The sequence below is a fragment of the Calliphora vicina genome, chromosome 4 (assembly GCF_958450345.1).
Source record: "Calliphora vicina chromosome 4, idCalVici1.1, whole genome shotgun sequence".
In the NCBI taxonomy this organism is placed as follows: domain Eukaryota; kingdom Metazoa; phylum Arthropoda; class Insecta; order Diptera; family Calliphoridae; genus Calliphora; species Calliphora vicina.
The window spans coordinates 104991141-105063229 of record NC_088783.1 but is presented as its reverse complement, the minus strand read 5'-3'; the positions used below and the strand labels follow the sequence as shown (position 1 = coordinate 105063229).

Below are 72089 nucleotides of genomic sequence, written 5' to 3'. Positions count from 1 at the left end.
AAGGCCCTTCTGGCTGGTGTTACGTGTCTGGTGGTGGGGTTTTTGTCGCCCTGTTGGGCTGGAGGCACCCGAAGACTTGTTCGCAGTTCATTTACTGGCAAGGAGAGGTGAAGCTTGAGTACCCGAAATATTGTTCGCAGTACTCTTGCTCACAATCGGCACTGGGTTAGCTGTAGCCTGAGTTTTCAAGCTAGCAGCACCCAAAACAGGGGTTTCTACCGATCCTCTGTCGGTACGGGCCAAGGCAGCTTTCGAGGTGCTTGGGTTGAAGTTCAAAGGCACCTCACTGATTTTCTTCTTGCATCCTTTCATGGAGGACGCACTTTGTACGCATTCGGATGTTTTAGGTTTCCCCAAAACACCTCCTGCAGGTTATTGATCGCCAGTAGCTTGCAGATTAGCTCGACCCGGTGTCTCCACCGAACAAACCTGGATCTCAGTAGCTCTCGATTCACCGCCACCTGAAATCGGCGCCGCGGGAATTGGGTCTCCGGAGATTATGAGGCCCCCGACCGGATACATTTTATACATATCTGCCAGGTTTTTAAAACTGTTGACCCCAGTGGGTTCAAACAGACCACCAAGCCGCCCAATATAGGAACAGACGCTGGTGGATTTCGGACTCTGTAAGGGACAGATGACCCAAAGGGTCCAAAAACGGACATGTTCTGTCAAGAAGGCCTAATCTCAATGAAAGGGAAAACCTTCTGACAGACACGTCAGGTAGCCGCCCCATAGGGGATATACAGACGCTACCTCACAAATGGAAGGGTAGTTCTTGGTTCGTGCTCACCATGAGTCCTCTGGTATGGGTATACCTGCCAGCATGGCCTACATGGTTCCTTACACTTAAGCCTCTGCATCGCGTCAAGATGGCTACCCATCGCAGAGGAGGCCCAACTTAGTATGGTCTTATATATGTCGTTGCAAAGGTCTTTGAAATATTTATCATTTAATATCCATATTGTCTATATTAATGACTTAAAATCGAGGTTGTCCTGGTTTTTTCCTCATATCTCAGCCATTTGTGGACTGAACTTCTCGAAAGCATGTTTGACAGAATTATTGAAGATTTGGATCCCGAAGATATCTGGGGTCTTCGGAAAATTGATTTAAACAGACAGACGGACATGGCTTAATCGACTCCGCTATCTATAAGGATCCCGAATATATATACTTTATAGGGTCGGAAAATTACATTGTGGAAATTTCAAACGGAATGACAAACTTATATATACCCTTCTCACGAAGGTGAAGTGTGTAAAAATTCGATTCTGCCCCACTGTGCAGTAGTTCCCGGGAAAATGTACAAAAAACGATGAACCAAAAGTTGTTGCCCCACTGTGCAGTAGTTCCCGGGAAAATGTACAAAAAACGATGAACCAAAAGTCGTTATCTCTTTCGGTTGGTAACAGAACTTCACTAGAACTAGCTACCATTTGTTTAAGCAACGATGGACACCTGTAAGTCAATTGACAAGTACATGCTGCCCGAACAACTCCCATTTAATATTCTATATGAGATTTAAGAATATCTAGCAAACCTGGTTTTCCTTTAGAGAATTTTAACTTGTGCATAATGTATGTATGGTTTATTTAAGATTTGTAAGGATTTACTTTCCATCTTAGAATTGTGCCAAGAATGTTTATTATTTGTATTCACTTCTTCCACATGCATACGTGTGTAAATAAAATTTTCTTGTTAAGAAATCTTTTGCTAAAGTTTTCTTTACTTTGAAAACTATTATTTGAATTTGTTTTGGTCACACTTTTCTGTTGACATCATGAATATTTAATAATAAAAAAGGTAGAATTTGTTGAAGCTTTGGAACTTAACTAGAGTAAATTTTACGAAATTTTCACATTGAAGATATTGCTACGTTTTTATCTTTAAACGATGGTATATTTCGTTTAAATAAAGCGGATTCTCTTAATTACAACAAGAGAGATTAGTAGTTTAATAATTGTAACAACTCTTTATTCATTTGTTTAAATTTACACAACAATTTAAATAGTAGCTATATTTTAATACACACACTTTAAAAGCGCTTACGATATACTGACTAAGCAACTCGCTGTCACTATTCATATACACAGTGCCATCTTCTAGTAGCTTCATGAATTATCCAACTGACATAACTAGAATGTTCTATTTCCACAATGATCACCTGTAGCTTTAATTTTTTATGTTAGCAGCTTTAACAGTTAATGCTGTCATACATATAAACAATGTTAATAACAGCGTGTTATCTAAATTGTTGATAAGTAGAAGTTTCACCTGATGTTAAATTCAAATTGATTATTTAATTTCGTAACAATATTAATTTTTTTAATTGTAGATTTCAAATTATTGCATATGTGGTTGAGAGGTCATATTTATTGTTGGTATTTGAAGTACAATGAATCTGAAATATTTTTTTTCTTTGACTGAAAATATTTTTCTTCTATGTTCTTATATAATTCAAACAAATAATCTTAGCTACAATCATAATATCTAACAAACACATTTTAAATCTTAAACTTATTTATTTTTAAGAAAATGTAATGTAATAAATGTAATCTGATTACATGTCATCAATGATGTATGAGTTAAATATTTATAGAAAAGAATACACAATGATATTTTTATGTTTTTCACTTCTGTAAAATAAATAGAATATATTATTGATGGGGAATTACTATAAGGAAACCAAGTAACTTTAAAATAGTTTAAATTGACTATATAATTTTGTTTAAATGTGTCTAGTAAATTGTGGTTTTTATATGATGAAAAATAAAATTTGTAGACCTAAAGTACCTTTAGTTTTTTGGCTTGAAAACAAAGTTTGAACAATATTGTCAATTTATGTATTATTTTAGTTTATTTATTTAGTTTACAACCACAAAATATGTTATTTGTGGATTTTACTTGGCAAAACTAAATGTTGTCGTTTGGAAAAATTTAAAACCTATGAATGTTACGAATATTTTTCCAACAAGTTTTTAGGTTTATTAGTTTCTGTTGGCCATTATATGTATGTCTGTTTATGGAAATTACCATACATTTTAAAGATAAATTGTTTCATACTTTTATTTGTCACATATAACTACACTAAGTTTATAGTGAGTTTCATATGTTAATTTATTTTAATGAGAATCATAAATTATGAACACATAAAAACAAAAAAACTTCATCTCCAAGATCAAAATAGCAAGAAACTTTAAAAAATTGGAAATAAAATTAGAAATAAAGTTTGTTTAAAGCTGCCTAAAAGTATGCTTTAGTTTATATTAATTTAATAGTTTATGGCCTAAAACTCTTAATTACTTACTAACTTATATTGACCTACATAAACGTTATTAAGAATCATTTCTAGGAAGTTGATATGTTCTAGAAAGTTGTTTATTGAGATCTTAGGTACATTTTTGTAGTTGATTATTTCCTTGAATTTTGAACGATTTGCTACCTATGGACCTGAACAAGGGAAAAAAGTAAAAAAAATCGAATTTTTTAAAGTTTTTTGCGATTTTGATCTAGAAGATGAAGTTTTTTTTTTTATTTTATATTTTCACAATTTTTGTTCTTTATGACAAGGGCTATAATATTGCCTCAGAGAGTAAGCAACCAGTGAAATGCCCATAGGAACTAGCTTATCCGCCAGCAATAAATTACAGTGAATTTATCAAATTAAAAATTGGGAATTTAGCATAAAACAATTTTACTAAAATACTAATTTTGTATTCCCGAATAACCTTTTAACCAAAATTCCGAACTGTTTGCAAGATATGAGCCTGAGAAAATGATCAGTTTTTTGCTAAAATGACACCGAGGCCCCAAATCTTTGTGGGTCCATAAAAAAGTGCATGACTTTGGAAGACACGAATCTTTTTTTATTTTTAATCACGTAGTGGTGTCCGTATATGGTTATATTTCCATAACTTAAAAAATTACACACAGTGTAATATAACACAGGTGAATAGCAAAAAAATGGCTTTACTAACCACTATACAGTGATGCCAGTAGATTTTTTCAGAAATCCCTACGCTTATGAAAAAAATCCCTTTTTTTCCCTACACTCACTTTGGATTTTCCCTACATTTTTCCCTATACTACTTTTTTATATTTTGAACAGCTAAGTTGTGTTCAATCAAAAAAAAGGCTTAATCGGATTTTGAAATTGGCCACATCATTGGTTTTCCCAGGGCTTGCTTGCCAAAAAAAAGAATCCATTGTTCGGGTTTTTGTTTTTGAAAGATTTTTTGGTACATTTGGGTATTAACACACAAGCCTTGCATCTGCATTTAAAGTCGCCATCTTTAACCGGCTCCAGCCATCCCATTAGCTTCTCGTTTCTCAACCAACTTGAGCTGCATTTCTTTACTTTGTTTCCATCATTATCAGAAGACGAATCGGAAATTTTTTCTTAAATTAGTTATGTTTTAATTTATAATGTTATTTATTTCTTAAAAACTTATTAAAATCGATGAGACCTGCGAAGATGGTGTACGTATGTCTGTAAAACAAGTAAGAGAGCTATATTCGGCTATGCCGAATCTTATATACCCTTCACCTTTTTTGTGGATGCATTATTATTTTTTATAATTAGTATATATGTATGTACATTGCCCACTTTCAGCGTACAGCATCCTAAATTTACCAAGAAGACAAAAAACAACAACAACGCCAAACGAAACAAAACACCAAAAGAAAAAACAAAATACGCAAGGCAATGAAACCAACACACATCCAAACATACGTTTAATTGTATAAAAAACAACAACAACGCCAAAAGAAACAAAACACAAAAAAAAAACAAAATACGCAAAGCATGCACATCCAAACATACGTTTTGTTGCTTTTTTGTCAAAACAAAACCACATACGCAAAGCAAAAAAACCAACACACAACCAAACATACGTTTAGTTGTATAAAAAACAACAACAACGCCAAAAGAAACAAAATACGCAAAGCATGCATATCCAAAGCATGCTATACATTGTGTTCTTTTATGAAATTTTCAGAGGTTGTCTCGGATTTTTGTTCATATCTCCGTTATTTATGGACGGATTTTGCTGATTTTAAATAGCAAAATTCTCGAAAGTATGTCTGACAGAATTGTTGAAGATTTGGATCCCGGACATATCTGGGGCCTTCAGAAAAATGATTTCAACAGACAGACAGACAGACAGACATGGCTTAATCGACTCCGCTATCTATAAGGATCCAGAATATATATACTTTATAGGGTCGGAAAATTATATTGTGGAAATTACAAACGGAATGACAAACTTATATATACCCTTCTCACGAAGGTGAAGGGTATAAAAATGCACAAAACCAAACAAGTGTTTACTTCAAAAGAAAATTTATTGTAGAATCTATTCTTGTAGCTAGTTCTTTAAGGAAATGTCAAATACCGTCAAAACGAGAACCCAAGGCGTATTAACAAGGTGAGTGCGTAGGTGAGTTAATACGCCTTGAGAATCACTATATCACACAGCCTCAGAAGTGAGTATACACCAGTGATTTTTTTAAGATCATAAAAATCATTATATTCCGATTTAAATCTTTTTTTTTGAGAACCGAATCTATTATTCAACTCAATCTCCAACAAACCGAAACTGTTAAATTTGAATCGATGATAGATTTTAGGATTTTCATTATCTTAAAAAAAATCAAAAAATTTTTCGTGTTTACTCACTTTTAAGGCATACTGTAGTTTGAAAGCGGTGATGATATTAAAGATGCCACATTATTACTTACTTCATATTATACCATATGCTTTAACAAATTTTATGTTTTTTAATTATATATTTGGAAAATACAGTTTTAAATTGCCATTGCAAAAAATCCCTACAATTCGACAAAAGTAACAAATCTTTCCCTTTTTCCCTACATGTGAAATTTTGGGAAAAAATCCCTACAAAAAGGGAAAATTCCCTACACTTGGCATCACTGCCACTATATAAATTTGATACATCATGACTACCTAAGTACAAAAATGGTAAAATTTTTCAATTCTTTGGATAGATTTTTTTTAAAAAAAATTTAAGTAAAATTATAAATTGTGTTAGACGTTTCTCCACATAATTAATGATAACTCAAAAATGGTTAATCTGATATTATTCAAATAAACATAGAGAAATTTAGATTTACATAGCCTTTAAGCCGTTTATATATTGCGTTTTCATCGGCTCAGTAGTTTCGGAGTTATAATAACAAATTTAAGCAAAAAGTAAATTTTTTCGTGAAAATAAAAAAAAAATTGTATAAAAAAATCATGAAAAATCGAAATCGGCAAAAATTGTTCAGGTTTATTACTTTATCGCAAAGCCACATGTAATAGCAACAAAATGAGATATCGATCATAAACAGCGATTGATTATTTTCGAATTTATTCACAATTAAGCGAATTCTCTCATTTTCACAAAATTTTTGTTTTTTGTTTGATATTAATAAAATTGACTAGTTAATGATCTTCTTTCGATTGATTGAACTTTGAAAACATTTTCCCCATGCAATGTACAAATTTTCATATATATATTGCTTTTCAATAAGCTTAGTAGTTTCGGAGTTATAATAACAAATTGAAGCAAAAAATATATTTTTTGCGTGAAAAGAAAAAAAAATGTTGTTTTAGAAAAATCATGAAAAATCGAAAACGTCTTAAATTGTTCTGATTTATTACTTTGTTACAAAGGCACATGTAATAGAAACAAAATGATGTATCGATCATAAAACATCGATTGATTCTTATCGAATTTATTCACATTTAAGTGAATTCGCTCATTTTCACAAAATTTAAGTTTTTTGTTTCATATACATAAAATTGAGTAGTTAATATTCTTCTTTCGATTGATTGAATTTTTAAAACATTTTTCCCATGTTATGTTCAATTTTCAATATATATTGCGTTTCAAGCAGCTCAGTAGTTTCGGAGTTATAATAACAAATTGAAGAAAAAAATATATTTTTTACAAGAAAAAGTTAATTTTTTTGGTTTAAAAAAATCATAAAAAATAGAAAGCGGCAGACATTGTTCAGGTTTATTAATTTTAAAGCCACATGTTATAGGAACAAAATAAGGTATCCGTCATAAAAATCGATTGAGTCTTTTCGAATTTATTCACAATTAAGTGAATTCGCTCATTTTCACAAAATTTTAGTTTTTTGTGTGATATACATAAGATTGAGTAGTAAATGTTCTTCTTTCGATTGATTGAATTTTGAAAATATTTTCCGCATATAATTTATAAATTTTCACATATATATTGCGTTTCGATATGTTTAGTAGTTTCGAAGTTATAATAACAAATTGAAGCAAAAAATATATTTTTTACGTGAAAAGAAAAAAAGTTTTTGTTTTAAAAAAATCGTGAAAAATCGAAAGCGGCAGAAATTGTACAGATTTATTGCTTAATCGCAAAGCCACATGTAATAGGAACAAAATGAGATATTGTTTATAAAACTCGATTGATTCTTTTCGAAGTTATTCGCAATTAAGTGAATTCGCTCATTTTCACAAAATTGTACTTTGAGTTTAAACTTTAATAATATCGCACTAATCGTTTTTGGGTTATCATTAAATGTGTGGAGAAACGTCTAAAAAAATTCACAATTTTACTAATTTTTTTTTTTTAAAACTCTCCATAGAATTTAAAATTAGGGCCAAATTTACACTACTGGAACCACAATACATCAAAATTGTGTAGTAGTTTAAAAAACCTCTAAATTTTTTTCGATTTTGTTGCCCTGTATAATTTGAAAATTTCCCTAAACTTACCTTTATAGGTATAACAAATATATTGTTGATGAACACAGCAACTCCTTTATTTATTTGCCAACTAATGCCCTGTACAATGTTTTCAAAACTTTCACAAACTTTTAATTTAATTTCTTACTATATTACCCACAATATTTCCCACCATAGATAAATACAGAAAGGTCAGATAATCACATGTCAAAGACCTAACTCAGTTGCCAAAAATCTTAATGGGTGGGAATATATCAATTACAAAGCTATATAAAAATCGAAACAACATTCGTATGTATGATTATTTTAAGTAATTTTTTAGTTAGTTTAGTTTCCAGTTTCCGCTCTATGTGTATTTCTCTATGATTTCCACAAAGTTCATTTGGTTTAAGTATTGGTAAGTCAAGAAGTGAGTTCAATGAGAACAAAAAAATATTTTTGCGTTCAAACTGTTTGAAGTTAGTAACAAACCATTGACTTCTACCAAGTGGGTAGTGGTCATAGTATAGATAAAGACAACAATGAGAAATATAAAGGAATATTTTTTTCTTTCCAATAAGTTAAACACAAACAAAGCTTCCAACCCATAGAGCTGCTTATAAATGTTCTCTGTCACTTAAAAATTCATTCTCATATAAAATTAAACTCATAGCAAAAAGTTTAAAAAACTTTTTTGTCTTCTCAAAATAAGCTTCACTAAAGATAAGTGTAGTATTAAATATTAAAGCAGTTTGCAGTAGTAAAAAAAATAGTTATTAACTGATAACTACATGGCTGTATTAGATATTAAAGTTATCTTATATTTACCGCCGATAAATGTTTTTAAAATGACAAGAACTTATGTGTTTGAGATTATTATATGGCAGCATTAAATATCATAATCTAATTGAAATGTTATTAAGGTTTAAGAGGATTACAATAATTAGTGTCGAATATAGATAAGTAATTATGAAAAATATATATTATTATTATTAAATCGATATCATATATTTACAATTAAGTTTTTATATACAAAAGAAGCCTATAATTAAAAGAATATCTGTTTTTATTTTGGTAAATAAATCATTTAACCCCATTAGTGTTTTTTGCTTTAAAGAAAAGCATTATGGCGAATGAGTGTTTTTTCATCACTGGTTAATTCGTTATAATTAATATTAATCATACGTCACGTAGATATTTCATTATTATTATTGAATTAATTAATCACTGTTGGTAGTGGATTCAATGCGATGTAAATGCGAATATATTGGGTGTATGACTTAAAAATGCGGGATTTATAATAGATGGGATATCATTTGAACATGGTTTTTGCTTTTAATAACATATATGTAATTTTGAAGGGAACAAATCTATCATTTATTCTCACAATTGTGTAAAAAACAAAGTTTTTTGCTTCGAAAATGTCGAAAAGTATAAAAAAGCTTGTCAAAAGATCAAAGATCTTACAATTGGAGTAAAAATATCAAAAATGGTATATTTTACAAGTTTGCCCATAGGGTCCACATTTAATTCGGGGCTGGGAAAATACTTTGGGAATAAATAGAGAACAAGATTTCAAAAGCTCTTTTCGTTATCTGATCCCAGCTTTCGGATTTTATAACATGTAGCCCAAATTTTAAATTTGTATAAAAATTGGTCACATTCCGAAGGGCGTAGGGCGTTTTTAAAGAAAGAAAGGAAAACAAAACTACGGATCTTTGACTGTAGTGTAAAGTTTGTGCAGTTATATGGCTCTGCTACATAGGGAATAACACAGTCCAATTTTAAAAAACTTCAAGGTTTTATAAAACTATGCTTGCGCCGGATTCTTTGTATTTTCTGGCCAAACAGCATATCAACGGAAGACCTCTTAAGACTTACAAACAACACACCAATAGAACACGAAATAATGAATCGAAAATGGACATGGATTGGCCACATTTTAAGAAGACCTGAAGATGATATCACCCGATCAGCACTTCATTGGAACCGTCATGGTCATCGTAGACCTGGCACTACGTGGATAAGAGCGGTCAAACAAGAATGCAATACTGTTAACAAGTCATGGAACCATATTAAGTATCTTGCCAGGGATCGAAGAAAATTGTAAATGTCCTATGTTTACAAGGGGAAAAAATGGATTTTTTTCAGTTTTTGTTAAAATGTTGCCATTAAATAATTACTTTAGCAATTTGATTTAAAAGAATCGAAATGTGTACGTAATTGTCGTTCTAATAAGATATAAAAGACAAAAATTGGTTAAAAAATGTTAAAGTTATTAAAAAATCGCCAGGCCATTAACCTGTCTCAGGCCACAAGAACATGAAATGTAGAAACAAAATTAACATATTTTGAGAAAAATTAAAATACAAGTATATTTTTACTTAGAATATATCCATATTTACTTGTATATGAGTTTTTGTCTTCGTAGGATACCGCTAACCTATTCCCAGGTATGACCAAAAAAAATTATTTTTTTTAACGGCAGTTTCAAAATTCCATTTTCAAATTTTTAAAAATTTTGTTAAACAAATTTCATAATTTTTTGATCATCACATGGGGATTTATTAACAACATAATAGTTAATAAAAATATGAAAAAATATGACAATACCTCCTATAGTTTTTCCGTACCAGCGAGTTAAATTTTGAGATTTTCGAGAAAAACTATTTTTTTGGCCATATTTTGGCGAATGAGCCGAAATTCTTTACCGAATAAAAAACTTTGATTCTTCTTGTGGATTATTTTTATTTGGTCTTTTAGTTTTTTTACATCAAGTCGAGAATATGATGTCATGTAAATGGCCGCCGCCACAGTTGATTGTCATTTGAGCCCTTTTTATGGCATTTTCCATCACTTTGGCCAAAACTTCCGGCGATAGGTCCTCACATTCTTGACGGATATTGTCTTTAAGAGCTGCAAGAGTCTGAGGCTTGTTGACATAAACCCGCGACTTCAAAAAGCCCCACAAAAAGAAGTCTGGAGCGGTCAAATCAGGCGATCTTGCTGGCCAGTGTAAATCGCCAAAACGGGAGATTAGGCGCCCGGGAAATGCATCCTTCAGCATATCGGTTGTGGCACGTGCAGTGTGTGCCGTTGTACCGTCCTGTTGGAACCACATGTTTTCCAATCCAATTCATCAAGTTGCGGCAAAAAGAACTCGTTGATCATTGCTCTGTAGCGCTTACCATTCACAGTAACCGTTTGGCCCGCGACGTCTTCGAAGAAAAAAGGTCCGATGACTCCTCCAGCGAAAACAGCACACCATACAGTGACTTTGAGTAATGGCTCTTAGTGGGTTACACGCGGATTTTCAGTGCCCCAGAAGTGTAAATTTTGCTTATTTACGTACCAGCTAAGATGGAAATGGGCCTCATCACTCATGATTATTTTTGATGAAAAGTCACCGACCGATTATTGGCCAAATAAATAGTCATCAATATTCCGCGTTCTGGAGCAGTGTAGCGTAACATTGTTTATTAACGTGTATTTCGCATGTGTTTACTACACAAATGTCAAAAGAGAACTGACATTAGAGGCCAATCGCAAAATTTATAGCATTTTCTGATAGGAGGATTACTTTTGCGCCACCTTGTATAAATATATATTAGAGTTAATTTCAAAAATTTGATTTGCGGGTATCATAATTTTTCTGAAGGCTTTTGAGTAAATAAAAATAATAGCGTCCTATTTTTTGGAAAATTTTTACTCCTTGTGGTGGTTCAACGCACCTAAAGACGCGAATTTTGAGCACATTTTTCTGTAGACCAAAAACGGTTTAATATATTGCAAATATGATTTTACCAATCGATTCTGCATCAAGAATTAATACAATTCATGTTTTTTGAATCCTTAAAATATTTCCAAAAACCCACAGCAGGGGGCGCAAATCTCAATAAAAAAAATAAAAAGGACGCCTTTTCAGAAAAATTATGATATCACACAGTGAAGTTTTTGCTATTCAGATTTTGACATATCTGTACAGAACGAATAAATGTGGATGGCATACTCAACAAAAACTTCATGTACATGAAATAGAGTACCCTTTTCCATTCCTCTTTCCCCTTTCATCAACAAACTCAAATGTTTTACAGTATGGATGGGGACTTTGAAATCGTTCGAATTCAATATGCATATACATATATTTAAAATTATTTAACATGTTGACATAAAAGTTAGTTGAAACCTACACACAGCCTCAAAGGTGAGTAAAAACCACAAATTATTATTATTTTTTTAAGATAATGAAAATCCTTAAATCTATCCATCGATTAAAATTTAAAAGTTTCGGTTTTTTGGAGATTTGGCAGAATAATAGATTCGGTTCTAAGAAGAAAAATTAAGATTTCCATCATCTTAAAAAAATCAAAAAATTCACTGGTGTTTATTCACTTTTGAGGCTATGTGTAGATTTCTCAAAGGTATAAAGGTACAAAATAAATAGTGAAAAATTATAATTATTATGAATCATGAATGTAGAAACGTCTTTTTTGTATCGTATTGATTTAATCCTGCATTGCGAAACATTTAACTTTACTTTCGTTCAATGAGATACATTTCAAAGTTAGAACCTCGTCAGCATTTGAATCGTTTAGTTCAATAACCAGTCAAACAACAAAAAATTAAAATTATTGGGTGATAAATGTTTTGTAAAGGTAAATAAATCGTTTAATGCAGTTCCTAATAAAATTAGAATATTTTGTATGAAATTTACAATCGTGATGGCTGTTTATTTCAGAAACCAGTCAAGTGCAAACTTTATATTATTTTTTAAATATATCGAGCCCTTAGCGCCAAATTATCGTAAGCGACATTTTTAAAATTTTTGTTTTATTGCAGAAATTAAAATTTTATGGACCGACTGATATTTTAGCGTTCTCAGAATATCAAAATTGTTCATAACATCAAAAATATAGGGGGTAAGATTTTATCGTAAGTCAATGTTTATATTTTACAGTAAACAAATTTTATCGTAAGCGACACACAGTGGTATAGAAAAAAAAAGAGGGAAATAAATCTGTAACTTCTAAATGGTTAGATTGGTTTGAATGAAATTTCACATGCGCAAAGACGAAGTGTTGTCGAGTTTAAGTTTTGAACGTGGATCTCATGGGCCCACCAGGGGCGCGACCATGAGCCCTCAAAGTAGGACACCTCGGGTATGTTACATTTTTAAAACGATATTATTTCTTGGTTTGAGTTCCGATTTCAAAAACATTATACATGTAGAATCTTCCCATCGAGCACTACAAAAAAAGTAGCTATCAATTATCTATTATAGCTTAGGAGATATTCGCATTTGAAAATTTAATTTTCAGCATTTTTACTCACTTTTTTGATAACAGCATATCCAATAAAAATTTCCCGATTTTCTCCACTTTTCCATTATTGGACTAACAACACATGTATGTGTGAAATGGAAAAAGAATTGTTTAAAAATAATGATTAAGTCCAAAGTTATATGCATTTGAATTTAAGAAATTTTTAAAAAGCGATTTTTCGCAAATTTTTTTGGAAAAAAGTACTTTTTTGCTTTTTAAGTTATCACAAAAAATTTCTAAGAGGATGTATAAGGAATTTCTACTTTCTGAAAGCTAAGTTTTCATAAAATATCTTAAAGGAAAACCAATTTCAAAATTGTTGTTACCGAGGGGACCAGGTCCTTTCAAAAAATACCCATTTTTTATGTAAAATAAAATTTTAGGGCAAAAATTCTCAAATCGCGTAACCGATATCAAAATATAGTAACGGATTATAGGTGGCTCAATATGTTTCTAATTATTTTGTAAAGGGTCCCGATAACCCCGACGCTGGTATGGATATTATAGCCAAAAAATTAAAAATTACCATTTTTGGAATTTTTCAACACTTTTTAGGGAATTGCGGGATTGCTGATAATAGATTTCAAATTTGGTTTTTATTTTTCCATTTCAAATAGAAAAATCTACATAACTGTGAAATTTCATTAAAAACTATTTATAAATAAAAATTTAATTTCAATTCGAAACATTTTTATCTATGGAAAAATTCAATAAAAATCATTTTTTGTCATATTTTTCTATAAAGTATTCCATGAATTTTTAATTGTCAAAAGTTATCAATATTTTTGAAAAATAGACAAATAGCTTGAACGAAATTATATTATATCGCATCATAACATTTTTAATTCTATGTATAAATTTCAAAACAATCGAAAAAACCTGCTCCTGTAAAATTTGTGTTTTGTCGCTTACGATAATTTGGCGCTAAGGGCTCGATATGTTAAACTGCTACACAAATAGATAACTTTCATAGGAAAAAATATCAATTTTGTGAAACTAATTTCAAGTTTTCTTTGAATTAAACAAAATCAATAATTTGTTGCTTGACTGGTTTTTGAAATAAACGATTCATTTAGACTCAGAATATTTGTTGTTTGTTATTTAATTATAATTTTTCTTACCTTTTAAAACCATAGTTTCAATAAAATATTTCTTTTCATAAAAATTCTTATTTATTTAGATATTTTACTTCGTAATTAATTTCTATTCATATTAAAACTTACATTGAGATCTAACTACAATAATAAACCATGTTGATTTATTCATCAAGTAAAGATAAAATCGTTTAAAATCTTAAATATTTACACAGTGGGTGAAGTAATAGAGCAATTAAACTAACAAAAACTTAATTAAATTAGTTTTTAAATACTAGCCCCATCATTCAAAATCAATTTTTAAGTTTATATAGGGTTTATAAAACAAAATTTGTTTCATAAACCTGTAATTAATTTATAAATTAATTATGAATAAGACCTTAAAAACTAAACGAATCACAATTCTTTTAATTTGTATTTACATATTTTATGGAATTTAAAAATTTTACTATACAAATCCTTAAGAAAATAATACTTTTTTGTAGATTTCAGTTTTTAACAGGAGACATTTTTAATCACATTTTTTTATCGCTGTTTATGTTTAAAATTCATTCGCAATATGTACGAGTATTCTGACTTGTGCTACAATACAGTGTCTTCATATTGTATAACAAATTTCACCCTGCCTCATACATGACTGCCACATTTGGGGTTCGTGCAACGCTGTGAACATCTTTGTGAGCAACGTTTACGTCCTGCATAGGATTTATTTGATTTACAGCTACCAAATTGTCCCAGACTAGTACTGATGGCCGACTCAAAAGCCAGCTGGGTGTTTTGTCGTTCCAAGAACCGGTGTGAGCAGGTGGGTAAGGCTTGACAGTAACGTCTTAGTTGCTGTTTAAATACCGCCGTTGTGAGAGTATAAAGTATGGGATTTAAAGCTGAATTTACAGGCAGCACTAAGACAGCCAACCAGGCATATAAGGCGGGAGATATGGGTATGCCTAAGAGAGAATAAGAATAAAAGAATAGTGAAGGATATGGAGGTTAAGAAAATGTGCAAAGTTTTATTTATGCTGATGCCACACTTACCGGATAAAGCCAGCAATTTCACAATTATAACAGGCAACCAACAGGCACAGTCGGTGGTTATGATGATGGCAAATCTGCAATGGTTCACACAATTATTTATTTTAAAAGGAAATTTATCTAAAGACATTCAAATTTTATTAATTTTTCAAAATAATTTTTATCTTCACAGTTAATTTAAAGTTTAAAGATGTTCTCAAGAAAACAACCTGATACATTTTTTATATTTTCTTAACAAATTTATATTTGCTAAACTTCTTTTAAATAATTATTGTCTATTTCAATTACTTACCTTGTTGCCACAATACTTTCACGTCCACTTATTGTGCTGCGCATGCCACCGCCCGAATCTTTGATGGCCTGCAGCATTCGTATGTAAGAAGTTAAAATGAAAATCAGGGAAAATGTATTTATGCAAATAAATAAAACTGCTGAATATTCCCAACCCTACAAAGAAAAGGAAATTTTGTCTTTAAGAATCTCAACAAAAAGTTTATTTAAATGCAAGATGATAAATAAAACAGGAAAACCTACAATGACTTGATATAAAAAGGGAATGCAAACATATTACTTACCTTGGCATAAGGATCGTGTATGTGCAACGATAAGCAAACACCATTGGTGCCATAGAAATGTGAACCAAAATACTGATTGGGAAATAGAGGAGCTGCAGCCAGGGCAAATGATATGCTCCACAATATCAAAAGACGTATAACAATTCTGAAAGTAAATAAGAAAAAATGTACTTATATCATCTTCAAATAACTATGAGTTATTGTATAATAACGCTAAATTAAATTTTAAATTGTATTTCTATAATTATTATTGAAGTCCTGGAAAGCAGAGATGTATTAAAACTAAGTGTTTTTTTGAATACATGATGATTTTCAAACCATTTAAATGATTAAACATTCTAAAGGATAGAATAATTGAAGCCGTCATTACGAAAAGGACACGAGTCACATTTTATCAAAAATATTCAGTCCATTTGTGAAAAAAATTCCCCGGGAGTTTTTTCCCTTTTCTCATTTTTATACCCATTGCATTGAGTGGCAAGAGTATATATAAGTTTGTCATTCCGTTTGTAATTTCTACATTTTTCATTTGCGACCCCACAAAGTATATATACAAGGTGGCGCTGTAATTAAAAAAAGGAAAAACTTTGATTCTTCTTGTGGATTATTTTTATTTGGTCTTTTAATATTTTTTACATCAAGTCGAGAATATGATGTCATGTAAATGGCAGCCGCCACAATTGATTGTCATTGAGCCCTTTTTATGGCATTTTCCACCACTTTGGCCAAAACTTCCGGCGATAGGTGCTCACATTCTTGAGGATATTGTCTTTAAGAGCTGCAAGAGTCTGAGGCTTGTTGACATAAACCCGCGACTTCAAAAAGTCCCACAAAAAGAAGTCTGGAGCTGTCAAATCAGGCGATCTTGCTGGCCAGTCCAAATCGCCAAAACGGGAGATTAGGCGCCCGGGAAATGCATCCTACAGCATATCGGTTGTGGCACGTGCAGTGTGTGCCGTTGCACCGTCCTGTTGGAACCACATGTTTTCCAATCCCAATTCATCAAGTTGCGGCAAAAAGAACTCGTTGATCATTGCTCTGTAGCGCTCACCATTCACTGTAACCGCTTGGCCCGCGACGTCTTCGAAGAAAAAAGGTCCGATGACTCCTCCAGCGAAAACAGCACACAATACAGTAACTTTGAGCGGGTGTAATGGGTCTTCGTGGGTTACACGCGGATTTTCAGTGCCCCAGAAGCGTATGTTTTGCTTATTTACGTATCCGCTAAGATAGAAATTGGCCTCTGCTACGAAATTCATGTTGTGCCAAAGTCACCAACCGATTATTGGTCAAATAAATAGTCAGCAATATTCCGCGTTCTGGAGCAGTGTAGCGTAACATTGTTTATTAACGTGTATTTCGCATGTGTTTACTACACAAACGTCAAAACAGAACCGACATTAGGGGCCAATCGCAAAATTTATAGCATTTTCTGATAAGAGGATTACTTTTGCGCCACCTGTTATATTTTTGGATCGTTATAGATAACGAAGTCGATACAGCCATGCCCGTCTGCCCGTCTGTATGTTGAAATCAACTTTCCGTAGCCCCTAAACAACTTACGTACATGATTCATACATCAATATGTCGAGAATTCTTTCGGCTCGGTTGCAATTTAAAATCGACAAAATCGGCCCACAAATGGCTGAGATATAAGGAAAAAACCGGGAAAACCTCGATTTTTGGCCTATTTTTGATGCATATCTGGATTACTAAGTCATTAATATAGACAATATTGATATATAATGATAGATATTTTAAAGTCCATCTATTATTTTGAGCAGATGTGTATATTCGGCTATAGTAAGTTCGACCTACAATGGGTGAAAAACGGGAAAAATATTTTTTAATCCGAATTTTTTTTTCATCAAAATATAATTTTTTTCATAAATTATTTTTCCAAAAAATTTTAAAATTAAAAAAAAAATTGAAAAAAAAAATTTTAAAAAAAATTAAAAAACTATTTCGAAAAAAAAAATTCAAATTTTGTTTATCTAAAAATATTTAAAAAAAAATAATTTTTAAGTATAATTTGGTGAAGGGCATCTAAGATTCGGCACAGCCGAATATAGCTCGCTCTCTTTCTTGTTTCTATTCAAATTATATGTTAAAAAAATGAAAAGGGAAAAAACTCCAGGGGAATTATTTTCATAATTGGGCTGATTATTTATTAACAGTTTCTCCCCATTCAAGTCATCTGGTCCTGATGGTATTTTGCCATCCCTGAACGCTATGGAGGAGGGATTTTATTATTTAAATCGGCAAAAGAACTCACGATAATGCAAAGGACTTTCGTCCAATTAGTCTTTCATCTTTCCAACTAAAAACGTTGGAAAGACTCATTGACTCTCATATAAGGCAGTCAGCATTCCTGCATTAAGAATCGCTCTACTGAGACAGCTCAGCATGAAGACGTAAAAGTTATAGAGAGATCTCTCGAATATAAACAGTCTTCCTGGACAATAATGTAACTACTCTTGCAATTCAACAAGCTCTTATTAACCTGGATGTTAAAGAGCTTAACAGTGACTGTTTAGTATCCATGTTGAAATCAAGAATAGTTTCAGCAAATCTTGGTAATAGTGTTAAGTCCAAGCTAGTTGGATGGGGCACTTTTCAGAGTGGAGTGATTTCTACAATACTTTGGTTTATCGTTATTAAACTTTAACTTGTGAGGTGGTGGTAAATGTTTTTAAAGTTTTATCAAAAAGGCTTGCAAAATAAAGTGCCTGCATTTTTGTTTCAAATAACATTTTGCTTACTTTTTTTAATTTTTTTAAAATAAAATTGTTGTATCTTATTGTTAAAAAGCTAATATTAACGAAACAAAGTTTTTTAAAGTAAAATTTTTCTCAAAAATTATAAGGTGTAAAATATACACCACATCTGTGACTATGTAAAAAATTTTCACGTCATAAATTAAAGGTTAACTTGATTCTTATTGAACTAGACAAAAAAGGAATACATGTTTTTGGTTATGCGGACGTGGATTATATCATGAGTGTTTCAGGATGTGATTAGTATTATGTCCACTGCTTTAGAGTTTCGAAACAATTGGGCCAAGGAAAGTAGTCTTGGGGTAAATTTACGCAACACAGAACTTGTACTTTTCACAACAAAGACCCAGATTCTGGGCTTTAGACTTTCGTGGTTGAAAAACTGCGAAATCCCCCTTTCAAATAATATGAAATATCTAGGTATTATCCTGGGCTCTAAACTATCAAAGTGGAAATAAATCAGTAACTTCTTAACTAATAGCCCGATTTTAATAAAAATTTTCTATGGCTATAGAGGAGGTATTGGTAAGTTTAAGTTTGTATTTGGGCTTAAAACAACAAGAGCTAAGGGAGGGGGGCTGAGCCACAATGACTAGCGGAAAAGAAGAGATATACGTATAATATATGAACGTGTAGGAAATTATGTCCTGTTTTAAAAAATGTACAACATTTTTAAGAATTCAAAAAATTATAGAAGAGTTCTTTTCAAAAATGTGGGAATAAAAAATGGTAGCGGATTTTTTTAGAAAATTTTAATTTTTTTAAAATGCAAAAAAGTTTTTTTTATTAATCGTTTTTAATGATATTTTACACATACTTAGAATTATTTGATCGAAATACAAAATTGAAAAATAAATTAGTGAATAGTTTTTTAAAATCCCACAATACCCAAAAAAACTATTCAAAAATCGCAAAATTGGGATTTTTTAGATTTTTGGATCTATTGAAGGCACCAAACTCATGGCTATAAAATCCCTTTGCACAATATTGAAGAAGACATACGAAACAGGTGTTAATTTTTTGAAAGCAGCTATGCGATTAGAGAAAATATTGTCTAAATTTTAAATTTGCATAAAAAATAGGTCTACTTAGAAAGGTTCTAGACCATGCAATAATACGAATTTTGATATTATTTTGCTTTTATAAAATTTCCCGAAATGTTATCTTTCAGAAAAATATAAACGCATTATTTATCTTTTTCTTATTTTCTGTAAAATTTTAAATTAATGTAAGTTCTTTTTTTGGTTCCCCCACTGTGGGGTTCCTATTACACCCGTCGTAAGATGTTTGGTAAAAAATGGGGACTTAGTCACAACATAGTTAAATTAATGTATGCAGCTATAGTACATCCAATTCTTACTTATGGATCTCTTGTATGGTGGACTGCAACTAGACAAAACTATGTGGTAGACCAACTATACAACTTCATTTTCATTAGTCAGGCAATATAAGAACGCTCTATCAAGGCTAGTTCGTCTATCTGATATTACCTTAGTTAGGCTCCCTGCTCACAGAGACTACTGTGGCAATGAACAGACAGACGAATTTGCAGAATGGGATCTACTTCAATGCGGTTTTAGAAGCAATTCCGCTGGAGACTATTAAAAGTCTTATCTTCATCCACTTTCTTACAAAGGCTGAGAATAGATGGTTCAACTTAGATATATGTAGGGTGACCAAGTAAATGTGGCCCTTTTTTACGATAAAGGAACTATGCAACTGATAAGCCGTACTAAAAGGGATATATCAAGGCCGCTGGCAGTAGTAACGGGGCTCTGGAAGCTAGGCAAACGTGCAAATCGCCTTGGGCTCCCATTTAACGATAATTGACGTAGCTATAAGGATAGGGAGAATAAGCAAACGATTTTACACCTTCTCTGCGAATGCTCAGCTCTGACTGTCAAAAGGCTCAAATTCCTGGGCTACTTATTGTTACATATTAACCAACCTTGGTAAGGTATCTGGGTCTAGACTTAATGGCCTACTGTGATGTCTCACAACTACAGGTTGGGTCTAATAACTTCGACATTTTAGCATACATTACGATGTAAATGCGATAACATCTGACAAGTGGTGGGGTCTTGTCAAAACGGCGTCCCTTTCAACAGTACTGGAATGTTCACGTGCAGTTAAGTACCACGTAAACCAACCAAACAACAAATCATTTTATGATGCATTTTTTTGAATTTACACTTGATATTTGTTTTATACTTTTAGCGAAATAATAGATAAAATGTTACCTTTTCCTTGCTGTATCCCTGGCATGTAAAGGTCTCATGACAGACATCAAACGATCCCATGTAATCAAAGTCAGCAACAGTGTAGATGATTGGCAGCTAAAAGTGCTTAAAAATCCTGCAGCCAAAGAATAATAGAAAGAAAATATAATTAAATTTAATATTTATAAAAATGTTTATATATTTTTCAGAACAATCTAAAAGAAAACCAACACAAATCATCCTCAACACAAACCTGAAAATGCACACATGCCACTGTGGCGCCAGAACTCCTCGTACACAATATACTCGCCACGAAAACTTATATCCGCACATGCAATAATGGCCAGATAAATGCCCATCAGAAAATCACTGGCTGCCAAATGACGAAGATACAACGAATGCTCCACATTGCTGCGTGTTTTATAGAAATAACGACCCAATAATACCAACAGATTGCCAACGATGGCAATGGATGCCATGACCCAGACACTGAAATGAAAATTAAAGAGTAGCAAAATCACTGAATCTTGTAATAAAAGTGTTATTTTATTAGATTTTGTAGTTAACAAATAAAAACAAATAGAATTTCTTTGCTCATATAACTGTGAAAAAGTTGAAATTGAATTTGTGTTTTATATAACAATTTCCATTGGTTACAAACTAATATCTTTGTGCAACGTTTTCAATTATTTTCTGGATTAAAGTCTGATTGAAATTATTATTTTAAACTAATCTTTTAACAATGAAATCAAATAATAGAAACTAATACATTGGAATGCCAAGTAAACTATACAGATTTATTTAGGGGCGATATTAATTTTACTTTTTTGTTTTTCGTTTCTTACCTGCCTCTTAATATTGGATTATCCAGCAAATGATATGTACTACTGATACCATCACCATGTGGATCACACACTCTCACATGCATGGCAGCTCGACATAAATGGAACCAGGAAAAGTAACTGGAAGTAGCAATAAATTTTAAAATGCCAACTTTATTCAAATCAATTGTTGTATGTTAAAAACTAAGAATTAGCTTACATATAATTCAAATTGGATAAATTTTGTAGAGTTCTCGGATCTAATGTTTTGAAATCATTGTCATTCAACAATAGAGATGTTAAGTTTCCTAAACAATCGAAGGCATGCAGATCGAATTTTTCCAAAGAATTGTTATTTAAGTGCCTGGAATGAAGGAAAAATCATATTGATAGCTTGAAAACTGTCATTTGTTGCATATCTGCAATAATCTGTGATAAACTGTTTGCGTAAAAAACAAGTAAGAGAGCTATATTCGACTGTGCCGAATCTTATATACCCTTCACCAAATTATACTTCAAAATACAAATTTTAAATATTTTTAGGTAAACAAAATTTATTTTTAATTTTTTGTAAAATTTTTTTTTCGAATTTTATTTTAAGGTTTGACACATTGTAGGTCCAACTTACTATGGTCTTATAAACGTCGTTGCATAGGTCTTTGAAATATGTATCATTAGATATCCATATTGTCTATATTAATGACTTAGTAATCCAGATATAGGACAAAAATAGGTAAAAAATCGAGGTTGTTCTGGTTTTTTCCTCATATCTCAGCCATTTGTGGACCGAATTTGCTGATATTAAATAGGAAACTTCACGAAAGCATGTCTGACAGAATTATTGAAGTTTTGGATCCCGAAGATATCTGGGGTCTTCAGAAAATTGATTTCAACAGACAGACAGAAAGACGGACATGGCTTAATCGACTATAATAATAGGTATAATAATCCTCAAACTATTTATGTGAATTTTAATATAAGATATGTTACCCCTGTCTATACCTGATAAATTTTTATCATGATAAACGTCGAAATGGTTGTTAAGATAAAATATTATCTGGTATAGTCTCCATTTATTAGTATTATTGCTTCGTTATGACAAAATTGTTAGTGCTTTTGCTTAGACAACTTTGTCTTGACAACAAACGTCATTAATTGTTATGATCAATTTTTGTCATGTATAGACAGGAGGCAAGAAAAACTAGGTAAACAAGAATCGAAGTACCGATCTAGATACATTTTGCTAAAAAAACATAACCAGACGGGGCCAAAATTCGTACTGCGTACTAATACCGTGGCCAAAATTCGTAGTTAAGCAACCTAGAGTCTTTTCGGATTTCGTCCATAGTTATATTTTCCCATAATTAGTCGTTAGCCTACCCAGAGCCGAAGCATTTATCTCGTCGGATTGTATTCGTTAGCTAATCATAACCGTAGAGAAATATATATAGATCGGAAACTATTCTGTCAAAGACCTAATTCTGCTGTCAAAAATCTAGGTGGTGAGAATGTATCAGAATACAAAAACTTTTTTGATTAATTTTTTTGTTTAAATTTTTTCTAGTTTCCGCTCTATGTATATTTTCTCTATGGTCATAACCATAAGTTTTAGTTAGATGACGAGAGCTGAAGATTGCATTGCTAGCTATATTTGCCCATAGTTAGTCGTTAGCCGACCAAGAGTCTAGCATTTATATCGTCGGTTTGTATTCGTTAGCTAGTCATAACCATAAGTAATAGTTAGCCGACGAGAGCTGAAAAATTTATCTCCGTAGCTATATTTGCCCATAATTAGTCCTTAGCCGACCGCGAGTCGAAGCATTTATCTCGCTTGTTTTAACTAGTAAACAATAGTTAGCTGAGGAATTAATCTCCTTGAATTGTATCTGTATACTTTGAGTTTTATTTTCCCCATTATAAGTCGTTAGCCTACCGTCGAATCCTCTATACAAAGCTTCATCCGTTTACAAACCAATCGTATCCCGAAGATACAAGACAGCATTGAGGTTAAGAAAATGTCAATGGAAGCAGCTGACCTTTGAAGGACCAGGATAGACTAGGCATACCCTGGATGGAAAAAAACTGCATCACCCTGTCTACTGATATCATACCATACCAAATAAGTAATCAAACTGTATAGGTTCCCTGTGATGGTCTGCCCAGATTTAAATAGCTCATAATATATATGACCCTTTTGGTCCCACAGAACACAGAGTATTACCTCAGCGCCATGGATATTTGGCTTTAGGTTCGATCTGTTACGCTTCTGGTTATCGTAATGCATCCATTTTTCATCGCAAGTAATGATTCGGTGAAAAAAATGATTTTCTTTTATAGCGTTCAAACATTATTTTGGATATCGTCTTTCAAGGCCTCTCGGCTTCAATTCGTTTTTGAATTAATCCTGATGCTCACAAACGTTTTGAAATTGTTGATTGAATAGCTCCCAATGATTTTGCAAGCTGTTGTTGAGCTTGACAACAATCTTCATGGAGTAATGCCTTCAATTCTTAGCCTTCAAACTTTTTTGGCGAACATGCAGAATATGCAGAACATACTCCTCACCCAGTTAAGGTCTCCGAAGCAATTGAAAAAAATCACGATATGGTGTTGGCCGATCGGAGATTGAAAGTGCGAGATATTATGGTAACCATAGGCATTACACATTGCTCGGTGGTTTCATTTGGGTATGCGATAGCTTTCCGCAAGATGCCTGCTGCGTTTGCTCACTATCCGATGCACAAAAAGGTACACACATGTTCAGTTCTTATTTTTTGGATGGGATACAAAAATTTAAGAAATATTGGACAACACATATAGAGCTGAAAGGAAATGAAATAATTTTTTTATCGAAAACCCTGTGTTTCATTAAAAAGGCACGGACTTTTTGACTCATCCACGTATTTTTATACACAGTGCCATCTTCTACTAAATTCTAGTATTATCTATTTCTACAGTGATCACCCAGAGCTTTTAAAGCTGCTTCATAGATAATGTTGTCATACAATGTTAATAACAGAATGTTAAGTTGATGAACTTGATGTGATGTTACAGACCGTTAAATTCAAATTGATAATGCAATTTCGTAATAATATTTAAAATCAAGAGATTTAAAACATTGTTGGTGTCTCCTGTAAAATTTGTTAAAAAGGACTTAGAACATTTGCACAATAAGCTGACGATTTGTTAAATTTATTAAGAAAATATATATTTAATAATGCTACAAAAATATTATTAGTTACTTAAATGTAATTTTCAAAATAAATAGAAAATAACGCATTTGACAAAAAATATTTTCTTTTATGTTAAAAAATATAAATTAACATAAGTTAAATACTGATTTTTCAAATGAAAATCAATTCCCAAAAGTATACTCCTTTTCTAAGCAAAGTATGATTATGTTTTCAAGTTTTTTGTTACTTCAAACAAATTTAACGGATTATAAGATAAACTTCTTTGAGTATAACATATTTTTAATGATATAAATCAAATAATTTTTAGACCATAAGTAATAACTAACTACATATGAATTCCCAATAGCTACATAATGTTTAAACAGTAAAAATATATTTATTTGATGGTTACTTAATATCTTTGTATTGAATTTTTTCTGCCACATTTGGTGCAGTTCCAATGAAGCAGTTCCGTTATGACAAATGTATTTGATAAATTTTCATACTTTATATGAATTGACAAATATTGGGTTGTTTCAATCGATGTTGATATTTACGAATTGAACCTAAACCTAAGAAATCGAATCATGAATATTTTTATATCCTTCACCTTCGTGAGAAGGGTATACATGAGGAGCCACAGAACAAAAGGTACTTTTTCGAATTTATTTACAAATTGATTTTTTGGTATTTTTATAACATTTGGGTTGAAATCTTCTAGAAAAAAACAATTTCTCAAAATTTTTAAATTTTCAATAAAGTACCTTTTGTTCTGCAGCTTCTCACATATAAGTTTGCCATTCCGTTTGTAATTTCCACAATATAATTTTCCGACCCTATAAAGTATATATATTCTGGATCCTTATATATAGCGGAGTCGAATAAGTCATGTCCGTCTGTCGGTCTGTTGAAATCAACTTTCCGGTCTGTTGAAATCAACTTTCCCAAATAACTTACATACACGATTCATACATCAATATCTCCGGAATCTTCCGGCTCGGTTGCTATCGAGAAAATCGGTCCATAAATCGCTGAGATATAAGGAAAAAAACCATGACAACCTCGATTTTTGACCTATTTTTTACCTATATCTGGATTACTAAGTCATTAATATAGACAATATGGATATCTAATGATAGATATTTCAAAGACCTTACGACATATATAAGACCATAGTAAGTTGGACCTACAATGGATCAAAATCGGAAAAAATATCGCTTAATATCAAAAAATTTTTTTTTTTATAATTTAAAAAAAAAAATGTTTAAAATTAAAAAAAACAACTTTGGAAAAAAATTTGTTTACCTTAAATTATTTAAATATATAGCTCTCTTACTTGTTTATCTTCAACTTCTTTCAAAATTTCATTGTTTGTGATTAAATCAACACAATCTCTGATAGACATATTATTTGCTTTTTAAAGTATTTGAATAAGTAGTAAAAATAATGCAATTTTTTGTACTTACAATCCTTGCAGCATATTTAGATCACAAAATGTACGTTCACTCAACTCAGTTAACAAATTTCCAGCTAAAAATCTGAAATTAAAAAAAACAAATTGAGAAAAATTTAAATAATTGTATATAGCAAAAATCGAATTGCTAAACTTTAAGGATGATTCATACCAAAACACACAAAAAATACTATTTTCGGAAAATATTCTATATAAACTACAAGTACATTTATATTGTTACGAAATTGTACTTGAATTCAAATATAACGATTTTAACAGCTGATATAAAGTTGCATAATGCTTTCAAATAGCAGTGCCTCTCAAACTGTAACATATCTGTGGACATTATTAACATTTAATAAAAGCTTTCAGTTGATCATTGATCGTAAGTATGGCAACGCTGAATGTTTGCTGCTACTCGTATATTCGAATTCGAAATATACGAGTTTTGACAGTTAAAGTACATTGTAGAAATTTCACCAGAGATGGCGTGTGTATTAATAGTGGCCATGGTTGCAGTCGTGAGTTGAGTGACGCTATTCGAATAAACATCAACTGAGTACCTTAAAGTGTGCTGTATTTTTCAAGTGAATTCGTGTACATTATAAAGTGTGTCTGTATTTCTGCGAATTTATATACGTGTATAAAAAACACTGAGTGACTACTTAATTCTGTTGTTGTACATTTTAAATAAATAAAGAGTTGTTACAATTTTCAAACTACTAAACGGCTTTTATTTGCAATCAAAAGTATCCGGTTTATTTAAAGTAAATAAACCAACGTTTTGAATAGGTTAAAACGTAACAATATATTTCTTTGATCTCAACTTAGTTAAGCACACCTTAAATATAATTCTGAGGCAACAGTGAAATTAACGTCGTATTTCCGTATATCCTCGATTTCATTAGCCTTCATAAACAGTCTGATTGCCACCTATTTCTTTAATCTAGTAATAAACAGTCGATATTGTAAATACCCAATGTCTTACACAATCAGTCTGAGTATGAATGCACAGAGAAAACAGATTCGTGATAGCAACCGAATTTGTTGCCAGTCGAATGAATCTACCATAGTGACCGAATTTTACATTGTGGCTACACAATTTTAGAAAGTTTGGTTGCTTCGACCGAAATACTTCTTTATCAACTGACTGCCTGTTAATAGAAACGAAAAATACTATGTGTGCAACTGAATAATTCGATTGGCAACAAATTCGGTTGCTACTACGAATCTGTTTTCTCTGTGTATATCTAAATTGGGTTTAATGTTAATGGGTATGAATATTCGAAGACATTACTGCTGTTATTGAAATTTCCAGTTCTCAAATAATGACAAAGATAAGTTAACTAACTTGATTACATAATGAAGCACTTAGGGACTTTCATATTGCCTATTAACCTTACCGAATTAAGATCAATTTCTAAAACAATCTCATTGACATTGAGAAATTAAAGTCATGGTGGAATTTCTGTGAATCTTTTGAGAATAACAAAGAAATCGCATGTTCTGGACAGGGGGAAATTAATTTCGAATATGAAGGATAGGAATGATTTCTGTGGAAAAACATTGTCAATTGTTAAAGATGTCATTCCCACGACAGCCGGTTCTACGCACCGGAATGACCAGAGTTCACTCGGCCAAGGGCTGCCAACTCAGCAACCACTGCTGCTACAACAACAGATGTCGATGGGTTGGCAATATTTAGCCGAGTGAGACGCGGTCGTTTTTGATGCAATTGTCGTGGGAACACTGATCCAAATCTCGTGGTAAAAATGTTTGGATATTCTACTCAATACTCAGAAGCTATTTCTTATGCGTACGTTGGTGGTATTATTGTGGGCCATAAAAGGTAGTTCAGGATGGATACAACTCTTAAATAAGAACCGAAAGGACATTTCCAAGCTAACCGCAGTGTTAAAGGCCCATGAGGCGACCGGTAAATATGCAATTATGCTTGGAATTTCCTACCTATATTAGAGAGGGTCGGTTTGTTTGGATGCAAAGAAAAAATCACGGGAGACTAAAGAATTCTACAAAGAATTCTAAGCAACTTTGCTCTAGAACTCAAAAGTCTAATTGAAAATACTCACAAATATTTCAGGCGTGGAAATGTGAAAGTATTTCTCTCAATACTGCTTATACTATTATCGGCCAAAGATAATGTGTGCAAATATTTCAATGTTGGGAACATTCCAGACTCAAGTTGTTTTATATGATTTCTGTTCAGATATCTGCAAGTAAATGGAATGAATTGATAAGATTATTTGCTATATTAATGTTTGCAGTTTTATTTAAAAATATGTCAGTTTTTTAATTTGAGGCTAGTAATTTCATTTGATTACACCGTGTGTAATTTTTTAAGTCATGCTAATATAACCATATACGGACACAACTACGTGATAAAATACAAAAAAAAGCCCCCTGTCTCCCAGTTTTGCCCAAAGTCATGCATTTTTTTATGGGCCCGTGTGATTTTTGCAAAAAAGTGATAATTTTCTCAGGCTCAAACAGTTTTGAATTCGTCATATAGAATGAAAATTGTGAACATAAAATCAAAAAAATTTCATCTTAAAGATCAAAATCGCAAAAAACTTTAAAAAAATCGAAATAAATTTTTTAAGCTGCCTAAAAGTATGCTTTAGTTTATAATAGTTTAATTGTTTATGGCCCTTAACACTTAATTCCTTTAGATTTTTCTTACTAACTTATATTGACCTACCTAAACGGTGTTAATAATCAATCCTAGGAAGTTCGTATGTTCTAGAAAGTTGTTTATTGAGATCTTAGGTACATTTTTGTAGTTGATTGTTTCCTTGAATTTTGAACGGTTTGCTACCTATGGACCTGAACAGGGGAAAAAAGGTAAAAAAATTAAAGTTTTTTTCCGATTTTGATTTGGAAGATGAAGTTTTTTTGATTTTATATGTTTACAATTTTTGTTATTTATGGCAAGAGCTACAACTTTGCCTCAAATCAATCAAAATTCCGAACTGTTTGAGCCTGAGAAAATTATCACTTTTTTGCAAAAATGATACCGAGGTCCCAAATCTTTGGGTGCCCATAAAAAAGTGCATGACTTTGGGCAAAACTGGGTGACACAGCACCTTTTTTTTTTGGTCTTTTAACACGTAGTTGTGTTAGTATATGGTTATATCTTTTCGTGTTGCACTGTGTTGTGTACTTACAGAACTTCTAATTTTTGTAAAGGTTCAAAAATGTAGGCATTAAATGTTTCCAAGCAATTGCCACGTAAATCTCTAAAAGAAAAAATAAACATATAAACAAATAATAATTTAAACATTGCTTTATAAATTGTAATACTCTACTTACAATTCCAGTAATTCTTCTAAGTAAATGAAGTCATATTCATGTAATATATTTAAGCGATTTCCCGATAAAATTCTAAAGAAGGAAAATGATTTTAATTAGGAAATTAATGTATTAAAAGTGTTTCTAAATTTAAAAGCAATTTTATAAACAATTCAACCTAAGATTTGCTTATTTATACATATTTATATGATTAATATAATATTACAGTATTAAAATTAAGGGCCAGAGGTCATAATGATTTTAAATACTTTAGGCCGTATTCAAAAACAAATTTTAAAGTTAAACAACATTTTAAAATCAAACTTTGTATGGAAATTTGGCTTTAAAACATTGTTTAAATTTTTTTATGAATACGGGGGTTTATCTATAATTTTTATTTATAATCTCCTGTTCTTTTGATAATACAATCATACTTACAATGTTTTCAAATGATTTCCTTTGGCAAACAAATTTTCCGGCAGCCATTCAATTTTATTTTCATCCAAATATCTACAGAAATATCAAATACACAAACATGATAGCTAAATATTTTGAAGATACTATTGTCGACAATACTTACAATGTTCTAACCGGCACATTGGAAAGTTGTCTCAAGGCATGTGAATCCATTGTCGTAATAGAACAAAGTTTTAATACTCTGAAATTAAAATGCAAATACGGTATTTCTCATAATTTGACAATTTTATAAGTTATACAAGTATTTCAATAGCTTTTAAAATGAACCGGCTTATTTAAAATAGTTTCAAAAGGGTACCATGGTTAATATCAAATATAATATCATATGGAATAGCATAAAAACTTGTCCCACTTTTGCTCTAGATTATATTCTGTACATATCGAGCCCTTAGCGCCAAATTATTGTAAGCGACAAAACACAAATTTTACAGAAAAAGTTTGTTTTGATTATTTTGAAATTTATACATAGAATTAAAAATGTTATGATGCGATATAATATAATTTCGTTCAAGTTATTTGTCTATTTTTCAAAAATATTATACGATAATATTTTTAACGATTTTAATGGCTGATTTAAAGTTGCATTATGCTTTCAAACAGCAGTGCCTCTCAAACTGTAACATATATGTGGGTATTATTAACATTGAATAAAAGCGTTGTGTTGATCATTGATCATAAGTATGGCAACGCTGAATGTTTGCTGCGATTCGTATATTCGAATTCGAAAGCTCTAGAATATACGAGTTTTGACAGTTAAAGAACATTGTAGAAAGTTCACCAGAGATGGCGTGTGAATAAATAGTGGCCATGGTTGCAGTCGCGAGTTAGTTTATCAGAGACGCTATTCGAATAAACATCAACTGAGTGCCTTAAAGTGAATTTTCAAGTGAATTCGTGTACATTTCTGCGAATTTATATATTAAAAACACTGAGGGACTATTTAATTCTGTTGTTGTTGTACATTTTAAATAAATAAAGAGTTGTTACAATTTTTAAACTACTTTTACTTTTATTTGCAATCAAAAGTATCCAGTTTATTTAAAGAAAATAAACCAACGTTTTGAAAAGGTTAAAACGTAACAATATTTATAACTTTTGATAATTAAAAATTCATGGAATACAAACTTTTCGAATTGAAATTAAATTTTTATTTATTAATAGTTTCTAATGAAATTTCTCGGTTATTTAGACTTTTCTATTTAAAATGGAAAAATAAAAACGAATTTTGAAATTTATTATCAGCAATCCAGCAATTTCCTAAAAAGTTTTTAGCAATTGCAAAAATGTGAATTTTTAGTTTTTTGGCTATAATATTGTTACGTTTTATTTTAACCTTTTGAAAACGCTGGTTTATTTCCTTTAAATAAACCGGATACTTTTGATTGCAAATAAAAGCCGTTTAGTAGTTTAAAAATTGTAACAAATCTTTATTTATTTAAAATGTACAACAACCACAGAATTAAATAGCCATTAAATGTTTTTTATACACGTTTATAAATTCTCAGAAATACAGACACAATTTATAATGGACACGAATTTACTTTGAAAACACAAAACACTTTAAGGCACTCAGTTGATGTTTATTCGAAAAGCGTCTCTGATAGAACTCACTCACGACTGCAACTTCTGCCACTATTTATAACCATTTAGTAAGCTCTATTTCTACAATGTTCTTTAACTGAATATTCGATTTCGAATACAGCGTTGCCAACTTGCGATCAATGGTCAACTGAAAGCTTTTATTTAATAATGCCCACAGATATGTTACAGTTTGCTAATGCAGCACTGTTATTTGAAAGCATTATGCTACCTTTAAATCAGCCCTTAAAATCCTTATATGTGAATTCAAGTACAATTTCGTAACAATATATATACCAGGGTCGGTGTTATCGATACCCTTTACAAAATAATTAGAAACATATTGGGCCACCTAAAATCGTTCATTATATTTTGATATCGAATATGCGATTTGAGAATTTTTGCCCTAAATTAAATTTTTCATAAAAAATAGGTGTTTTTTGAATGAACCTGGACCCCTCGGTAACAAGAATTTTTAAACTTTTTTATTTAAAATATTTTATGAAGACTTAGCTTTCAGAAAGTATAAATTTCTTATACATCCTCTTAGAAATTTTTTGCAATAACTTAAAAAGAAAAAAAGTTATTTTTTTTACCAAAAAATTAGCGAAAAATCGCCTTTTTAGAATTGTTTTAAATTCAAATGCACATAACTTTGGAATTAGTCATTATTTTTAAACAATTCGTTTTTTATTTGATACATGCATAAAGGAAAACTGGAGAAAATCGGGAAATTTTTGGATACACTGTTATCAAAAAACTGGAGTAGGGTGGGTAAAAATGTTGAACAATTAATTTTCAAATGCGAATATCTCCTAAGCTATAAGAGATAATTGATAGCTATGAAAAAGTTTTTTGTAGTGCTCGATGTGAAAACGAAACACAAACGAAGAAATAGGATTGTTTTAAAAATGTAACATACCCGAGGTTTACTACTTTGAGGACCATTGGTCGCGACCCTGGTGGGCTCATGACAGCTCGACAAACTGGACAATACTTCTTCTTTGCGCATGTGAAATTTATTCAAACCCATCTAACCATTTAGAAGTTACAGATTTTTTTCCCTCTTTTTTTTCTATACCACTGTGTGTCGATTACCATAAAATTCGTTTACTGTAAAATGTAAACATTGACTTACCCCCTACAATTTTTAAGTTATTAACAATTTTGATATTCTGAGAACGCTAAAACATCAGTCGTCCTATAAAATTTTAATTTTTGCAATAAAAAAAATTTGAAAATGTCGCTTACGATAATTTGGCGGTAAGGACTCGATACATTATATTTAGGTCACAACGCCCTTGCCGTCCTATGAGTAGTCTCTCTGGAGCATATTAGTCGTAGAAGTGGTAACCCGACAAATCGATCAATTTCCGTTCTTTAAGCACGAAGTCCCTAGCTTTGCCATAATATCTAATATGGGATAACCTGGTATACTTTGGTGACCTGATAGGCAGTAGTGCATATCTTGATCCGGCACTCTAGGATCAAGATATATGTCATATTGGCTCCCCTGAAAGTTATATGGTGTCTATCTTAATATCAACCCCATATAAAACCTTAAACAATTTACGAACCTATTGATGGCCAAAATCTTATCCTGTAAAACACTACATTGATCTGTTCACATAGTTCATAGTTCACCCGATTATATCCAACCTAGCCTTCAGTCCATAAGCTTTATAGTTAACCAGTTCATCATTAGAAAAATATGGACTTAACTTGAGAAGACTTGAGCTTTCCAGAGCTTCGATTTAATTAATTCAATTTGCGCTTAATTCAGTAAGATCTTAATTCGGAACCAAACTGTCAGCCACTCATTCCATAAATCCATTCCCAACATCTAATTATTTAGCTTCATTCAAAGTATGTTATTTATTGGAATTAATTCATAGTAGAATTTATTAAAATCGAAGATAACATATCATATGAATTCTACCTTGTTTTAAATTTATCAAAGGTTTACTTAACAAATTTTGGATAAAATTTTAAAAATTAAAAAAAAGTTTTATGACTACGAAGGTATGAACTTACCTATAAACAAATCCATAAAGTTGAAATAAAAGTTTGTGCATATAAAACATAAATGTTAACGACAAACATTGACCCTTTAACAAAAATAGTTAAAGGTCAGTTGAAATACATTTGAATAAACAAACGGTCTTTTTAATACGGCAACAGCCAAAACATGAATAATAGCTAGATGTAATAGAGGATGTAATATGTAATACTTTTAGTTGCAAAAGTTTAATTTAAAAGAAACGTTAAAAAATATTTTCTCAACAACCAACTAAAAGTATACCAATCAACTAAGGATCACTTTCTATAAATATTGGGCACAAAGTGCAAGTCGCAATTTGTATGATATTTCAATAAAAATGAAATTGATTCGCAAGAGTGCCTCAAGGCATGCATTACAAAACAAGAATTATTTTTTTTTTAATTTAACTGTGACTTTAGTTACACATTTTTTAACATTTATCTCGAAGGTCGAAATGCATTCTGACTTTTAGTTTTTGTTCTGTCAGCTGTTTTGTGAGTGATGTCATAATTTTAGAACGTGAAATTTTGTGTGTGATTTTTTGTTTGTTTTTAAATCAAAGTTTTACTAACTTTCAGTCTCCCGATCTATTCGAAATATTCTTTATTAGTTCTTTTTCATTAGTTTTTCAATAAAATCGTATCATAATTATGGTTTTTTACACCTAAACCGGCAACAATGCCCTGAAGCACTCTTCACCTTTTTGCAGCTGGTTCCTAAACTTAATTTGAAAATTAGTTTTTGATGGATTTTCTGAGTTTATTACCCAAAAAAAAATATTCAACAACTTTTTTTAGCTTTTTAAAGTTAGTTTGATTTCGGTGTTTGATTTCACATAGCCACTATTTAAATATGCTCCCAGAATAAGGATTTAGTCTTGATAAATGTCTGAAATATGTCAGACTTCATTATTCATCCCAATACTTACAATTCCTCGGTTGTTGGTAGATTATCCAAAAACGATTCACTCAAATGTGTAAAATTGTTGCCAGTCAAATCGCTGCAATTAAAAATTAACAATAAAAATATGAAAAACTGTTGTGTGTGTTGCAAATTTTAATTACACAAACATAAACATTAAATATTGCCCTGGCAATATCAATAAAATAATAATTTTAAACAAAAATATTAAAACAGAGAACAACTTACAGCATGGCCACATCATTGTAGGGTAAATTTGCAGGTATTGCAGTTAATTGTTGATTGCGGCATAAAATTTCATTGCCGCGACAGGGACAGCTTAAATTACTCAGAGGCCAGTCTATGGAAATGGATGAAAAACAATAGAAAATAAAAGTTGAACAATATAGATTAGAATAGAATTTTAACTTTATTTATCGAGTGCAAAAGTTTAAAGTGAAATGAGTTTAATGAAGATTAAATTATTATTAAATTTTACATGAAGAAAATCGTATTATTTAAGAAATTATTTATAAATGTTATGAATTGAATTCAATGAAATTTTTTTACTTTGTATAGAAAATCAAATGTATCAAAAGAAAGTTTTTGTATTTTTCTCATTAAATAATGAGCTAAAATTTATATTCATGGAATTTTTCTAATATTTTTTCCCATACAAATGTCAGTTGATTAATGATGATATTCGATATTATAATATAAAAAGAAACCTCAAATGTTATTTTAGATTTAGTTCTTTTTTTCTACTTACAACATGTTCCTATTGGTATGTCATCATGTCTACCATACGGCTGCTTGCGAAACAAATGATCCCAAAATATGGCATCAGCATCATTTACACAATTCCATTCATCGGAGGCATCATCACAGTCTGCTGAACCATCACAATTCAAGCGTTGTGTTAAACACTGTAACGTTGTGTTGCACTGAAAATAACCCATGGGACATGTGGCATCTGAATCATCGGGTAACATTAGAATATCATCTTGGTGAAGGCTTAATGTTACACATGATGCTGGTATGTGGAAGAATTGGATGTAGAGTAGAGGTAGTAACCAAATGCAGGCTGTTAAGGGAAGACATTTTTATATATTTAACTAAATTAAATGACATTTAAATATGATTAATCAGTTAGTGTTGCTTCGATTAAATACACCCAATAAGCATTTTGACTGGAATTCAAGTTAAAGTCAAGTGTAATTCAAGCCTTGAATTTTAGTCAAGCAATTGAATTATACTTGTATTACACTTTATATCAATAGCATTCTCCAGTAAAATGGAAACATAAATTCAAGCCATATGTTTTTGTTTGAGAAATATTTAATTTTTCTAATTACATATAACAAAATGGTCAAGTGCTTGAATTTTTGGGTCTTTAGTGCTTATTGGGCCGGGCATCACTACATGATAAAAGACCAAAAAAGCCCCATATCTCCCAGTTTTGCCCAAAGTCATCCACTTTTTTATGGGTCCCCAAAGTTTTAGGGCTCTGTGTCATTTTTGCAAAAAACTGAAATTTTCTTAGGCTCATATCTATATCTAGGCTCATATCTTGCAAACAGTTCGGAATTTTCATTTACTCTCTGAGGCAAATTTGTAGCCCTTGTCATAAAGAACAAAAATTGTGAACATATAAAATCAAACAAACTTCATCTTCAAGATCAAAATGGATTTTTTTACTTTGTTCCCCTGTTCAGGTCCATAGGTAGCAAACCGTTCAAAATTCAAGGAAACAATTAACTACAAAAATGTACCTAAGATTTCAATAAACAACTTTCTAGAACATATGAACTTCCTAGGAATGATTCTTAACACCGCACAGTGTGGTAGATCGCAAATCTAACTGGACAAAATTAATAAATCACGTTGAGTTCAATTCTCACTTATGAATCATATAAAAAATGAGTTCAAATATATAAACGATTATAAAAAACCAACTTTTTTTTGCAATGAATTTTGGGAGTTTTTACCCATCCTTCAAAAATTTTCTTTCGTGAAAAAGTAGAAGTCATACTGGAAAAGTGAAAAAAATTTATGGCGGTCGCAAGAATGAGCAAGATGTTTTTGGTTTACCTTGAAGTGAACACTTGCCAGATTAACCCAAATATAGTTTTACAGCGGAACTATGCGGAATAAACAGCTTTAACTCTACTTGAAAAAAGGAAATATTTTATTTTTTCCCATTTCTGATCTTCTCACAAAAAATAGTTTTTTTTAATAGTTACAATGGAAATAATTAAATGAAAATTGTTGCATATTTCCTTGAAATAGAGCTTAATAATAATATAAAAAAATTATGACAGTAAAATCACCGTAGCCTTTTTAATAATAAACCAATGTCACACAAAAAATATACTTCTCTTTGAAATCTTAATGTACCTGTTGACAACAACTGACTTTAAAGCTTAGTTTTTCCTAATCGGAGCTAAAAACCAAAAAAACAAAACATGAATTACAGTTAACTATTGTATTGAGAAGCTCATTAAATGATCAGAAGGAATGTTGCCAGACATTTATTTTTTAATTTTGTCCAGCTAGATTTATGATTTACCACAGTGTGCACCGTTTAGATAGTTAAGTACAAAATTCCAAACTGTTTGCAAGATATGAGCCTGAGAAAATTATCACTTTTTTGCAAAATGACACCGAGCACCTAAATCTTTGGGGGCCCATAAAAAAGTGCATGACTTTGGGTAAAACTGGGAGATAAGGGGCTATTTTTTTGGTCTTTTATCACGTAGTGGTGTCCGTATATGGTTATATTTCCATGACTCAAAAAATTACACACAGTGTAATGCAATCGACTATTTTCAATATGAAATTGAGTTTTATTTAAAAACATGAGCTTCTCAATTAAATTTATATTTACAAAGTTATTGATTATTTAAGATTTTTTATACTATTTCTTATGTTTCTTAAATAAATTCTAGTATTTAAAATTGTATGGCTGCAAAAGCACTAAAAATTATTTGGAATTTTTAATTATCCAGAAGATTAATCGCCTTTTGCTGTTTTCAATATGGCCAAACATATTTCTGTTATTGTTGTCTTTTGCATTTTTCTATACATGACTAATATATGTGAAAACATTTTCACAAAAACATACAACTAATAAAGCTGAAATAAATGCAGTAAATTAAATATTCTGCAATTCATTGATTAAAATAAAATTCATTAAATGAATGAACGTTTCATATTAAAGCAATTGCAAAGGAAACAAGTAAGGGAGCTGTGCCGAAACTTATATACCCTTCACCAAATTATACTATAAAATACATTTTTTAAATATTTTTTTGGTAAACAAAATTAAAAAGTTTTTTCCAATTTTTTTTTATTATTTTTTAAATTTTTTTTTAGAAATAGAATTTATAAAAAAAAAAATTTTTTTTGTGAAAAAAAATAAAATTCGGGTAAAAAAATATTTTTCCCGATTTTGACCCATTGCAGGTCCAACTTACTATAGCCGAATATACATCGTTCCCATAGACTCTGTAATATCTATCCATATTGTCTATATTAATGACTTAGTAATCCAGATATATATCAAAAATAGGCCAAAAATCGAGGTTTTGCCAGGTTTTTTCTTATATCTCAGCCATTTGTGGGTCGATTTTAAATAGCAACCGAGCCGGAAAAATTCCAGATATATTAATATATGCATCATGTATGTAAGATATTTAGGGGCTACGAAAAGTAGCCAGATGGAACGACGGACATGGACAGACGGAAAGACGGACATGGCTATATCGACTTCGATCCAGAATATATATAATTTGTGGGGTCGCAAAAGAATAATGTAGAAATTACAAACGAAATGACAAACTTTTATATACCCTTGCCACTCATGGTGAAGGAAACATTTGAAGATCATAAAACTAAAATAACCATCCAAGCAAATGTTATGAATTAAATCTCAATTAATAGATTAAAATTCTAAGCTTTTCACTACATAATCATTTGACTAAAGAGTCGAGAGGTGGAGCAAGCGAAGGATCTGCTATATTGATTACAGCTCGACTCAAAACCTATTTAATGTGTGACCTGTGTGAAGATTATCTTCCAGCAACTACCATCTGCCTTGAAGATTTTCATCGAAACTTTGTGATTTCATCTTAATATTCTCCCCCAGATTTTCAATTCCTGAATATCAATATAATAACTTTTTACATCAGTTGGCCCTCCATTACAATGCTAAGCATATATTATTATGATTACATCGAAGGGTTGTGTTTTGTTTGATATAATTTCCAGAAGGGTTTTGAATGTGATCTCGAGTGGACAACCTATTGTACGTAATATGTAAATTATTCTTAACTAATTGATATTAAATCGATACTTTGTATGGCAGGCTGCAATTATTATTCCGAGTGTTTAAGTGCTCTTGTAAATGTCTAATAAATAAATCATTATTATACTACATCTATGTAATGCAAATGGTATTTAGCAGTCATTGAAAAAAAGTTTTATTAAATAAATGCAAGTCATTACAAAATTTCTGCTGAGATATTTAGTAACAGTATTTTAGAATTTAAATATTTAAAAAAAAAGTTATTTTGATTTATATACTCACCACATGTTCTTCTAATCTTTTTTATCAAAACAAATATCTCCATAAATATTTGCATTTCTCCTAAGTAAATTTATCTTTCTTTCATAAACAATTAAATGTTTTGCTTTTTATTTGTTGCCTCTGGAACTGTAACGTACTCGTACATTGAACTCTTCTTACAAATACAAACATTCGATTTTAGTTTTGGAATTTGTATTTTAAACAAGAGAGCATAAGTGTTTCAAATATTTGTCCATTTAGATCACGTAAAAGCGGAATTTAAAAACAACCCAACACTTTAAATATTTTAGATATTCTCCTGTACAAGTGCTGGAAACAAGTGAATTGTTTTATGATAATTTGTTTGTGTTTAAATATTTGCGGTTGCCTTTTAGTCTATTTTAATTGATTTAGTAGATTTATGTAAAATAAATTTTACATTATTAAGCCATCTGCTTTTGTTTTTTTTTGTTACATTTATAACACACGATAATAATCTGAAATTATAAATAGAAAATTGAATAAAAATTATTTTATTTAATCTAAAATGTTGTTAAAATATTTAGTTTTGAAATTTTTGCAAAACAAATCTAAAAATACTAAAAGTAAAAATTGCTAGTTTCGGGTGAACAATTTTGAAAAATAATAATTGAATTTTGATAAACAATTTAAATTAGATGGTGTGACTAGTTTATAAACATTTTACTCATTTACAAAAATTCTAGTTCAACTCTAACAGAATACTGATCTCTTAATCATGTGTTCATTACAGTGTCTATTATATTGTTAGCTTTTTACCCTTTAAAAGTGGTGGTTTATTTCCTTTAAATAAACCAGATACATTTGAATGCAAATAAAAGCAGTTTAGTAGTTTTATATTGTAACAACTTTTTATTCAAAATCTACACAATAACAGTTTAAATAGTCACTATGAGTTTTTAATACAAACACTCCTTTATAATTCACAATAATACACACACTTAAATTACACTACATAATGTTCTAGAATGCTGTTGATGTTAACTCTAACGGCGCCTTTAACTGAATTAACTGAATGCCGAATGTAACCTTTGCCACTATTTATACAGCGCCATCTTCTATTCTAGTAGCTTCATGAATTGTCTTAACGGACAAAACTAGAATATTCGAATTTTAGAGCTCTTAGCAGTTTCAATGTTATTGTTAGCATTTAGTGTTAACATACTTTACAAATAATGCTAATAATTGCATGCTATAAACATTTTTGATAAGTAGAAGCTTATACTGGTGGTCATGTTTATAAACATGATGAAAGTTGCAAGCAGTAGTTACAGAAAGTTAAATTCAAATCGCTAATGAAAAATCGTAACAATATATAGGAATTTAGATCTCACAACACCATTATTCATTGAAATTTAGAAAATTCCATATGAAATTGAGAATTTCAATATGAAGTTGAGAAAATTTCAAATTAAATTAAGAATTTAAATTTTAAATTGAGAAAATTCCAAGCATATTGGAGTGTCTCGTCTCTATGTATAATTTTCTATGATTCCAAGTATAAGTATTTTAATTTTAAATTGAAAAAATCATATACATAGATCGTAAACTCGCATGTCAAGGACCTAACTCAATGGAAAAAATTCATTGCAACTAATAGGTGCAGTTGATACCGCAGGCATTATTCAAATGGAGAGCTTCGTTAACTGCCGAAAGCGCAAACAAATGTTTTATATTATTTTATTTATGTTTCATATACACTCAGGTCTCGTTTTATGCGATAGATGCGTTCCAAAAAAAATCGCATAAAACGATACTCTAGCTTCATATAAAAACTAATGATTCATTCCAAAATTCTGAAAAAAAACATAAATTCAAATTTTAATTAAAAAACCAAAGCAAAATCGCACAAAAAAAATCAACAAAACTATATTTTTTTCATTTACTTAAACAGCAAAAACAAAAACTCTTTAAAAAAAATAAACAAAAATATAATATCAATTCATTAATCACAGAAAAACAGAAAATGTTCCAAAAATTAAACATTTTTTAAGGAAATTCTGTAAATATGTATGATCAATCTGAATGACTGAATAATTGTCGGCATCGTTTAGGAATTGGTTCAACATCACTTTCATCACTAGATGATATAATCATATTGTCATCATATTGTAAAATATCATTTTCGTCACTAGAATTTAAAAAAAACATCTAAAATTTTAAAATCTGTTAAAATTCCAAAAAAATCGTTAATTTAAAAACCGCATAAATTTGAATTCGCAACAAAAAATCCGCATAAAACGAGACCTGAGTGTACAATTAATCATATTAAAAATTGTTCAATTTCATTTAAATTATTATATATAAGTTTATCATTCCGTTTGTAATTTCTATATTTTTCATTTCCGATCCAATAAAGTATATATATTCTGGATCCTTATAGATAGCGGAGTCGATTAAGCCATGTCCGTCCGTCTGTCTGTTGAAATCAATTTTCTGAAGACCCCTGATATCTTCGAGATCCAAATCTTCCAAAATTCTGTCAGACATGCTTTCGAGAAGTTTGCTATTTAAAATCAGCAAAATCGGTCCACAAATGGCTGAGATATGAGGAAAAAACCAGGACAACGTCGATTTTTGACCTATATCTACTAAGTCATTGATATAGACAATATGGACTACAATGGGTCAAAATCGGAAAAAAATATTTTTTAACCCGATTTTTTTTTACCAAAATAAAAAAATTTAAAAACAAAAAAAATTTTAAATTTAAAAAAAAAATTAAAAAAAAACAATTCGAAAAAACAAAAATAAATTTTGTTCACCTAAAAGTTTAAAATTTTTATTTTGAAGTAAAATTTGGTGAATGGTATATAATTGTTTTTATTTCAATTGGAATTTTCCCAATTTCAAATTGAAATTCTCAATTTTATTTGGATTTTCCTCATTTTCACATTAAAGTTCTCAATTTAATGAATTTTTTTATTTGAAATTCACAACTTTATTTGGAATTTTCTCAATATCATGTATAAAGAAAATATCATGTATTCAGAAAACTCCCTTAATTATCATTTACTACAACTTTTGACATAAAAAATTTTGTTTATTCATAAAAGAGGGCGCTCTGCATAATCCATTTATATGGATGTCTCCAAAAATGGGAATAGAGTTGGCGGAGGAGTCTACATACAAGAATTTTTGATTAGGATGTCCTTTAGACTCCCAAATGGATGTAGTATTTTACAGGCCGAAGTATCGGCTATTGAATCAATCAACCAAGCCTCAATAAAGGAATATTGCCCATACAATCCAAATCGATTTTTCTTTGTTGTTATTATCCAAGCAATAGTCCATAAAATTGAAATATTCATTTTCTGAAACAAAAGAGGAATGCATGCAAGAAGTTTTATTAAAATCGGCCATGCCCACCGCCCACAGATAAGAATTTTTTTGATATTTCGATAAAAAATTTTAAGTTTTCATTCTGTTCCGAGAACTTTTATTTTATTAAAACAACAGCTTGGGGGAAGATGGGGCTACATGAAAAAAATAATAGATTTGGGCATAAATTTTTAACGGTTTATGAAATCCCCATAATTTTTCACTTTTTATGTAATTGTTCGCCACTAAGAGATCTGCGTGCTAGGTTCTTAGGGAAATGGTCCTTTAGTAGCTTCTCTGAATTACCTGATAAGGAATTGGGATACATGGATACCTACATTAGGAAGAGGAAATGGCTATTAAGGACGACTATGCGAATGGCACATTAAGGTGGCCCTTTCATTCACTCTCTCTTCTATTTTCTATCTTCTTTGCGACCTTCAACTTATAGTTACTAGAAATCTTCCAACATCTACATTACCTTAACATCATCTCTTTTTTTCTATCTCTTGCACTTTACTCTTCTTCTACTTTCAGATAGTACAAAGGAACATTAATGGACCCAAGCGAACTAAGCTGATCTAGATGAAATCATGAAACGATTCTAATCAATTTCAATATGCTCTAACCTTGTTTAGATTTATGGAAGTATATTTAAAATAGATACAAATAGTATCTCAACTTACAGAGTGATTCTGAACCGAATTTTATACTTTAGAAGGATGTAATGCTATTACATTAAAGCGTAATAAATCTCTATAGTGAAAATATCAAAATAATATAAATGAAATATTAAAAAAATGTGTATTTTACTAGCACTGCTATTTAAGGGGTCAATATATATAAATTCATTTGTAAAATGATTTACTAAGAACATTCTTATTTACACATTATTTAAAATATACATTTCCCTTAATGAAATCTAATGAGGTCATTTCGTCTAAAAATTTCAAAATAATTGAATGTTTGTAATACAATTATTGCTGCTTATTTGAGCTTAAATACGTCATTGTCGTCATATACATGAAAATCCAATAAAATCCTTTTCGTTTCATTTTACTTCCAGGCTGGGGTGTTTTATTACAAAATGAAAAAAAAATGTAAGTTATCATTATAATAGAACTCATTATCAATTTGCTTTGAAATCAAATCTCAGTGTCATTTAAACGAATGTACGAATGTACAATACACAGAAACAAATTATTTTCAAACAGTTTCAATTCAAATATTTCTCATATATTCAACTTTAAAATATTTGATTATTTAGTGATCAAAAAGAAAAGTTTTTAATATTTTCTACTAAAATTTTGAGTATTGTATTTGATAATGTGGATCGAAAGTTATCGAAAATATATTTTTCGTAATAGAAAATACAAAAATAAACAATATCAATTACGAAAAACTAATAACAAACTATTAACAGCACAAAAATGGAAATTAACCTTTAATATTCTAAAATTCCAAATATTGAAAAATTTTGACCTTTGACCTTCACGATTTAAGGGTTAACGTTTTCCGATTTTAGGAAAACTCTCAGACTATATTTAAAATTACCTGGACTATAATATTGTGAACAGATTTTACTTTAAATTAATAACAGTAAGGAAATTGGGCTCCTTCGCCAAAATATGGTCAACAAATTAGTTTTTCTCGAAAATTGCAAAATTTAAATCGCAGGTACGGAAAACCGATAGGAGATATTGTCATAGATTTTTCATATTTTTATTTCCAATTATGTTCTCAATAAATGTCAATGTGATGATCAAAAAATTCTGAAATTTGTTTAACAAAATTTTTAAAAATTTGAATTGGAGTTTTGAAACTGCCGTTAAAAAATATATTGTTTTTGGTTATACCTGCAAATAGATAAAAACTTATATACAAGTAAATATGGATATATTTTAATTAAAAAGGAGCTTTCCTACATTTCTTGTTCAAGTGGCACGTTGTAGAAGAACCAATTAAGCGCAAAGGTCCACCTCGGTGGAACAGCTATATTAGTGAGAAAGGATATTAGGCATTTCCCAATGCCAGAATATAAAACGGATCACATCCAGGCCACATCTATAAATATACCTGATGGTAGAGTTACAATATCTTCAATATATTGTCCTCCTAGGTATAATATTAATCGAGAGCAGTTTCTCGAATATTTTAGGACTCTAGGTCCAAGATTTATAGCAGCTGGTGATTACAATGCAAAACATACATTTTGGGGATCTCGCCTTATTACTCCTAGAGGTAGGCAACTGTTAGAAGCAATATCGTCAAAAAGACTAGATGCCATATCTAGTGGTCAACCTACATATTGGCCTACAGACCTCAATAAGATTCCAGATCTAATTGACTTCGCTGTAATCAAGAATATAAAACGGGAATTTATTTCATTCCTTCGCTGGACCTCTCGTCAGACCACTCGCCTACAGTTTTAACGTTATTAGCAGTTCCAAGTAAATTAGAAAACTCTTACTCTTATTTCCCTAACAAGAAAACGAACTGGTTAAAGTATAAAATGTATGTTAGCTCACACTTGCCACAAAACATCTCATTGAAAAATGAATATGAGATACAATCCGCTGACGATATATTTACAGACAGTCACCCTGGGGAATTACAGACATTCAAAATGTCCCAAAAACATTGAGTCTCTTATCAAAGAAAAGAGAACACTCAGACGTCAATGGCAACAATCGCGATCTCCAAACGTAAAGGCTAAACTTAATCAGTGCCAAAGAAGACTCCACGTCGTCTTAAAGATTAATAAAGAATCTAACCTGAGAAATTATCTTAGAAACTTAGACCCTACTAAGAACATAGAATATAGTCTCTGGAAAGCTGTGAAAAATATGCAATGCCCTATTGTATATGAGTACGCCTTCAGAACCGAGAATGGGCAAAAAATACTTCAGAAAAAATCGAAGCATTTGCCAATCACTTGGAGAATGTATTTACCCCAAATGATACAAATTCATATATTAGATATAATGTCATAAATAATGTGGTGCCAGCCCCACTAAAATTGCGGTTCTCTGCCGTGAGAACGACGGTCAAAGGTCTTAAGGCTGGAAAATCACCTGGATAAGTAATCTGCCCAACTCAGCACTGAGAATTATTTTGTTCATATTTAAGTCAATAATACGTATTGGATATTTCCCATCCTCATGGAAAATATCTGATATAGTTATGATACCGAAACCGAGAAAAGATGTCACTCAAGTGACATCATACCGTCCCATTAGCCTATTGTCAGTATTCTTAAAACCTTTTGAAAAGTTGTTACTTGAGAGACTTATAGTGCACCTTGACGAAAATTACATTATTCCTGACCATCAATTTGGTTTCAGAAGGAAACATAGTACTATCGAACAGGTACATCGGATAACTACACTTATTCGGAAAACCTTCGAGAGCAAGCAGTATTGTTCCGCATTATTTATTGACATATCTCAAGCCTTCGATAAAGTCTGGCACGATGGACTAATACACAAAATTACTAGATTACTACCTGCGAACGTACATAAACTGCTTAAAAAATACATACAAGAAAGATCTTTCCAAATCAGATCAAAGGAAATCCCAGAACAGAGCCATGTGAGATATCTCGGTATCCATCTTGATAGCCTTTTAACATGGTCGCACCATATTGAAGCCAAGGTTACGCAAATAAAATAAAATTAAAGTCAGTCCAATTGCACTGGTTAATTGGCCCACGGTCTGCTCTAGACTTGGAATACAAAGTGCTTTTGTATAAAACAATTATAAAACCGATATGGTTGCAAATAAAGCAGTCAGCACTGTTAAGGACGTTAACAGGTGCCCCATGGTACATTCGCAATAGTAATATCCATAGGCATCTCAATGTCCCCATAATACGCGAGGAGATCAAACTCTCCAGTCTAAAATACATTTCAAAACTAATGTATCATCCAAATCCCTTTGCCAGGGAGTTGATGTCATTTGAGGGTCATAGACGACTCAGGCGTTTGGTAACACTGGATCTGGCCAGATAATCATTTAACGAGCACTCATGTTGGACATTGCAGCGGCAATAACAACTTTAGTTTTAGTTTAGGTTAAGATTTGAATACTTATTTGTAAATTTCTAAAAAGAAAGATTCAATAAAGAAAAAAGATACTGAAAAAAAAAATTTATTAATGAACTTCTTTGTCTAATTATTGACTTCATTATGTTGTTTCATCAGTTTATAAATTTAAACTCAAAATTTCAACACAGTTTGTATATAAATTTACAATAATATTGAATTTGCTTAACATAAAATTTTAATAGCAATGAACTGAAAATTTGTACGACCACAAGTGCTTAAGAACTATTTCCTACAAATTAAAACTTTGTATAAACAAATATTCTTTAAATATTTTACAAAGAAGTGCCTTAGTACTTAGACGTTCAAAAGAAACTATTAAGTGGTTTTTTAAGTTTAAAAATTTAAAAAAAGAAAAATATTTTTAAGAAAACTAATTAACGAAATTTTATTTTTATTATATAAATTTCAATAAATTTAAAGACATATGGCAAAATGGAATGCTAATGATGTTACAGTATCATTAATATACGACACAGAATAATGATGAGAAGGGGATTGTAACTCACCATGGAAATGCATTCCATTTTCCAAAGGTCGGCTATCGATTTTAAACGGGGAATAGATGGCGGTAACGATAATTTATTGATAACGTTAATTTCGGTTAGATTTGTATTTAGAATAAAATTTACAAAAAATTAAAAATAAACTGACATTTGTGGTGTTATAAGTAGTAAATTTCAACAACTGTAGATTGCAATGAACTCTATTGTTGAAATCAAAAATTTGTATTTTCATAATTTGAAATTATTAGCAAAATAGAGGTAACGGTATTTTATGGGTAATTGTAATTGCGGTTATTTCGGAAAAGATAGCTTAGCGGTAACAGAAGTGGCGCTCAAAAGGTATTTATGGTTTAACGGTAGTTGAGCGGTAACGGTACCTTGCGTTTTTCCTATGTGTCTATACTGTCGGTTATAATAATTTTTTTATTTTAACTTTAGGTTAAAACATAATAACATTGTGACAACAGAGGTAATGTATATCTTTAGCTTAGTGAGCAAATGTGTTAAGTTCACTTTTTATGAAAATTTAAATTTTAATTCAAAACCATAAAATAAGTAAAAATACACTCTTTGCTTAAAAATGTTTACCATTACTTTTTTTCTCGTTATTATACGATAAGTCCATTTTTTGTTAAGCAAAAGTGCTAAGTCTATTTTATTACCAAAATTGCAAAATTATTATTTCAGTCAAATGTAATTAGGTATAACTAATTTAATAAACATGTTTTAATTATTGGTTTATTCATTTAAGTTTACCCAAATAATATAAATCATAAATTGTTTAAAAAACTATTGGATAATTTAAAAATGTATTATCATCTCGACTACTGATATCAATAACGTTGGTAAATTGTCTTTTGACAGCAACTTTAATGACAATAGCGTCTTGAAATCAAGTAATAAAGTTAAAAATATAAAAGTAAGGAAAAAATTGTATAAGAAATATGTTAAGTCCACTAAAAAATACATAATAATTAATAGAAAATTAGCAAATTCCCAAAATAGAATTTAAAAGTCGCCAAAGCATTTCCTCTAAACTGTGATTATTTATCTTTATAAATCTTACCAAATAAGTAATAAAACTGCGTTAACAGATTTCAAAAACATTTAAAATAAAAATTTTAAATATTTTTAGGTGAACAAAATTAATTTTTTTCCAGTTTTTTCATATTTTGGAAAAAAAAATTTTCAATTTTTTTTTTAAATTTTTAAAATTTTTTTTTTAAATTTTTAAAATTTTTAAATTTCTTTGTTTTTAAAATTTTTTTTTGGTGAAAAAAAAATTCGGATTAAAAAATATTTTTTCCGATTTGGACCCATTGCAGATCGAACTTACTATTGCTTTATATACGTCGTTGCAAAGGTCTTTGAAATATCTATCATTATACCCTACACCACCATAGTGGGGAGGGTATTATGCGTTTATGAAGATGTTTATAACGCCCACCTTAAGGTATACCGATCGACTTAGAATCACTTTCTGAGTCGATTAAACGATGTCCGTCCGTCTGGTTGGCTGGCTGTCCATGTAAACCTTGTGCACAGAGTACAAAATTTGGTACATATTATTGTTCCGGCCCAAGGACCAAGCCTATTGAAACTGGCTGAAATCGGTACATTTTTTCACCTAGCCCCCATACAAATGTCCTTCCGAAATTGGACTTTATCGGTCATAAATGTTTAATTTATAAATGTATCTCCACAAATTGCGCTCCAAATAAGTGTTATATATACAAAATTCATGTCACCAAATTTTGTTACGATCGGTCCATAATTAGTCATAGCTCCCATATAGACCCGCTTCCGAAAATCACTTTAACGTGCATAAATCGCAATGTTGGTAAACACACAAAATTCAACATAGTTAACTTTAATATAGACATAAATCACACGACCTAATTTCATGGTGATCGGTCCATAATTGGTCATAGCCCCCATATAAGGCCCACTTCCGAAAATCACTCAAAAAAGTTTTTTTGCTCTTTTACTTAGTGTAGGGTATTATATGGTCGGGCTTGACCGAACATACTTTCTTACTTGTTTTATTTTAACTTTAGGTTAAAAAATAATAACATTGTGATAACAGAGGTAATGTATATCTTTAGCTTAGTGAGCAAATGTGCTAAGTTCACTTTTTATAAAAATTTTAATTTTAATTCAAAACCATAAAATAAGTAAAAATACACTCTTTGCTTAAAAATATTTGCCATTACTTGGTTTTTTTCTCGTTATTATACGATATATAAAAAAAGCTAAGTCCATTTTATTAACAAAATTGCAAAATTATTATTTCAGTCAAATGCAATTAATTAAGCGCCAAACATGTTTTAATTATTGGTTAATTCATTTAAGTTTAACCAAATAATATAAATCATAAATTGTTTAAGAAAATATTGCATCATTTAAAAATGTATTATCATCTCGACTACTAATATCAATAACGTTGGTAAATTGTCTTTTGACAGCAACTTTAATGAAAATATAAAAGTAAAGAACAAATTGTGTAAGAAAATATGTTAAGTCCACTAAAAAATACATAATAAGTAATAGAAAATTAGCAAATTCCCAAAATAGAATTTAAAAGTCGCCAATGCATTCCCTCTAAACTGTGATTATTTATCTTTATAAATCTTACCAAATAAGTAATAAAACTGCATTAACAGATTTCAAAAACATTTAATTTGGCTGCGCCGAATCTTATATAACCTTCAACAAATTTTACTTCAAAATAAAAATTTTAAATATTTTTAGGTGAACAAAATTTATTTTTTTTGAAGCTTTTAATTTTTTGGAAAAAAATTTTTCAAATTGTTTTTTTTTTAAATTTAAAATTTTTTTCTTTATTTTTAAAATTTTTTTTTTGGTGAAAAAAAAAATTTTTAACCCATTTTTAACCGATTTTAACCCATTGTAGGTCCAACTTACTATATACGTCGTTGCAAAGGTCTTTGAACATTAGATATCCATATTGTCTATATTAATGACTTATTAATGATATATGTAGGTCAAAAAATAGGTCAAAAATCGAGGTTGTCCTGGTTTTTTCCTCATATCTCAGCCAATTGTGGACTGATTTTGCTGATTTTAAAGAGCAAACTTCTCGAAAACATGTCTGACAGAATTATTAAAGATTTGGATCCCGAAGATATCAGGGGTCTTCAGAAAATTGATTTGAACAGACAGACGGACATGGCTTAATCGACTCCGCTATCTATAAGGAAATGAAAATGTAGAAATTAAACGGAATGACAAACTTATATATACCCTTCTCACGAAGGTGAAGGGTATAACAAAAGATTTATGAGAAAGGACTTATCACTTTACACACTAAGATAAAGTTAAATGATTTGTAGTCTGAATAATTGTTTATACCCTTCACCATGAGTTGCAAGAGTATATATAAGTGTCTTATTCTGTTTGTAATTTCTAAATTTTTCATGTGCGACCCCATAACACACAGTGGTTTAGAATCGTTTTTTTTTTTCTTTGGGAAATAATTCGGTTTCTCGGGAACTGTAGGAAATATTGTTACGAAATTTCACATGGTTACAGCTGAGGTGTTTTCGAGTTAATTTGGATTTTTTCGATTTTTTTTTTTTAAATTTTAGACTCGAGTTGACCAAATTTGAGTGGCTACGCACTAGGAAACTGAACAAATACAAATTAACTCGAAAACACCTCAGTTCTAACCATGTGTAATATCGTAATAATATCTCCTACAGTTCCCGAGATACCGAATTATTTCCCCCCAAAAAAAAACATTTCTAAACTACTGTGCAACGTATACATGTTCCGGATCGTTATATATATCGGAGTCGATACAGCCATGTCCGTATGGCCAACTGTATATTGAAACCAATTTTCCGTATCCCCCAAATAATATATATGGGGGATTTCATGTCAAGTGAACCAACTTTTGAAATCGATGTCTTCCGATCGGGATGAAATTTGCACCAAGGTTAGCTCTATTGGATAGTAACTCAGACACAATTTTTCAACAACATCGGTCGCGAACTCTCTGAGTTATAGGGGGTAAAATTTTGACAATTTGGTCAAACAGGGGTTTTTTCTTATCCATGTAACTTATTACCTATTGTTCTTAGCAAAATGTGTCCCAAATATTATAGATAGCTATTTCTTCGATCTTTCGAAAAAAAATATTTAAAAAAAAAAATAAAAAATTTTTAATATTTTTTTTCCGAAATCAAAAACTTTTTTGACTTTTTTTTAAAATACGCCCTTTTTTTTTTTTTTTTTTTTTTTTTTTTTTTCTTAAAATAAAGTTTAGATATTTTCCTTGAACACCTACTTGGTCGCTTAGTGGGATGCGAGTGGGATATCTATCAAAATAAATATTTTGTAACTCAAAACATAAAATTTTTGACTTTTTTTGCAAAATCAAAAACTTTGTTGACTTTTTTTTTTCAAAATGGACCCTTTTTTAATCTTTTTTTTTAGGTCAAACAAAAGCTTAGATATTATCCTTGAAGACCCTTTTGGTCGCTTAGTGGGATGCGAGTGGGATATCTATCAAAATAAATATTTTTTAACTCAAGACTTACAATTTTTGACTTTTTTTTTTGCAAATACGATTTTTTTTTCCAAATGGGCCCTTTTTTTAAAATTTTTTTTGTAGTCAAAAGAAAGCTTAGGTCCATTCCTTTAAGATATTTTTAGTCCCTTAGTGGGATGCGAGTAGGATATCTATCAAAATAAATATTTTGTAACGCAAGACATACAATTTTTTAATTTTTTTTTGCAAAATCAAAATTTTTTTCCAATATGGGCCCTTTTTTAATTTTTTTTTTGCTCAAAAGAAAGCCTAGGTCCATTCCTTTAAGATATTTTTAGTCCCTTAGTGGGATGCTAGTGGGATATCTATCAAAATAAATGTTTTAACACAAAAATTGTATGTCTTGAGTTACAAAACATTTATTTTGATATATATCCCACTCGCATCCCACTAAGCGATCAAAACCATCTTAAAGGAATAGGCCTAAGCTTTCTTTATAGCAAAAAAAAAATTACAAAAAGGGTCCATTTTAAAAAAAAGTCAAAAAAGTTTTTGATTTTGCCAAAAAATCAAAAATTGTATATCTTGAGTTACAAAATATTTATTTTGATAGATATCCCACTCGTATCCCACTAAGGGACCTAAAATATCTTAAAGGAATGGACCTAAGCTTTCTTTTGACTAAAAAAAAATTTTTAAAAAAGGGCCCATTTTGAAAAAAAATTCGAATTTGCAAAAAAAAAGTCAATAATTGAATGTCTTGAGTTACAACATTTTTATTTTAATAGATATCCTACTCACATCTTCCTAAGTGACAAAATAGGTCTTAAAGGAAAAGACCTAAGCTTTCTTTTGAGCAAAAAAAAATTTTTAAAAAAAAGTCCCATATTGGAAAAAAATTTCGATTTTGGAAAAAAAAAAATAAAAAATTGTTACAAAATATTTATTTTGATAGATATCCCACTCGCATCCCACTAAGCGACCAAGTAGGTGTTCAAGGAAAATATCTAAACTTTATTTTAAGAAAAAAAAAAAAAAAAAAAAAAAGGGCGTATTTTAAAAAAAAGTCAAAAAAGTTTTTGATTTCGGAAAAAAAATATTAAAAATTTTTTATTTTTTTTTTTAAATATTTTTTTTTCGAAAGATCGAAGAAATAGCTATCTATAATATTTGGGACACATTTTGCTAAGAACAATAGGTAATAAGTTACATGGATAAGAACAAACCCCTGTTTGACCAAATTGTCAAAATTTTACCCCCTATAACTCAGAGAGTTATCGACCGATGTTGTTGAAAAATTGTGTCTGAGTTACTATCCAATAGAGCTAACCTTGGTGCAAATTTCATCCCGATCGGAAGACATCGATTTCAAAAGTTGGTTCACTTGACATGAAATGCCCCATATACATGATTCATACATCAATATATCAGCTATAGACGCGGTTCGGCTATTTAAAATCGATATTTTTAACCATAGTTTTTTATCAACAAAATAATTTTTTTTTCACAAAAAAAAAAAATAAATAAAATAAAAAAAAAAAAAATTTAAATAAAAAAATAAAATTTTTAAATTTTGTTTACTTAAAAATATTTTAAATTTTTATTTTAAAGTATAATTTGGTGAAGGGTATATAAGATTCGGCAAGTCGAATATAGCTTTCTTACTTGTTTATCTATATCTGTATTACTATATCATTAATATGGACAATAAATATTGACATCTAATGAGAGATATTTGAAAGTCATTTGCACCGGCTTATATAAGGCCATAGTGAGTTTGACCAAACTCGGGAAAAATATTTTTAACCCGAATTTTTTTGTCATGCATTTTTTTTACTAATAAATTTAAAAATAAAATTTTAAATTTAAAAAAAAAAAATTAAAGATAAAAAATTAAAAAAAAAATTTTTTTTTAAAAAAAATAATTTTATTTATTTATTATTTTTTTCAACAACCTAGCTTATTGGCCATAATCGGTTATAAATTTCTACTTAATAAATATAAATAAATATTTAAAATTTTTATTTTAAACTATAATTTGTACAGCCGAATATAACTCTGTTACTTGTATAATATACATTTTTTATTTCAGTAAAAAAAATAAAAAAGTTCTTGATAATTACCTTTTGAATACACCATCAGTAAATTTAGTAGATTTTACTTTTGTTTAATTATAAATAAACACTTTTTTGTTAAATTATTTTAGAATTCATGCATAAGTTATTTATATTAAATGGAAATTACCGTTAATGTTTTTTGAGTTAAAGAATTTTTACAAATCATTTTCCATATTTTTACCGAGCAAATAAGAACATTGAGAAATAAATAATACTCTTTTGAGATGCCAAAAGATTTATTATATTTTTTCTTTTTTTATAATAAACACTTTTCCATTTTTATAATTTGATGTTTTTCTAAATATTTATTTTAAATATTTTATTTATTGTATAAAAAATATTTGTTATTTATATAATAAATACACTTAAAACGCACACAACTTTTAGAAAAATAAAAACAATTTTTTTTTTTTAAATCAGTTTTAACCGTTAAAAAATCGCATATTTTTCCAAAAACGCTCGCAACTTTTAGAAAAACATTACAAAAACCGTATTATTATTCTTTCAAAATCACTTTTTACCTTTAAAACGCGCCCGTTTACAAGCAAGTTATACCAGCAACTGAGGATATGTTGCTTCTTTAACTCTCAACAGTATTTCAAACACATCAGAAAACAAGTAAGAAAGTATGGTCGGTCAAGCCCGACCATATAATACCCTACACTAAGTAATAGAGCAAAAAAAAATGTCTTTTAAAATTTCAATAATTTATATTTTTGTGTGATTTTCGGAAGTGGGCCTTATATGGAGGCTATGACCAATTATGGACCGATCACCATGAAATTGGGTCGTGTGATTTATGTCTATATTAAAGTTAACTATGTTGAATTTTGTGTGTTTACCAACATTTTTAAGCGATTTATGCACGTTGCAGTGATTTTCGGAAGCGGGTCTATATGGGAGCTATGACTAATTATGGACCGATCGTAACAAAATTTGGTGACATGAATTTTGTTTATATAAAACTTATTTGGAGCGGAATTTGTGGAGATACATATATAAATTAAACATTTATGACCGATAAAGTCCAATTTCGGGAGGACATTCGTATGGGGGCTAGGTGAAATAGTGGACCGATTTTAGCCAGTTTCAATAGGCTTGGTCCTTGAGTCGAAAAAATAATATGTACCAAATTTGATCGAAATATCTTCAAAATTGCGACCTGTACTCTGCGCACAAGGTTTACATGGACAGCCAGCCAGCCAGCCAGCCAGCCAACCAGACGGACGGACGGACATCGCTTAATCGACTCAGAAAGTGATTCTAAGTCGATCGGTATACTTTAAGGTGGGTGTTAGATTAATATTTTTGGGCGTTACAAACATCTGCACAAACGCATAATACCCTCCCCACTATGGTGGTGTAGGGTATAATTATCATCAATAATGCCCCCTGATTTTTACCAACAATTGTTGACTTTAACTGTGTGTGTTAGCAACTTTTTCTATTACAAATACAAACGAATTTATTGAGACAATTTATTTACTTATTTTAACCGGAAGTTTTTGTACTCAAATTTATGAATGAAAAGCTTTTTTATAATTATCAGACGGAAAAAGCTTTTTGGTAATGGCGCTAAAATTGTTTAAGCATTATAGAATATCAGAGGACATATGAGTACGTACATTTTTTGGTACCACAAAATATGAATTGGTACCCAAATGTTTACCCAATATACCAGAGGGCTATATTCGGCTGTGACGAATCTTGGATACCCTTCACCAAATTATACTTAAAAATAATTTTTTTTTAATATTTTTAGATAAACAAAATTTAATTTTTTTTTCGAAATTTTTTTATAAAAAAGTTTTTTTTAAAAAATTTTTTCCAAATTTTTTAAAATTTTTTTTTTAATTTTTAAATTTTTTATTTTTTTTGGAAAAATAATTTATGACAAAAAAATTTTTTATGAAAAAAAAATTCGGGTTAAAAAATATTATTCCCGATTTTGACCCATTGTAGGTCCAACTTAATATGGTTTTATATACAAAGGCCTTTGAAATTTCTATCATTAGATATCCATATTGTCTATATTAATGACTTATTAATCCAGATATATGTCAAAAATAGGTCAAACATCGAGGTTGTCCTGGTTTTTTCCTCATATCTCAGCCATTTGTAGACCGATTTTACTGATTTTGAATAGCAAACTTCTCGAAAGCATGTCTGACAGAATTATTGCCCGAATAGATCCCGAAGATATCTGGGGTCTTCAGAAAATTGATTTCAACAGACAGACGGACAGACATGGCTTAATCGACTCCGCTATCTATAAGGATCCAGAATATATATACTTTATAGGGTCGGAAATGAAAAATGTAGAAATTACAAACGGAATGACAAACTTATATATATCCTTCTCACGAAGATGAAGGGTATAATAAAACTTGTAATCAATTAAATATTTGGCTTTTTATTGGTTGACTTTGAAACTCTGAATTGAACTATTCTAACAAATCGAAACATTGGAATTCTATTAGAATTTGTGTTAAATTGTGAAAGCGTAAGTGTTTCAAATATTTGTCTATTTAGATCACGTATTAGCTGAATTTTAAAACAACCAAATACTTCATAAATTTTAAATATTTTACTCCTTAATGAAAACGAATTATTTACTGTTTGATAATTATAAATATTTATATTTTTAATTCATTTAGTAGAACAATGTAACAAAAGTTTCATTATTAAGCCATCTGCTTTTGTTTTAGTTGCACTTAAAACAGGCGTTGAAAATCAGAATATATTAATAGAACAAAATACTAATACTATTTTATTTAATCTAAAATCTTGTTAAAATATTTAGTTTAGAAATCTGGCAAATACACACTATTATTTACATTAAAAATATGAAATGAAAATATATGCAAATTTGTTGAACACAAAATTTAGAAAAACAATTAAAGTGTGTGGCCTGCCTACTCGAATTCTTTTTGAAATATGTTATTTTAATACTGACAGAAAAGTGATCTTTCGTATTGTGTAAATAATAAATTTTCTAAAAGTATGAAAAATCAATCACGGAACAAATTGTATGCAAAGAATTGAAGGCGATTTTAAAAATAAATATTTTAAATGATACGAATATTACTTATACGAAATTTTAATTGTTTTTAGGGTAAACAGTTACATAAAAAATAAGTTTCATATAAATCATGCGACTTAATTTTAGCGGTCCATAATTAGTCATAGCTCTCACAGAAGTCACAAAATCTCTTAAAAATATCGTTATCAGTCACCGTGGTTAGTAATCTAACCACTATACTACTTACGTTATTTAACAAAGATTCACTTAGATAGAAGACTTACATGGCGCCGTCATATAGAAACCAAGAGACTTCACATGAAGTTAAAAGCATCTAGCATTCACTGGTTAATAAGTTAAGCCTGGACTATAAAGCCACCCTGTATAAAATCATTTTAAAACCAATTTGGACATATGGAATCCAATTGTGGGGAACGGCCAGTAATTCCAGTATTGAGCTTATACAGAGGGCCCAGTCGAAAATTCTTAGGACCATGACGGGTGCACCATGGTACATAAGAAATGAAAACATCCACAGGGACGTGGAAGTGCCACTAGTGAAGGATGAGTTTAAGAAAGTCCGCGATAAATATATACTGAAACTGCAATCACACCCAAATCCGCTTGCTCGGCTGCTCGCACAGAGCCAAACCAGATCAAGGCTTTGTAGAGGAGATCTACCACTCCGCTAAGATGAGGTCCATGCATCAAACAATGCTCTCTTTAGAGAGCAATTAGTTTTAATTTTAGTTATAAGATTTAATCACTTATTGTTAGGCCTAATGATATAGGCAGATTCAATAAATAAATAAAAAGTTAAAAAAAAAAAAAAAATTATCAAAGAGTATAGTGAAGAAACACTAAATAAGATAGTAACACTGAATTCGATGAACAATAAAAACAATCTGAACTTTTTTATTGAACGCGGGAAAGGGCTTTAGAAAAACTGTGATTTACAATTATTTCAAACTAATTATACTTCAAATTATAAATTTTTGAATATTTTTAGGTAAACAAAATTTTTTTTTTTCCAAAGTTGTTTTTTAATTATTTGTTAAAAATGTTTTTTTTTAATAGTTATTTTAAATTTGTTTTTTTTTAATTTAATTTTTGTTTGTTTTAAATTTAAAAAAAAATGTTTTTAATTTTTTTTGGTGAAAAAAAAAATTCGGGTTAAACATTTTTTTTCCGATTTTGACCCATTGTAGGTCCAACTTACTTCAAAAGGTATTTGAAATATATCAAAAATATCAAAAATAGGTCAAAAATCGAGGTTGTTCTGGTTTTTTCTTCATATCTCAGCCATTTGTGGACCGATTTTGCTGATTTTAAATAGCAACCTTCTCAAAAGCATGTCTGGCAGAATTATTGAAGATTTGGATCCCGAAGATATCTGGGGTTCAGAAAATTGATTTCAACAGACAGACGGACATTGCTTAATCGACTACGCTATCCATAAGAATCCAGAATATATTTACTTTATAGGGTCGGAAATGGAAAATAGAGAAATTATAAAAGAAATGACAAATGGTATAAAAATTTAACTGTCTAGCAAAATGTCAATAGGTGCCACTAGAAAATGATTTAAAAACTGTAGAAAATGTGGTTAGAAAAGGGATAACTAAACCACAAAGAGTTAATTGTTTTCCGAAGGTGGTATTTATACGGGAGCTATGACAAATTATGGGCCGATCTTTATAAAATTTGGTACGGCGATTTCTATATACATATATTAGAATTATTTATGTCGAATTTCAACCTAAATAATAACGATATTTGTAAAATATTTATGCGTATTTAAGTGAGTTTAGAAAATAGACTATATATGGGGGCTATGGTCAAATATGGACCTACAGCTGAATTTTGTAGGAATACTGCTATTACATTTTGTTCCTATTACATGTGGTTTTGCGGTAAATTAATAAACTTTAACAATTTCTGACGTTTTCGATTTTTCATGATTTTTTTAAAACAAAAAATGTTGCTATTTTCACATAAAAAATATATTTATACCCTTCACCATGAGTGGCAAGGGTATATATAAGTTTGTCATTCCGTCTGTAATTTCCACATTTTTCATTTGCGACCCCATAAAGTATATATATTCTGGATCCTTATAGATAGCGGAATCGATATAGCCATGCCCGTTTGTCCGTCTGTGTGTTGAAATCAACTTTCCGAAGCCCCCAAATAACTTACATACACGATTCATACATCAATATCTCTCAAAGTTCTTCTTCTCAAATTCTTCCGACTCGGTCGCTATTTAAAATCGAGAAAATCGGTCCACAAATGGCTGAGATATAAGGAAAAAACTAGGACAACCTCGATTTTTGACCTATATCTGGATTACTAAGTCATTCATATAGACAATATGGATATCTAATGATAGATATTTCAAAGAACTTTACAACGACGGATATAAGACCATAGTAAGTTGGACATACAGTGGTGGCCACCAATTTAAGACAAATACTTGAATTTTTTTCATCAACTGAATTTTAAGTGCGATAGAGCCAAAATAAAAGGACCTCTAAGGGTATGAAATTTATTATTAATGTTTCTAGTTTCTGAAAAATGTTTGGAAAGATCGGAAAAACATATATGGACAAAGATATGTGGAAATACGTTGACCCACCTCAGCGAACATTCGCTGTTAATAACATGATATGAGCGAAACTAATGGAACTAAAAATACGAAATTTGGTCCGAATATTTTATAATAATAAAAATATAATGATATAAATGTGAGAAAATATGTTTATTTCAAAAAAATGTTTTTTGGTCAAGTTATAGAAAAATTTTATGTGTTCGTGGTGAATATGTATGAATTGATACAGTCGAATAAAACACACTTGTGTGTTAAAACAGTCCTCATGCATACATATTTGTGGAAATATTTGAAAAAATAATTGACAATCACGTGGAATTTAGCAAACAATTTTTGTCTTAAATTCCTGGCCACCACTGTACAATGGGTCAAAAATCGGAAAAAAATATTTTTTAACACGAATTTTTTTTTCATCAAAAATTTTTTTTTTGTCATAAATTATTTTTCCAAAAAAAATAATTAAAGAAATTTAAAAAAAAAAATTTGATAAAACTTTTTTTAAAAAACAATTTGGAAAAAAAAAAATTTTAAAAAAGTTTTAAAACATTAAAAAAATATTTTGATTTTGTTTAAATAAAAATATTTAAAAAAAAAAAAATTTAAGTATAATTTGGTGAAGGGTATATAAGATTCGGCACAGCCGAATATAGCTCTCTGACTTGTTTTTGCTTCAATTTGTTATTATAACTACGAAACTACTGTGCCGATTGAAACGCAATATATATGTGAAATTAAGTACATAACATGGGAAAAATGTTTTCAAAATTCAATCATTCAAAAGAAGAACATTAACTACTCAATTTTGTGTATATCAAACAAAAAACTAATATTTTGTGAAAATGAGCAAATTCACTTAATTGTGAATAAATTCGAAAAGAATCAATCGATTTTTATGAACGATATCTCATGATTCCTATTACATGTGGCTTTCCGATAAGGTAAAAAATCTAAACAATTTCTGCCGTTTTCGATTTTTCATGAGTTTTTTTAAAACAACAAAATTTGCTATTTTCACATTAGAAAATATATTTTTTGCTTCAATTTGTTATTATAACTCCGAAACTACTGAGCCGATTGAAGCGCAAAATTCAATATAGAAAAATTATTGAATTTTTCTAAATTTATTTTAACAACATCGGGCTAACCCTTTTTGAGTTATCATTAATTATGTGGCAAAACATCTAACATTTTACTTAAAAATTAAAAAAAAAATAAATCTCTAATTGAAAAATTGGATAATTTTTGTAGTTAGGTAGCCATGATGCATCAAATATATATAGTGGATAGTCAAGCCTTTTTTTGCTGAGAACATGTGTCTGGTAATTAATATGTATGGAAACTGGGGGAAATCATGCACCGATTCTTGGCATTTTCAGCAGAGCTTGTCTTATTATCAAAATAATAATCTGTGCATAATTTCATGATATTGTTACGTTTTAACCTTTTCAAAACGTTTGGTTCATTTCCTTTAAATAAACCGGATACTTTTGATTGCAAATAAAAGCCGTTTAGTAGTTTGAAAATGGTAACAACTCTTTATTTATTCGAATGTACAACAACCACAGAATTAAATAGTCACACAATGTTTTTTATACACGTTTGTAAATTCGCAGAAATACAGACACGATTTATAATGTACACGAATTTATTTGAAAAACACAACACACTTTAAGGCACTCAGTTGATGTTTATTCGAAAAGCGTCTCTGATAAACTGACTCACGACTGCAACCTCTGCCACTATTTATAACACTGCCATCTGCACTCTAGATTGTTCTTTAACTGTCAAAATTCGAATATTCTAGATCTTACTAATACATACGCCATCTGTGGTGTACTTTCTACAATGTTCTTTAACTGAATATTCGAATTCGAATATACGATCGCAGCAAACAGCGTTGCCAACTTACGATCAAATCAACTGAAAGCTTGTATTTAATAATGCCCACAGATATGTTACAGTTTTACAGCACTGTTATTTAAAAGCATTATGCTACTTTTAAATCAGCCCTTAAAATCGTTATATTTGAATTCAAGTACAATTTCGTAACAATATTATCTTCGTGGTATTTAAAGGAAATAGCAAAACACTTTTGAAAACTACCATTATGGCCATTTTCAATACCAAATATTTCTGAACAACAAAGTTCAGAAAGCCTTCCCTCGAGGCCCTAACGTACCAACAACAGACGGAAGGACATAACTTTTTAGAATTTTATAAGGACCCGGAATATATACAGCTTTTGGTTCAACGACCAATATTTTAATATATTACAAACAGAATGCTAAACTCAATATACCCATATTTTTAGTGGTGGGTATAACAAATCATATTTTTTTAAAAATAATTCTTGAAATGAATCAGAAACAGTTAAAATTTTTTTGTTTTTCAAGACAAAAAAAAATAACAAAAAATTTCTGATCAATAAACAACACCAACCTTTGGAGTAAATCATCAGCAAATTTAATACAATTTTCAATTGTTAAATTATAAATAAACACTTTTTTGTTGAATTATTTAAAAATATGTTTATATTAAATACAAATTCTTCATTTTTCACTTCTTTTGTTGAAAAATCTTCAATTTATTTTTAATTAATTACACTGAGAATTAAACAAAACACTTGATTTAAAAATAATTACTTTTACTTTTAATTATTTCATTTCCCAAATTTACGTTTTTAGCTTTTTTTTAATAAAAAATCAATTTTTATAACACTTGTTTAAATATTGGTTTAAAATAATTTAAAAAATAAATTATATTTTATTTATTTAAACTTGAAAATCGTTCGATAGGATTTTCATTATTTTTTAATAGAAAATTTTTTAAGGCTTGTTTACTTTTTGTTTAAATATTTTCACTGTTCATTTTATGTTTTATTTAATTTCAATAAGATATTTTTTTTATTTATCTAAATTCCAAAATTAACACAACTGGTGGTATTCTTTAAATACATTTGCACAGATATTTATAAAATTTTCCTTTAATCAAATTTTAAACAATTGAAATTTCCAAACAATTTGTTATAATTTATTTATTTTTGCTAAAGTATAAAAAATACAAACAAATTTTTGTCTATAAATCTCATTCGAAAATTATCGTTTATTATTCATTCTTTGTTTTTTAATGGCACTTCATAAAAAAGTTAACACTTGCGCAACAGTATTCGCAACAAACACTTATTAAATGTGATAAACCGCACGTACTGCTGCTACCTTACGCAAGTTGTTAGAAAATCACAAAAAATCTGTAAAGAATTTTTTATATGAAACACTTTGTAACCGTTAAGAAGCGTCTGTTTTCAACAACGGTTAACCAGCAACTGAAGATGTTTTGCTTCCTTAATTCTTAGAAATGTTTTAAAAACATCAGAAAAACATTATCATCATTAATGCCCCTTGATTTTGGACAACAGATGTTGAGATTGACTGTGTGTGTTACCAGCTTTTGTTGCTTGTATACAAGGAAGTTTATGAATGAAAAGCTTTTTTGTTTGGGAAAGCTTTTTGGCTGATATGCGCCAACATTTGCTATGCTTGAAGTAAAAAAGTACGTACACTTTTTGGTACCATAAATATATCATAAGTACCGAAATGTGTACTCAATATATTAATCATCATAAATAGATGGGAAGATTTCAATGAATGCAACACTAATTAATGTTTCAAATACTTTTATCGCTTTTTTTACGCACAGAATAAACATTGTTGTGGTAAACATAATTAAAGAGCAACATATTATGCTAAGATTTATGATTGTAGTTCAAACTTATAATGATCATTATTAGTATCATTATATATTGTTACGTTTTTACCTTTTAAAAATGTTGGTTTATTTCATTTAATAAACCGTATTCTTTTGATTGCAAATAAAAGCAGTTTAGTAGTTTAATATTGTAACAATTCTTTATTTATTTAAATGTACACAGCAATTTAAATAGTCACTGTTTGTTTTAATACACACACTTATATTACACAGTTTAGAATGTACAAGAATAGACTAGCAATGCAGTTAATGTTAATACTAACCTATAATCAACTGAACTGCTTGCAACCGCTGCCATTGTTTATATACACTGCCATCTTACAGCAGCTTCATGAATTATATTAACGGACAAAACTAGCATGTTCTATTTCTAGAGCATTTAGCAGCTTCATTGTTAATGCTGCCTTACTTACAAACAATGTTAATAATTACATGTTATTAACATTATCGATAAGTAGAAACTTCTACTGATGGAATGTTTATAAACATGATGAATGTTGCCAGCTGTCAATTACAGACCGTTAATTTCAAATTGATAGTGCACTTATAGTCTTAATATTACATCATACAATTTTCTGATTTAATAATATGTTGATCCAAAGCAAAAATAATATAATGCAAAGTAATCATATCACTAAAATTTATTTTTTTGGGGAATAACAAATTTAATTTTAATATTTTGCTGTAATTCTATTTAACAAAAATGTCGATCAAAGCTAACTAGTATAACCCGGTGCACTTCGCTACCCCTACCCTATTAAAATTAAAAAAATATGAATGGATTTCTGATAAAACCTAACTACATATACAAAATATTGAGAATCTCTCAATTACAGTTCACTTGATATTCGAAAATAACTAACTAATTTGGTATGGAATATACCCCTCCACTGCTATGATCCCACATTTTATGTAAATATGAAGCTTTACTTTAACTTTCTTTTATAAGGGAGGGGTAATTCCTACTAAGCCGTTCATGCTTAGCTAAACTTCGAACAGGAATCAGGAATAAATTCATTTTTAGCTCACCTCCGTATAATAGTAATAAATTGATTGATACACAGTTTAAATACTTTTAGAATTATAGTTCTCCAGATATTCAAAATTAATTATTTACTTTGCCCCACGACCACTAATGCAATCACGACCATTTTCAGCCAATCTATGTAAAATGGTAAGAGAGCTATGCAGACAAAGTTTGAAGAACCTTGCAATTATTACTTTGTATGATAGTTGAATGGTTCCCCAGATATTCGAAATCAATATTTACTCTGTATAGGAGGTGCTACGCCCTCTAATCTTATTCCGTCTATATTTAGCTAAACTCCGCACATTAATAAGAAATTAATTCGTAAAAAGTTTAAACACTTTTACAATTATAGTTCTCCAGATATTCGAAATTAAATATTTATTTTGTATTGGGTGTGCCACGCCCACTATTCCAATCCCGAAAATTTTCAGTGAAACTATGCAAAATGATAAAAGAGCTATTTAGACAAAATTTTAAAAATCTTGCAATTATAGTTCACAAAATATTTAGAAATAACAATTTACTTTGTATGGGAGGCGACTCACCATTTGTACCCGTACCATTTTTGATTAAACTTCATGCAGTGATAAGAAATTTATTCGTATGAAGTTTGAAAACCGTCACAATAATAGTTCTGCAAATATTATAAAATAACTATTTACTTATGTACAATTACATATTTACCCCCATATGCAGTTTTTAAATTTGTCAAAGGTTTATAAGAACAATTTTGAATGGAAATTTTGTTTTATAAACCTTTGATAAATTTAAAAATTGCTTATGAATATGGGAGTTATAAAATAAAAAAAACACCTTCAAAATATATTTTTTTAAGTGACATTAAATTACTAAAGTCTTCTTCTCTGTTTTCTATAACAACTCTCACTTAAAACAGAGCGAAATCAAAACTGTTTAATTGTTTCTCTTATTTATTTACAACAACAAATTGGACAAACATGCATTGCTTTGTTTACATTTTAGCTTAATGTTCACATGTACACGTTTTTGCATATGTGTTAGTAACATCTTTAAATGCTTACAACTCCTAAAAAACTGAACCGATTTCAATATATATTCTGCACATCTGTGAACAAATCCCTTTAAAATGGTATATTTTTTGTCCAATGTATTGAATGTATAATGTGAGCGTAAAAGGTGTCTAAGGAAATCGACTTGCCTATTAATATTATGATTTAAGTAGACACTTTCTACATTGAACACAAATTAAATATAAAACTGGCTAACCGGGTTTTTAGAATCACAAAAACCGTTAATTTTGTTAAATAAATTTGTATAACCCTCACCATGAGTGGCATATACCTTTAAGTTTGTCATTCCGTTTGTAATTTTTACATTGTTCATTTGCTACCCCACAAAGTATATATATTCTGCATCGTTATAGATAGCGGAGTCGATATAGCCATGTCCGCCTGTATGTTAAAATTATCTTTCCGTAGCCCCCAAATAATTTACATACACGAATCATACATCAATATATCGGGAATTCTCACGATATCTCAGCCCACAAATGGCTGAGATATTTTGACCTATTTTTCATATAGTCTGGATTACTAAGGCATTAATATAGATATCCAATAAGATATACTTCAAAGACCTTTGCAGTGGTGTATATAAGGCCAAAGTAAGTCGAACCTACAATAGGTCAAAATCTGGAAAAATATTTTTTAGCCCGAATTTTTTTGTTAAAAAATTTTGTTCATTAAAAATAAAATTTTTTTTTTAAATCGAAAATAAATTTTTTTAAAAAATTGTGCAAAACGAAATTTAAAAAAGTATATTTTTGGCATGAAATTTGTTTCGCAAATAAATAAAATGTTTTTTATTTTTTTTAATTTTTTTACCTAAAAATATTTAAAATTTTTATTTTAAAGTATAATTTGGTGAATGGTATATAATATTCGGCACAGCCGAATATAGCTCTTTTAATTGTTCTAGCTATTTTTAGCACTTAAATGACTATAAAATCCTACAGTAAGACTTAAATTTATTTATAGTTACAAAATAGTCGAATATTAAACCAACTGAACTATTTCCAACATAAGTATTTACCAGACTTTCAATTTGTTTTCACTTTTTTTGGAACTAAGCCAATAAACCAACGTTTGTCCTTCGTATTATCACCTCACAGCCATTCTAACAACTCCACACGCAGAGAAAAATATAGTTGTGCATGTTTACTGCAATCATTTCTATATAGTTACAAGTTTTTTAACTATATTATAGTCACAGTAACTATTTACATGATTGTGGTAACCATAATATGGTTAATTTATGATTCACATGACTGTATAAACCATATATATGGTTACAGTAAATAAGTATATGTCTGTGACAAGCATTTATATGATGAAGGACTTACCATATTATGTTGCTCTAGGCTTATGGGTAGCATAATCTGAGAGCAACATATTATGATAAAATTATTCATCATAAATATGGTTGTCACAAAAATATACTTGTTTACTGTAACGATATACATGGTTGATACAATCATGTGAATCATAAATTAACCATATTATGGTTACCACAATCATGTAATTAGTTTATGTGACTATAATATTGTTAAAACACTAATTAAATGGTTACAGTAAACATGCACAACTATATTTTTTTTGTGCGTGCAATAATTCGCTCCAACGAAAGCAAACCTTTGAATAGCAAATCTTACCGGGATAAACTGAGAGAAAAATTTAACTACATCAAATGTTCCCATACTGTGATTTTAGAAAGTGCCAAAGTGAAGCTGTGAAATCGACAGATCAGATTTTAAATTCTGGAATAAATGGAGCATAATGCAGTCAATTAATATTGATTATTTCACGTAGAAATTTGTATTATCACACTTTCATTAACCCTTGATTAGAAAACTTTACTCTAAATAAAATTATGCTTAATCACCACTTAAATAAACTGTTTACGTAATTGATTGTAAGTTGTTCCAGCAGCCACTTAATGTCTATTATACTTTTAATTACAAACATTTTGAATACAATCAATCAACATTACCTGCGCCATTATCCAGCAGCCACAGGTAACTGACATTGAATTTTAAATTAGAAATACTATAGAAAGAAAACAAAACCTAAGTGACTGATTATAATGATAATGACAATATCTGTATTTTATACCCATACCCATTAATGTCTGACTGGAAAAAATGATTTTTCTTTTCAGTTTGTTCACGACCATCCATGTGATATTAGTTGAAGGTTATTTGTATGCTTATATCTTGTGTGTCTTTTGATAATTTTCATCTCAGCTGCTTAGATTGTCTTGTTTTCATATTAAAATAATAGTAATTTTTTAAGAAAAATGAAGTAACAATGTTTGAATATAGAAACAGAAACTCTTTAATAACTTGTACATGAAAATGTAATTTGAATAAGAGGAATGTTGAAATGCAACTTTCATGAAAAAAAGTTTTAAACTATCGAAACTTTTTAACTGAATATATCTAGGTTTCGTTTTTACCTTTTAAAAACGTTGGTTTATTTCCTTTATATAAACAGTAGTCTTTAAATTGCTAATAAAAGCGATCAGTAGTTTAACATTTGTAACAACTCTTTATTTATTTAAATCTGCACAATAACTTAAATAGTCACACTCTTTTAATGCACACACTTATATTACACACTTACAAAAAACACAATGGTAATGTACAAGAATACACTGGTACAGTTGATGTTAACTCTAACAGCGCCTATGATAAACTGATTCTCCACAACCTGCCATCTTCTAGTAGTTTCATGAATTATCTATTTCTAGATTTTTTTTAGCAGCTTTAACAGTTATGGTTGTTATACTTATAAACAATGTTGAGCACTGAAAATGTTTATAAACATATTGAATGTTGCAAGCTGCCGTTACAGACCGTTAAATTCAAATGCAATGCAATGCAATTTCGTAATTGTTTCTCAATTGTTCCTAATAAAAAATTCGATCTTAAATATAGATTGTATTAGTACAGTATTCTTACTATATATAGTCTCAAATATCACAGACGTAGAAATATGAATATTCCGAATTATATTCTCAACCACAGACAATGTGTGAACACTGTTTAATAAAGGAAACATACCAGCTTCCAATTTCAGATTTTTGTATTCAGTAAATATTAGAGTTGCCATTAAAATAAAAATTATTCGAATAATCCAGGAAAAACTTTTTTCTTACACGAATGATTAGAAATGTTCAATTTAGAATAAAAAATTATTCTAACAATAATTGCCGAATAATTGAATATTCGAATAAATTTATTTTCAAGTGAAATTTTAAAAATATTGCAGAATAATATCTAAGGAAGCAAAACCATTAATTCCAAATATTATTCCAACATAATCATCAATGTAAATTTTAGATTTTGAATTAAGAAGACAAGATTACAACATTAAGAAACATTAAACATTAAGAAAGTTTAAAATAAATGCAATAGAGAACAGATTTAAATAGTCACTCAGTGTTTTTAAACACGTTTATAAATTTGCAGAAATACAGGCATACTTTATACGTACAAGAATTCACTGGAAAATATAGCAGACTTTAAGGCACTTGATGTTTATTTACACAGCATCTACAATGAACTGACTGCAACATCTGCCACTATTTATAACACTGCCATCTGCACTCTAGATTGTTGTTAACTGTCAAAACTCGTATATTCGAATTCTAGAGCTTTCGATGTTATTTAGTGTTGCCATACTTACAATCAATGATCAACTTAAAGCATTTATTCAATGTTTTATGTTCCACAGCTATATTAATTATAGCCACAGATATGTTAATAACAGTTGAATATTATGCAACTTTAAACCAGTCGTTAAATTTTTTATATTTGAATTCAAGTACACTTTCGTAACAATATAATTAACAATCAATTGTATGTATTTGCAGTCAAACATTTTTAAAATTAACTAAGATCCTCATCCTCATATTTGGAAACAAAATTATAATATCATTCAATCAGCAATCATATCATAATTGCCCAATTCACAATTGGTGTCGTATCATTGTATGTCGTAATTTTTTTATTAATGTTTTGTTTTTGTTTCGAAAAATTTTTTGGAAAAATATTTATGACATACAATGCTACAACACTACGACATCAATTGTGAATTGGGCAAATATATTTAGAAAAGTTTTTAATTCAAATGCTTTATTTTAATATTATTCACATATCCATATAAATAAATTTGTATTTTTCTTTATATTATTGAAAATGTTTTTTTTTACTAATTATTCGTTCGAATAATCGAGAAAATTTTAAAAATTAATCGAGCACTGGAATAATGAAACAAATTATGAACCTTTATTCGTCAATAGTAAATATCTGTTAAAGTAAATAGTTACTACGAGTAATTGTGAGCTTTTGTTTGTGTAAGTATTTTGTTGCAAAATTACACATTGATGACTTGCCGATTTTTGCCATACATTTTACTATTTCTTTTGGGAAAAATTTAGTACTAATTTTCAATACACAGATAAAACAGATTCGCAGCAAACGGAAAACAGATTGACAACAAATTCGGTTGCTATCACGAATCTATTTTCTCTGTGTAGTGTTACGAAATTGCACTATCAATTTGAATTTAACGGTTTGTAACGACTGCTTGCAACATTCGTCATGTTTATAAACATTTCCAAACTTCTACTTATCAACAATGTTGATGACACGCTGTTATTAACATTGTTTGTATAACAACATTAACAGCTAAAGATACTTTCCTTAACATATTTGCTAAAAGCTCTAGAAATAGAACATTCTAGATTTGTCCGTTAGATATATAATTAATAAACTGTATATAAATAGTATAAGTAACTAGCAGAGCTTTAGTTTATCATAGGCGCTGTTAGAATTAACATCAACTGCATTAAAAGTGTATTTTCCCGTTTTGAAAATTATTTTTCAATAATTGACAACTTTTAACCCAAATATTCTGGCAACTATGTGAAGCACAAGCCAACAATGAGGCATATGTACACTTTTGTACTATTTTGCACAGTGAACACAAAATGGGAAAATACATAAATCCGTTCAACTTGTTCAAAATTATGGACCAGCTAAACTAAAAATATCTAAGAAAGTTTAATATTTCTAAAGTAAATTATTTTGATTTTTAGTCAAAATTTCGATTTCAATATTTTTGTATTTCATTAACTTATATTTAAACAACATTGTAAATTTAATACTAACATAAACTTGTAATAAAACCAGCTGTCTTTTTTTTAGTTACTTGACTCCACTGTGTTCTCCTTATGAGACTAGAATTTTAGTTTGTGTCATTTAAAATTCTTAATATGTTTGTATATACTGAACATAATTAGTTTATCTAATTAAATATTTTCTTTCATAGACTATTTTCTTACTTACACGACTTGTAACTTTTGTAAAGGCGTAAATATGTTGGCATTAAATGTTTTCATAAATCCCTGGAAGAAAACCATGATACATTATAAAAAATAATTAAAACATGTATATAAAAAAAAATGTAAAGATTAACTTACAATTCCAGTAATTTCTTCATTTATGTAGTCATATGCTATTCTTAGATTATTAGATAAAATTTAAATAAAATACAAACTGTAAAATTTATTGAAATTTCAATCAAAAAAGTAAGAAAGTACTTAAAAAATCATGTTTCTTTTAAAGTTTTAATAATTTTTTGTCGTGCGTGATTTCAGAAAGTGTACTATGACCGATTGCCATGAAATAAGTTCACGTGATTTATTTCTACATGAAAATTATTTATGTTGAATTGTATCTGTATACCAATTGTAGAAACAACTATTATACACAATAGATTCAATAGAAACACTGTTATACACAATATTTTCTGGAGAAAAAACAACTATACACATTATTTTCTATTGAAAAAACTGTTATACACAATATTTATTATAGAAAAAAACTGTTATACACAATAATTTCTATAGAAAAAACACAATATTTTTATAGACAATAATGTTATACACAATAATTTCTATAGAAAATACATAGAAATCACTTTTATACACAATATTTTCTATAGAGAATACTGTTATACACAATATTTTTTATAGAAAAAACTATTATACACAATATTTTTTATAGAAAAAACTATTATACACAATATTTTCTATAGAAAATACTGCTATACACAATATTTTCTATAGAAAATACTGTTCTACACAATATTTTCTATAGAAAATACTGTTATACACAATATTTTCTATAGAAAATACTGTTATACACAATATTTTCTATAGAAAATACTGTTATACACAATATTTTCTATAGAAAATACACAATATTTTCTATAGAAAATACTGTTATACACAATATTTTCTATAGAAAATACTGTTATACACAATATTTTCTATAGAAAATACTGTTATACACAATATTTTCTATAGAAAACACTGTTATACACAATATTTTCTATAGAAAACACTGTTATACACAATATTTTCTATAGAAAATACTGTTATACACAATATTTTCTATAGAAAATACTGTTATACACAATATTTTCTATAGAAAATACTGTTATACACAATATTTTCTATAGAAAATACTGTTATACACAATATTTTCTATAGAAAATACTGTTATACACAATATTTTCTATAGAAAATACTGTTATACACAATATTTTCTATAGAGAATACTGTTATACAAAATATTTTCTATAGAAATTACTGTTATACAAAATATTTTCTATAGAAAATACTGTTATACAAAATATTTTCTATAGAAAATACTGTTATACACAATATTTTCTATGGAAAATACTGTTATACACAATATTTTCTATTGAGCAAACTGTTATACACAATATTGTCTATGGAAAATACTGTTATACACAATATTTTCCATAGAAAAAACTATTATACACAATATTTTCTATTGAAAAAACACAATATTGTCTATGGAAAATACTGTTATACATAATAATTTATGTAGAAAATACATAGAAAACACTATTAGACACAATATTTTCTATGGAAAATACTGTTA

The 72089-nt window shown here is 29.6% G+C and overlaps 1 protein-coding gene across 1 annotated transcript; it reads right to left on the bottom strand.

Moving 5' to 3' along the window:
* Positions 1 to 14686: 14686 nt before the first annotated feature.
* Lgr4 (Leucine-rich repeat-containing G protein-coupled receptor 4) lies at positions 14687 to 35666 on the bottom strand. Its single transcript, XM_065509532.1, has 18 exons — positions 35654 to 35666; positions 35251 to 35565; positions 34731 to 34842; positions 34510 to 34581; positions 30066 to 30143; positions 29924 to 29995; positions 29507 to 29578; positions 29362 to 29433; positions 28267 to 28407; positions 26190 to 26261; positions 21771 to 21914; positions 21575 to 21691; positions 20983 to 21218; positions 20751 to 20865; positions 15734 to 15878; positions 15451 to 15605; positions 15162 to 15235; positions 14687 to 15073 (listed from the first exon to the last, which is right to left on the bottom strand). The coding sequence occupies exons 1-18, from the start codon at positions 35664 to 35666 to the stop codon at positions 14754 to 14756; spliced, it is 2325 nt and encodes a 774-aa protein (XP_065365604.1). The 3' UTR covers positions 14687 to 14753.
* Positions 35667 to 72089: the final 36423 nt, after the last annotated feature.

What these genes read in the sequence shown, in the direction of transcription:
- Lgr4 (XM_065509532.1), bottom strand. An exon ending in CTAAATATGCTGCAAGGATT is followed by an intron (nt 21,915 to 26,189) that starts GTAAGTACAAAA and finishes CCTTCATTCCAG; the next exon opens with GCACTTAAATAACAATTCTT. An exon ending in TGGCATGTGTGCATTTTCAG is followed by an intron (nt 20,866 to 20,982) that starts GTTTGTGTTGAG and finishes CTTTGGCTGCAG; the next exon opens with GATTTTTAAGCACTTTTAGC.